Raw genomic sequence first — 72,089 nt, 5'->3', positions numbered from 1 at the left:
TCTATTTTAACACAAAGGGAGGAAGTGGGGGGGGTGGTCCTATAGGTCTGAATTGGGTGCATGAGGACTTTTGTTCTCCTTGTACCTTCTCATCATGGGTGGTTTCTCTGCTGTTTCTTAGCTTGGGGAGTTTCTGCATTCCTGAGTGATGTAGGTTTGACTTATGTCATAGAAACCATAGAAAGTGCTACACATCCATTTTAGTAACATTAACCAAAGCATGCAATTAATTTTCAGTAGTGGAGACCTAAAAGCTAACTTAATCACTCATATTTTACATTTTCTATAATTAATATATGTTTATGATATGTTACTCAAAGTTTAAATTATAAGATAAATTAAATTACAAAACACTTTTTCTTCTACTTCTGAAAACTTGCCACACACCTATTATCATAGGATATAAGCACAAATATGTACAAACAAAGATTACACTTGCGTCTTTAACTGCAAAGAATATCGTGGGAGACCAGTAACTGAATGGACCAAGAAGAAACCTTGACATGAGCATGGCCATGTCAGGGACCTTTGGGCTGAGAAGGCACAGACCCACCTTAAAGGAAATGGACAAGGTTCAGCGTGGCTGCCTTGCATGGGAAACAGGACACACATACAACAAAGGTAAGACAATCTTAGTGGTAAGATAGAGACCATATCCTCTGGTACCCACTAATTTGACAGGTCCTTGGTACCATGACAAAGGCTTACAAGTTATAAAGTAAATAAAAGGCCTGTTGGTAAGAGAAAAGAGGCTTGTAGGCCTTATTATAGCAGGCATAGTGGCCACCATAACTGCTATCTCCACTATGCCCATGGCCTCTGTGGCTTTGTCTCAAAGCATACAAAATGACCACTGTGTTGACACACTCACCCAGAAATGTCATCTGTGCCCTCCAACAAGTGTCTATAGATGGAAAAATTGATGTCTGCTTAAACATCCTGGAGGTGGCTTTCCTTGTGATAGGGGATGAACTCCAAATCATAAGTTGCAGACAAGACCTCCTATGTCATGCAGGCTTCCAGCATATCTGTATCACTACTGCTCCCTACAATGAGTTGGAGTATCCTTGGCAGAGCATTAACACTCATGTGATGTGAGCCCAGGAAAGCAGCAATGATACTTAAATTTACAACACCTCAGATCACAGATATTGGCAATGCAGAGAGCATATGATCGGATCATCTCTCCTGCTGACATGGCAAAAACTATATTGGATAAGCTACAAGGTTTTAATTCATTTAATGTCCTTAAACATTCCTTCTGGTACCTTGCAGCACTCACAATGCAACCTGATATTTCCCCCTTGATGTTGTTAGAAAAATCTTAAGAAAGTTTTATTTTTTTCCCTAAAAGAATGATTTTTTTAAAGGTTTTTAAATTCAAGTCTAAGTGGACTCAAGGAAGAAAATAAAAATCTACAAGCAAAGTCATCACTAACAAGGTCCCTCAGAGTCATTTATTATTGGGGAGCTGGCAAGATGACATAAGTGTTAGTTATTTCAGTAGAAATTCAGAAATCCAATCACCAGAAGAGGGTAATGATATACACACAATATCTCATCTTCTTATCTTAATTCTCCTCCCTCAAAGGATCACATCCTTCTAAGAGTCACATTCAAGAAATGTATGCACCCTTCTGAAATGTTACCATCAACATAATACAAACACTTAAAATTCAGACTTACCTTACAGTATTAAGTGATGGTAACAGAATTAAGTGATCAATGTAATTATTGCTGTAACACTCATACACTGACACTATTTATGACTAGCCACTATAAAAGTATTTTTGATTGAGACTGGGCATGGTGACACACAGCTATAATACCAGCTACTTTAGAGGGAGAGATAGGAGTATGGCTATTTGCAGTCAGCTCAGACAAAAAGTAAGTGAGACCCTATCTCAACAAACAAGCCAGGCATGGAGGTACATGTCTCTGAATTCCAGCTGTGTGGGTACCCAAGGTAGGAGGCTGGTGGTCTGAGGCTAGCCCTGTCAAAAGTATGATATCCTATCTAACAACAAACTTTTCAAAAGGCAGAAAGGGCTGATAGAGTACTTGTCTAACAAGCCCGAGGCCCTGAGTCCAAATTCAATACCACCAAAAATCAAAATTTAGAAACTGAGACATAGGAATTGCACATATTTATGGGTTACCCTGTGATATTTCAATGTACATATACAGTATGCAGCCATCAGATCAGAGAAATTGTCTTATCTATCATTTCAGACACACATCATTTTCTCTGTTTTGGGAGCAGTCAAAATCCTCTCTATTAGCCTTCTTCTTCTTTTTTTTTTAATGCAGAGCTGGGGCTTGAACTCAGGGTCTTGTACTTGCTAGGCAGGCGCTCTACCACTTGAGCCATTCCACCAGTCTTCTACTAGCTATGATTAAATAGTCAATTAATTGTCAACTGTAGTTAACCTCCTATGCTATAGAACATTAGAAGTTATTCCTCTTTTCCAACTGTACTCTGTACCTGTTAACTATCCTCCGTTCATCCATCCCTTCACCATCCTCCCTTCCCAGGCTCTGGGTCTTTGAGATTAACATTTTAGTTCCCACATACAAGTTTGAGCATGTAGCAATTGTCTTTCTGTGACTGATTTATATCACTAAACACAATGTCTTCCAGCTCCATCCATGTTGCTGTAACTTGCAGAACTTCTCATTCTTTTTCATGGTCAAATGATATTCATTGTGTACACATATCACATTGTCTTTATATTCATCTGTGGGATGGGCACCAAGGCTGATTCCAGGTCTTGGCTAGTGTGAGAAGTGCTGCAATGAGTGCAGATGTCTCTTGGAAGACCAATTTCACTTTCTTTGGATACATATCCAGTAATGGGGTTTCTGGGCCATGTGGTAGCTCTATTTCTAACTTTTTTGAGGAGACTTCATAGTGTTTTTCATAAGGATTGCACTAATTTACCTTTCCACCAACAACCATAGGCAAGCTCCCCTTTCATCACATCCTTGTTAGCCTTTCTTATTTTTTGTCCTTTCAATTATAGCTTCTTAAACTAGGTGAGATGATATCCCATCCTGGCTTTAATGTGCATTTACCTAAAGATTAGTGATGGTGAGGATTTTTAAATATACTTGCTAGCCATTTCTATATTCTTTTTAAATGAAATGTCTGTTCAGGCCATTTGCCTGTTTTAAAATCAGATTTTTTGAGGTTGAAAATAATATGTACTCTGAAAATTAATCTTTTATTGGATGACTAATTTGCAAATATTTTCTTCCATTCTGTAGACTGATTGTTTCCTTTGCTATTTATTTTGGCTTTTGTTTCCTGTGCTATCAGGGTCATATCCCAAAAATCTTTGTCCAGCTAATGTTCTGCAGAGTCCCTCTAGTATTTCATTCTAGTAGTTTCATAGTTCTGAGTCTTAAATTTCAGATTTTAATCCATTTTGAGTTGATGTTTATGTATGGTAAGAGAAGGGAGTCTAGTTTCTTTCTTCTGTGTATAATATTCATTTTCCCCAGTACCATTTATTTATTCTACCTTTTTCAAAGTCGGTTGGCTATAAAAACATGGATTTTTACCAGAATTCTCTGTTCTGCTCCATTGGTCTATGTGTCTATTTTTATGCCAGTCTCATTGCTGCATTGGCTACTGCAGCCTTGAAATATTTTTGAAATTAGGTATTGTCTTCAGATTTGTTCTTTTTGTACAAGATTGCTTTGAATATTTGGGGCTTTGGAGGGTTCATACAAATTTTGGGATTGCCTTTTCTGTTTCTGTGAGTAATGTCATTAGTGTTATTTTTTATTAGCATGAATTAAATTGTACAAAGCCAGGGGTTCCATCATGATATTTCCATTCATGCATATGCAGTTTGGTTATATTCTTCCCCTCTATTGCTTTTTCTTATTCCTTCCCCCATCTACCCCTTTTCCCTTTCCCTCTCATTTCCCTAGTAGTGTCCCTTTTACTATCATGACCTTGGTTTTGTTGTTTTGTTTCCTCTAGCCTCCACAAGTGAGAGTAACATGTGATATTTGTCTTTGCAAGATTGGTTCATGTCACTTAAAATGATGATCTCTGGGTCTGTCTATTTTCATACAAAAAAGTAAGAATATTTACATCTATATTCCTTAAAGAGATTGGACTATAATTCTCTTTCTTTTTGTTGTGTCCTGGTCCAGTTTTGGAATGAGTATAATACTGGCTTCATACAATGAGTTTGGTATTTTCCCTTCGTAGTTCATGGAGAAGTTTCAGGAATGTTGCTGGTAGCTCTTCTTTAAGGGTCTGGTAGACTCCAACAGTGAATTCTTTGTTGGGAGACTATTACTGCTTCAATTTAGTTGCTTGATATGGATCTATTTAGGTGATTTATATCTTCTTGGTTATTTTGGTTGCTCAAATGCATGTATAAATTTATCCATTTCTTCTACACTTTCCAGTTAAGTATAGGTTTTTGAAGTAGTCCCTAATGATATTCAGGATTTCATTGGTATTTATTGTGATATCTCCTTTTCATCTGTAATTTTGTTAATTTGGATTTTTTTCCCTTTTCCTTCTAGTGAGATTGGCTAAGGATTTATCAATCTTATGAATTTTTTTAAGGGATCAATTTCTTGTTTCATTGATTCTTTGTATAGTTTTTGGTCTCTATTTCATTGATTTCTTATTTTTATTATTTCTCTTCTGCTAATTTTGGATTAAGTTTGGCTTGTATTTCTAGGATCTTGAGATATGGCATTAGGTCATTTATTTGAGATAATTTTGTGTTTTCAACATAGGCACTCATAGCTTTAAACTTTCCCCCTAGCATTGCTTTTGCTGTAGCCCATGTGTTCTGTAGGTTGTGTTTTCTTTTTGTTAGGAGGAACTTTTTGATTTCCTCTTTTATTTCTTCATTGACCCAATGGTCATTTAACAACATGTTGTTCAATCTCCATGTGTTTGAGTGTTTTCTGAAGCTGCTTTTGTTATTGATTCTAGTTTTTTTTTTTGTGGTTTGACAGTATATGGGGAATTTATTTCCATTTTTTTCTAGTCGTTAAAACTTGCTTTGTGTCCTAAAATATGATCAATTTTGGAGAAAGTTTCATGGGCTGCTAGAAAAAACATTTATTTTGCTGGTGCTGGGTGAAATTCTCTGTAGCTGTCTGTTAAGTACATTTTGGTCTATGATGTTACTTAATTATGAGATTTCTTTTAAAATTTTTTGTCTGGAGACCTATCTAATGGTAACAGTGGGGCAATGAGGAATCCACTATTATTGTGTTAGAATGTATCTAAGATTTCAATCCCAGCAGTGTTTGTTTAATGAAGTTGGGCATATAAAATTTGGCACATATCAGGTAGCAATTGTTATTTTCTCTTGATGCATTGGTTCTTCTGTTAATATGGAGTGACTTTCTTTGTCTCTTTAGACTAATTTAGGTTTGAAGTCTACTTTATCAGATATAAGAGTAGCTATTCCTGTCTGTTTTTGGAAACTCTTGTTCCACCCCTCTCTATGCTAAGCAAATGTTTGTTTTTGTCAGTGAGATGCAATTCTCACAGACCATAAACCTTTGGATCTTGCTTTTTAATCCATTTTGCCAATCTATGTCTTTTGTTGGGGGAGTTGAGATTATTAACATTCAGTGTTAATACGGAAAGATAAGTGGTAATTCCTGCCATTCTATTGCTTTTGTGTGTGTTTTATCTTTTAATTTGCTTACTCCTCACCTTCAAGATTTATTTATTCCCATACGTTCATGGCTATGTTCATCTTCATCTTCTGTGTGTGAGATTACTTTGAGTATTTTCTGGAGTTCTGGTTTAATGGTCATAAATTGCTTTAGTTTCTTTTTATCATGGAAGGTTTTTATTTCTCCTTCAATTATGAGTGATAGCTTTATTGGGTAGAGTAAGTTAGGTTTGAAGTAATTTTCTTGCAATATTTGAAATACTTCATTCCATGTCCTTCCATGTCCTTCTTGCTTTTAAGGTTTCTGTTGAGAAATCTGCTGTTATTCTGATGGATTGCCATTATATGTTGTTTCCTTTTCTCTGTACCCAGTGTATTAACTATTATATGCTATGGAGAGGTTATATTTGGTCATGTTGGTTTGGTACCGTAGAGGTCTCCTGTACCTGGATGGTTTTCTTTTTTCAAGATTTGGGACATTTTCTGCTATTATTTATTTATTTTTTTCTTTTTAAAAAATTTATTCATTTATTCATATGTGCATATATTGTTTGGGCCATTTCTCCCCCCTGACCCCTACTCCTCCCTCTCCCCTCATCCCCCCTTACTTCCAGGCAGAACTTTTTCTGCCCTTTTTTCCAATTTTGTTGAAGACATAAGCAATAATAAGAAAGACAAAGTGTTTTTGCTAGTTGAGTTAAGGATAGCTATACAGAGAGATTCCTAGCATCGCTTCCATGCAATGTGTATTACAACCCAAATTGATTTGTCTCTACCTGACCTTTTCACTAATTCCCCATCACCTTCCCATATTGAGCTCTATCACTTTAAGATTACTGTATTAGCTCCTCTGCACTGGGGACATCAAATACTTTCAAGTTTTGGGTTTCCTACCTATTCACATACCTCCCGTATGTGATGTCCCCTTAGTGTGTGACCCACGTCCAATAACATTGCTGAATTTGCCCTAGATCTAAAGTCCGCATATGAGGGAGAACATATAATTTTTGGTCTTTTGAGCCTGGCTAACCTCGCTCAGAATGGTGTTCTCCAGTTCCATCCATTTACTTGAGAATGATAAGGTTTCATTCTTCTTCATGGCTGAGTCAAACTCCATTGTGTATAAGTAACACATTTTCTTAATCCGTTTGTCTGTAGTGGGGCATCTTGGCTATTTCTGTAACTTGGCTATTGTGAATAGCGCTGCAATAAATATGGTGTGCAGGTGCCTCTGGAGTAACCTGTGTCACATTCCTTTGGATATATCCATAGGAGTGGTATTGCTGGATCATATGGCAGATCTATGTTTAGATTTTTAAGAAGCCTCCACACTGTTTTCCAGAGTGGTTGCACTAGCTTGCATTCTTATCTGCAGTATATGGGGGTTCCTTTTCCCCCACATCCTCACCAACACTTGTTGTCAGTGGTGTTTTTGGTGATGGCTATTCTAACAGGAGTGAGGTGGAATCTTAGTGTGGTTTTGATTTGCATTTCGTTTATGGCTAGAGATGGTGAGCATTTTTTCATGTGATTTTTGGCCATTTGAATTTCTTCTTTTGAGAAAGTTCTGTTTAGTTCAGCTGCCCATTTCTTTATTGGTTCATTGATTTTGGGAGAGTTTAGTTTTTTAAGTTCCCTGTATATTCTGGTTATCAGTCCTTTGAAGAATACCTGGCAAATATTTTCTCCCACTCTGTGGGTGGTTTCCTCTGTTTAGAGACCATTTCTTTTGTTGAGCAGAAGCTTTTTAGTTTTATGAAGTCCCATTTATCTATGCTATCTCTTAGTTGCTGTGCTGCCAGGGTTCCATTGAGAAAGTTCTTGCCTAAACCTATTAATTCCAAGGTATTTCCTACTCTGCCCTGTACCAACTTTAGAGTTTTGGGTCTGATAATAGTTCCTTGATCCATTTTGAGTTAATATTGTTATAGGGTGATATACATGGATATAGTTTCAGTTTTTTGCAAACTGCTAATCAGTTTTCCCAGCAGTTTTTGTTGAAGAGGCTGTCTTTTCTCCATTGTATATTTTTAGCACCTTTATCAAAGACAAGTTGGTTATAGTTCTGTGGCTTATATCTGGGTCCTCTATTCTGTCCACTGGTTTTCATGTCTGTTTTTGTGCAAGTACCATGCTGTTTTCATTGCTATTGCTTTGTAATATAGTTTGAAGCCAGGTATTTCTATACCTCCATTGCTGTTCTTTTTACTGAGCATTGCCGTGGCTATTTGTGGCTTCTTGTGTTTCTATATAAATTTAATGGTAGATTTTTCAATCTCTTTGATGAATGTCATTGGGATTTTGATGGGAATTGCATTAAACATGTAGATTACTTTTGGGAGTATCGACATTTTTACTATGTTGATTCTACCAATCCATGAATACGGGAGATCTCTCCACTTTCTATAGTCTTCCTCAATCTCTTTCTTCAGAAGTGTATAGTTTTCCTTGTAGAGGTCATTCCCATTCTTTAAGTTTACACCTAGGTATTTGATTTTTTTTGAGGCTATTGTAAATGGAATTGTTTTCATATATTCTTTCTCAGTTTGTTCATTATTAGTGTATAGAAATGCTAGTGATTTTTCTATGTTGATTTTATATCCTGCTACCTTGCTATAGCTATTGATGGTGTCTAGGAGCTTTTGAGTGGAGTTTTTTGGGTCTTTAAGGTATAGGATCATGTCATCTGCAAATAGGGATATTTTGACAGTTTATTTACCTATTTATATTCCTTTTATTCCTTGTTCTTTCCTAATTGCTCTGGCTAGGAATTCCAGCACTATGTTGAATAGGAGTGGAGATAGTGGGCATCCTTGTCTGGTTCCTGATTTTAGAGGGAATGGTTTCAGTTTTTCTCCATTAAGTATAATGCTGGCTGTAGGTTTGTCATATATAGCTTTTATAATGTTGAGGTACTTTCCTTCTATTCCTAGTTTTCTTAGAGCTTGTGTCATGAAATGGTGTTGGATCTTATCAAAGGCTTTTTCTGCATCTATTGAGATGATCAAGTGGTTTTTGTCTTTGCTTCTGTTAATGTGGTTTACTATGTTTATTGATTTTTGTATGTTGAACCAACCCTGTATTCCTGGGATGAAGTCTACTTGGTTGTGGTGAATGATCTTTTTGATGTGTTGTTGAATTTGCTTTGCCATTGTTTTATTGAGAAGTTTTGCATCAATGTTCATTAAGGAGATTGGCCTGTAGTTCTCCTTTTTGGAGGTGTCTTTGCCTGGTTTTGGGATAAGTGTAATACTGGCTTCATAAAATGTGTTTGGCAGTTTTCCTTCCCTTTCTATTTCATGGAACAGTTTGAGGAGGGTTGGTGTCAGTTCTTCTTTAAAGGACTGATAGGATTCAGCAGAGAATCCACCAGGTCTTGGACTTTTCTTTTTGGGGAGACTCTTGATTGCTGCTTCAATTTCATTTTGTGTTATAGATCTATTCAGGTGATTAATATCCTCTTGGTTCTGTTTTGGATGATCATATGTGTTAGAAATCTGTCCATTTCTTTAAGATTTTTGAATTTATTTCAAAATAGGTTCTCGAAGTAGTTGCTGATGATTTCCTGGTCTTCCATGGTATTTGTTGTTATCTCCCCTTTTGCATTCCTGATTCTACTTATTTGGGTTTTTTCTCTCCTCATTTTAGTCAGGTTTGCCAGGGCTCTGTCGATTTTGTTTATTTTTTCAAAGAACCAGCTTTTTGTTTCATTAATTCTTTGTATGGGTTTTTTGGTTTCTATTTCATTGATTTCAGCTTTTATTTTTGTTATTTCTCTCCTTCTGTTTATTTTGGAATTTGCTTGTTCTTGTTTTTCTAGGAGTTTGAGATGTAGCATTAGGTCATTGATTTGAGATCTTTCAGTCTTTTTAATATATGCACTCATGGCTATAAACTTTCCTCTCAGGACTGCCTTTGCTGTAGCCCATAGGTTCTGGTAGATGGTGTTTTCATTTTCATTGACTTCCAGGAACTTTTTAATTTTATTTTTTATTTCATCAATGACCCCATTGTTCATTGAGCAATGAGTTATTCAGTTTCCAGCTGTTTGTATGTTTTTGGTCTTTATTTTTGTTGTTGAGTTCTGGATTTATTGCATTGTGGTCAGATAGAATGTATGGTATAATTTTTATTTTTTTATATTTGATGAGGACTCGTTTGTGCCCTAGGATATGATCTATTTTGGAGAAGGTTCTGTGGGCTGCTGAGAAGAACGTATGTTGTGTAGAAGTTCGGTGAAATGTTCTGTAGACATCAACTAGTCCATTTGACCTATGGTATATCTTAGATCTTGGATTCTTTATTGATTTTTTGTTTGGATGACCTATCTATTGATGACAATGGGGTGTTAAAGTCTCCCACGACCACTGTGTTGGAGTTAATTTTTGCTTTTAAGTCTTTCAGGGTATGTTTGATGAAATTGGGTTTGTTGACTTTGGGAGCATATAGGTTGATAATTGTTATTTCCTTTTGGTCTATTTCCCCTTTTATTAGTATGGAATGTCCTTCTTTATCTTGTTTGTTCAATGTAGGTTTGAAGTCTACTTTGTCTGTGAAAAGTATTGCTACTTCTGCCTTTTTTCAGGGGTCATTGGCTTGGTAAATCTTCTTCCAGCCTTTCATCCTAAGCTTATGCTTATTTCTATCAGTGAGATGAGTCTTCTGTAGCAAGAAATTGTCAGATCTTCCTTTTTAATCCAGTACGTCAAATGGTGACTTTTGATGGGGGAATTAAGTCCATTAACATTAAGTGTTAGTACTGATAGGTATGTGGTGATTTTTGTCATTTAGTTGTCTTAGTTGTTTGAAGGTTTGGTTGTGTGTACCTGAATTGATGTTACTCTCTACTTTCTTGATTTTCTTTTCCTGTAGTTTGGTACTGCCTGCCCTTTCATGGTTATGTTGGGTTTCACTTTCTGTGTGCAGAGTCCCTTGAAGAATCTTTTGTAGTGGTGGCTTTGTGGTCACATATTGTTTTAGTTTCTGCTTATCATGGAAGACTTTTATTGCTCCATCTATTTTGAATGATAGTTTTGTTGGGTAGAGTATCCTAGACTTAAAGTTATTTTCATTTAGTGCTCAGAAGACCTCACCCCAAGCTCTTCTTGCTTTTAATGTTTCTGTGGAGAAATCTGCTGTGATTTTGATGGGTTTACCTTTGTATGTTATTTATTTTTTCTCTCTACAGCCTTCAGTATTCTTTCTTGAGCCTCTGTACTTGTTATTTTAATGATAATATGCTGTGGTCTAGTTCTATTTTGGTCAGTTCTGTTTGGTGTTCTGGAGGCCTCGTGCATCTGTATGGGCATAGATTTCTCTTATTTATTGCTGGGGGGGGAACTGGTTTCCCTTTTTTTTCTGTGTTCCCATCATTACCCTTGCTATTGTTACTGTCCCTGTACTGTGTGCAATTAAGTATTTTCTAGCTTGTAATAATAACAATGGTGATATCTATAATGGAAGGGTGAGAGAATAGGGAAAGCAAAGAAGGTAAAGAAAAAGGGAAAACCAAACAAACGAACAAGTAAAACAAAACAAAACAAACAAACAACAAAAAAAACCCCAGTGTCAAAGAAATAAACAGGGAGAGATAGTGTACTAATCAACAGTGAGTGAAACAGGCATTAGAGAGACAGGGAGAGGATTAAAAAAAATCCCCAAGTTCAAATGCAATAAAGTTTTATTCTTAATAATTTTGGTGTTAGTCCTTCTGCCTCCAATTCTGGAGATGGTGTCTCAGAAGTAGTTCTGTTGTTGTCTCATCAAAGGTGATAAAAACCAAAAATACAAAATAAACAAAAAAACCAAAACACAACAAAATATCCCAAGTTCAAATGCAGTACACTTTCAGTAAGTCTTTCAGCATGAGGTTGTAGTTCATTTGTTGTCTGATCAAAGGAAAAGAAAAGGAAAAAAGAAAACAAATGGTCTGGAGACAGTTCTGTGAATGTCTATCTGAGGCTGCAGCTCACCTGCCCGCTACTGTCAGCCAGCTGTTGCTGGAGGCTTTATTGATTGCAGATCTCAGGTGTGAGCTTAACACTCACCTAGCCCCACAGGCTTTGTTTATTTAGAGTTCTCCTGGGCGTGACCGCCACTGTTACAAGTTTTCCCCTTTCCAAGCACACTGGGGGAGGTGGTGCTACACCCACCTTTTCTGGCCAGTGTGTTTATTTACAGTTCACATGGGAAGTGTCCCTTCCCCCCTTTCCAGTTGGGATTTCCTTACACTGCCACTTTTGCAAGTTTTCCCACTCCAAGGTTTCTGGGTGGGTGCCACCACTCCTGCCTTCTCTGGCCAGCTTGTTTATTTACAGTTCTGTGAGGGTTTGCCCCTTCCCCCTCTTTGGCGCTCAGGGTGCCCTGTCCTCTTTGGTACATGTCTTTTTTTGTTGTTGTTCTTTATTATTCAGTTTGTTTTTTCTCTCTTTTTTCCCTGGCTGGGGGCAGTCTGTCCAGGGGGCTATGCTGATCTGGCCCAGGGTTGTTTGTGGGAGTACCGCATGCTGCTTAGCTCATCTGGTGGTCTGCATCTCTCGAGCCAGTAGGAGCTTGTGTCTGGTGGTGCAGGAGCCCTCCTGGTTTCTCCATTTAATGTGGAGTGGGGATGCTATTTGTGGGCTGGGCGTATGGAGGAGTCGGAGGAGTCAGAGTTTTGCCTCTTCTCTGTGGTTTATCCTGTAAGGTGTATCTCCATCGTCTCTCCAAGATTTTACTTTATGAAGCACATTTTCTGCTTCCTCCCTCTAGTCACCATCTTGGAATCTCTTGGATTTACAGATGTTGAACCACCCCTGCATTCCTGGGATAAAGCCAACTTGGTAATGGTGGATGATCTTTCTAATGTGTTGTTGGATTCGGTTTGCCATTATTTTATTGAGGATTTTTGCATCAATGTTCATTAAGGAGATTGGCCTATAGTTCTCCTTTTTGGAGGTGTCTTTGTCTGGTTTGGGATGAGTGTAATACTGGCTTCATAAAATGTTTTAGGTAGTGTTTCTTCCCTTGCTATTTCATGGAAAAGTTTAAGAAGAGTTGGTGTTCTTCTTTAAAGATCTGATAGAATTCAGCAGAGAATCCATCAGGTCCTGGACTTTTCTTTTTTTGGAGACTCTTTATTGCCGCTTTAATTTCATTTCAGCTTCCAATTGTTTGCATGTTTTCTGCTGTTGTTTTTGTTGTTGAGTTCTAGTTTTTAATGCATTGTGATCAGATAGAATGCATAGGATTATTTTCATTTTCTTGTGTTTGCTGAGGCTTGATTTGCGTTTAGTATCCTCTTATTCAATTTTGGATGGTCAGAAGTATCTAGAAATTTGTCCATTTCTTCAAGGTTTTCAAATTTATTAGAATATAGGTTCTCAAAGTAGTCTCTGATGATTTCCTGGATTTCTGTGGTGTTTGTTGTTATCTCCCCTTTTGCATTTCTGATTTTACTAATTTGGGTTTTTTTTCTTTCCTCATTTTAGTCAGGTTTGCCAGGGGTCTGTCAATCTTATTTATTTTTTGCAAGAACCAGCTTTTTGTTTCATTGATTCTTTTTATGGTTTTTTAGTAGTTGTTGTTTCTATTTCATTGATTTCAGCTCTTATTTTTATTATTTCTCTCCTTCTGCTTGTTTTGGGATTTGCTTGCTTTTTTTTTTCTAGGAGTTTGAGATGTAGCATTAAGTCATTGATTTGAGATCTTTCTGACCTTTTAATATATGCACTCATGGCTGTAAACTTTCCTCTTAGAACTGCCTTTGCTGTGTCCCATAGGTTCTGGTAGGTCATGTTTTCATTTTCAGTAACTTCCAGGAAACTTTTAATTTCCTCTTTTATTTCATCAATGACCCGTTGATCATTGAGCAATGTGTTGTTCAGCTTCCAATTGTTTGCATGTTTTCTGCTGTTGTTTTTGTTGTTGAGTTCTAGTTTTAATGCATTGTGATCGGATAGAATGCATAGGATTATTTTCATTTTCTTATATTTGCTGAGGCTTGCTTTGTACACTAAGATGTGATCAATTTTGGAGAAGGTTTCATGGGTTGCTGAGAATGTTTATTGCAGAAGTTAGATGAAATATTCTGTAGACATCAGATATGTCCATTTGATCTATGATGTGATTTTGTTCTAGAATTTCTTTATTGATTTTTTGTTTGGGTGACCTATCAATTGGTGATAGGGGGTATTAAAGTCTCCCACTACCACTGTATTTGAGACTAGATATGCTTTTAGGTTCTTCAGAGTACATTTGATGAAATTGGGTGCACTGACATGGGTGTATGCAGGTTGATAATTGTTATTTTCTTTTGGTGTACTTCTTTTATTAGTATGGAGTGCCTTTCTGTATCTTGTTTGATCAATGTAAGTTTGTAGTCTATTTTGTTTGAGATAAGTATTTCTACTTCTGCCCATTTTTGGGGGCCATTGGCTTGGTAAATATTCTTCCAGCCTTTCACCCTAAGCCAGGGCTTGTTTCTGTCAATGAGATGGGTCTCCTGTAAACAACAGATTGTTGGATCTTCCTTTTTAATCCAGTTTGCCAAATGGTGTCTTTTGATGGAGGAGCTAAGTCTGTTAACATTCAGTGTTAGTATTGATAGGTATGTGATGATTCTTGTCATTTAGTTGTTTTTGTTGTTTAAGGGTTTGATTATGTTCAGCTGAATTAATGTCACTCTCTGATTCCTTGTCTTTCTTCTCCTGTTGCTTGGTGCTGCCTGTCCTCTTGTGGTTTTGTTTACTTTCATTTTCTGTGTACAGAATTCTTTGAAGGATCTTTTGTAGTCATAGCTTGGTGGTCATATATTGTTTCAGTTTCTGCTTATCATGGAAGACTTTTATTGCTCCATCTATTTGAATGATAGTTTTGCTGGGTAGAGTATCCTAGGGTTGAATTTATTTTCATTCATTCAATACCTGGGATATCTCACTCCATGCTCTTCTTGCTTTTAAGGTTTCTGTTGAGAAATCTGCTGTGATTTTGATGGGTTTACCTTTGTATGTTATTTGGTTTTTTTTCTCTTACAGCCTTCAATATTCTTTCTCTATTCTCTGTGCTTGTTGTTTTAATTATAATATTTCATGGGGTAGTTTTATTTTGGTCAAATCTCTTTGGTGTCCTGGAGGCTTCCTGTACCTGAATGGGAATAGTTTTCTCTAGATTTGGAAATTTTCTGTTATTATTTTGTTGACTATATTATAAATTCCTTTTGCTTGAACCTCTTCTCCTTCAATGCCCATGATTCTCAGGTGGTCTTTTGATGGAATTGGTGAGTTCTTGCATATTACTTTCACAGGTCTTGAGTTGTTTGACTAATAGCTCTTCTGTGTTTCCTTTAATTTGCATTTCATCTTCAAGTTCTGAGATTTTTGTCTTCTGCTTGTTCTAGTCTGCTAGAGTATCCTTCCGTTGTGTTTTATATTTATCTTTCATTTTTTCCTGAAGTTTTCCATATCATGGGTCACTTCCTCTTTAATATTGTCAATTTTTGTCTTTAGTTCATTTATCTCTCTATTTATAGTGTTCTCTGTTTCACTTTTGTGTTTATTTAGGGCTCCTATGAGTTCAATTATTTGTTTCTGTGTCTTTTTGTATTCTTTATTTTTGGTGTCTTGGAATTTCTTGAGTGCCTCTTGTATGTTTTGATTGAGCATATCTAGTAACATCTTGATGAAATTCTCAGTGATTACTTGCCAGATTTCTTCTTTTAGGGTGTGCTTTTGGGCTTCCTTGGGTTCCTTGGCAATGTTTATCTTTGTTTTGTTGGAGTCTGGGACTGGATATCCATTTTGTTTATTTCCCTCTGAATCCTGTATTAAGTTATATTTATTTATTATAATTATAATTATATTTATTTATTATTTTTCATCTTCCCATTGCTCCACTTGGTACTGTGTACCTATGTTCTTGATAGGCTATTGGTGGTTTCTTTCTCTTGGTTTAATTTTGGTTTGTGGTTGTGTTGAGTTTTTAGGTTAGTGTATGTATGCTATTTCTGTCCCTGATCTCTGTGTAATTTAGTATTAGGTAACTCACAATAGTAAAACTAACAAAACAAAAACAAAAATCCCAAAAAAACCAAACAAAATAAAACCCAGAGAAATCAACAGGGAGAGTTGGACAAACACACACACACAAACAAACAAGAAACAAAACAAAAAAACACACAAAAAAATTCCAGGTTCAGGAACAATAGAATTGCAGTCTTAGTAGTTCTGAAGTTACTCCTTCAGCATCCAGTCTTGGTGTTGGTATTTAAGGAGAGGTTCTGTCTTTGTCTCACTAGGTGGTTGGGGAGTCTTGCCAGTATTTCTTCTGTCTTTCAGCAGCAGCTGCTTAGTCAGCTCCTCCCTCAGTGAGGTGTGGCTTCACTCAAGTTCCAGAGATCAGCTCTGTAGCCCACCAGCCATCCTGCTTTGGAGTTGGGTTTTCACTGTGTTGGTTTACTGGGGGCTTCCTTGCCTCGCCCACTTTCTCTGGGGCAAGGTCAGTGATTAATCTGCTGACCCCTGTGTCAGTGTGTTGTGATCGTTTGCTGATTGTTTTTCAATTTTGCAGTGCTGTTTGACTTTGGATGTTGCTCACTGGCTCAGGAGATGAGCTTTTTGGACCACTACCTGCACTGTTTCAGGCAGTGGCTTATCACCCACCTGCTGTCGGCACTTCTGTCTTTCCTGCCTTTGTTTACTGAACATTTGTGTGGAGATCAGCTCCTTTCCCCTCCCTCCTTCTCCAGTGCACTTAAAGCTTTCCACTCCCTCTGCTGCATGTTTGTTTTCAGTTCCTTGTTTATTTTCATTTTTTTTGTGGGGTTGGGGGGCAGTCTGTCCAGGGTGCTATGCTGGTTTATTCCAGGGGTAGCTGTGGTAATACCATGTGACATTTGGTGCTCACCTGTTGGTCTGTTGGATGGCTCTCAAGCAGGTTTGGAACCAGTGTCTGGCGGTGCAAGAGCCCTCCTGTTTTCTCAGTGTAACATGGCATGGAAAAGCTTTGTAAGGGCTGGGGGTTCAGGGTGTCAAAGTTTTGATTCTTTTTGGGCTTTATTTCTGCCAAATGTGCCTTCAGCATCTCAGCAAGATTTTTGATTTACGGAGCTCACACTGTCTGCTTCTGCACCCTAGTTGCCATCTTGGATCTTGTCAAATTAGCTTTTTAGCCTGACTGAAATAAAAATGTAGGTAGGGTTGCACCTCATCCCCATTGGGAGGCTCTAGGGGAGGATCCTTCTCATTGTTGTTTCCTTTTCTTGGCAGGTGTGTTGCTTCTTTGCTGTTGTATCCTGTTCCTTTTTCTTCTCTACTTCATCATATTTTTTCTCTTCTCTTGGCTTTCCCTCTGCTCTTCAAGCAGCTGAACATTGTTCACAAAAATTCCAGTTCACCTTCTTTTAGTAAAAAAATCATGGAGTTCACTCCCTATCTCTATGAAATTAGGCAGGTGTGATGCTCTGCCTCTTCCAGTATGCTGATCTAAATCCAGCGTTCATGCATGTCACATGCATTTGAGACACCCCAAGAAGAGTCTCTGCCCTTTTGTCTCAAGTCAAAGCCTTCCTCTGCTATTATTTTTTTGAATAAATTTTCTATGCCTTCAGCTTGCACCTCTTCTTCTTGAATGCCTATGATTCATAGCTTTGATCTTTTTCTCCTGTTTTATCTTCTTTTTAAAAATAATTTTATTAACATATAAAAGGCTGGACACTGGTGGCTTATGCCTGTAATCTTAGCCACTCAGGAGGCAGAGGTCAGGAGGATTGCAGTTTGAAGCCAGCCCTATTTAAAAAAAAATCCTTTACAAAAAAAAAAGTTGTGGGGTGGCTCAAGGTGTAGTCTCTGTGTTCAAGTCTCAGTACTGTAAAAACAAATTTATTAGCATGTAATAGTTGTACAGAAGGAACATTATATTTACATATGTACTTGCAGTATGTCTTAGTTAGATTTACCCTTTCCATCATTCTCCCTCTCCCTTCTACCCATCTTAGAACAATTTCAACAGGTTTCATTCTTCTATTTTCATATAGGGATACAAAATACATCTGTCTTCTACACCCTAATTCCCTTGTTCCTTGTGCTTACCCACCTCCCACTTGCACCCACCTAGACCTATTTTTCCTCCTGCTCCTAACTTTTTAAAAATTAAGTGTATTTTGATAGTCCAGGGGGATTTCACCTTGGTACTTTTGGCCTGTATGTATCATAACTTTATCAAATTAACCACTTCACCATTACTTACTCATTCTCTATCACCATGCTTCCTTAATATTCACAGCTTACCATACAGTGCATTATATTATATTCATATAAAGATGGGTTGTTTCAGCATTTTTCATTCTCTAACATTTCTTTACCATTCCTACCTCCCATAGCCCCCTAAGACAAGCTCAGTAATACAATTTTGTTCTCTCTCTCACCATATATGTATGTATGTCTATGTATATTATCATATTTGCTTCTATATATACATTTCATTTATAGGTCTAGCTTCCACAAATGAGGGAAAGCATGAACTTTGACATTTTGAGCCTGTCTTACTTCACTTAACCTGAAGTTCTCCAATTCCATCCATTATACCCACAAATAACATAATTTCATTCTTTATGGCTGAATAAAATGCCATTTTGTGTGTGTGTGTGTGTGTGTGTGTGTGTATACATAAATAAATAAATAAATAAATAAATAAATAAATATATATATCACAGTTTCTAAATCCATTCATCAGTTGTGGAGCATCTGGGATGCTTCCAAAACTTGTCTATTGTAAATAGTGCTGCTATAAACATGAATATGCAAGTGGCTCTATCATATCCTGGAGCACATTCCTTCAGATATATACTTAGGAGTGGTATTGCTGGATTGTATGGTAGTTCTATTTTTAGTTTTTTGAGGGAACTCCATATTGTTTTCCATAGTAGTTGCACTAATTTACATTCCTACCAACAGTGTAGAAGTGTTCCTTTTCCCCAACATCCTTGCAGCATTTATTCTGGTTTGTGCTATTGATGGTAGCTACTCAGAATGGGGTGTTGTGGAACTTCAATGTTGTTTTGATGTTCCTTTAAGCTCAGAAGTGTTTGTTTTATGAATGTGAGGGCTTTGATGTTTGGTGCATATATATTTAGAATTGTTATATATTCTTGTCTATGGCCATACCACCCTGAACGTGCCTGATCTTGTCTGATCTCAGAAGCTAAGCAGGGTTGGGCCTGGTTAGTACTTGGATGGGAGAATTGTTATATATTCTTTATGGATTGTTCCCTTGATAAGTATGTGGTGAACTTCTTTATCTGTTCTGACTGAATTTTGTGTAAAATCTGCTTTGTCTGATATGAGAATAACTATACTTGCTTACTTTTGTTTTCTGTGTGCCTGGTAAATTTTTTTTCAACCTTTTACTTTTAGTTTGTGTGTCTTGGTTGTGAGATGTGTTTCTTGTAGGTGACAGACTGTTGGATCTTGCTTTTTGCTCAAATCTAAAAATCTGTACCTTTTGATGGGAGAGTTAATTCTATTTACATTTAAGAAAATGATTAAGAAGTGTTTACTGATCCCTGTGCTTCTATGCTTTTTTTCCTCCAGATTGTGTCTCTTGTTGATTATTCTTTACTTTTGGCTTTGTTCACCTTTGAGTGTTGATGGTTTTCTGAGTTGAACAAGCTTTTTGTTTTTCTAGATCTTGTAGGTTCATCAGTTCCCCTTGAATTTTATTTTTTCCTAGGCTCTCATTTTTTTATTTTTTTCATTCTCTTCCATGTGTATTACTTCTTGAATATTCTTTGTAACACAGGCTTGGTGGACATGAACTTCTTTATATTGTCCTTGTCTTGGTATGTCTTTATTTCTTCATTGAGGTTGAAGGACAGCTTGTCTGGATAAAGTATTTTTGGTTGGCAGTTATTCTCTCTCAGAGCTTGAATTATATTGCTTCATGATTTCCTGACTTTTAGGTTTTGTTCTGAGAGGTCTGAGGTGATTCTTATGTGATTATATTTGTATGTGAGCTGGTATTTTTTCTTGAAGTGTTCAATATCCTTCTTTGTTTTCTAGGTTTGGCATTTTAATGATGTGTTGTGGGGTTGTTCTTTTCTTATCATATTTATTTGGGGTTCAAAATGTCTCCTGTACATGGATGTCTACATTGTTACATAGATTTGGGAAATTATCTACTATGATTTCATTGGCTAGATTTCCTATGCCTTTAGTTTGTATTTCAGCTCCTTCTTCTACCCCATGAATTCTTAGGTTTTGTCTTTTGTTCATGTCCCAGAGTTCTTGAATGTAGTATTCATGTTTTTCTTTATGATTGTTTGCATGCACTAGCTCCTCCATCTTGTCCTCTATCTCTGATATTCTTTCTTCTGTTTGATCTTGTCTGCTGACAATCCTATCCATTGTGGCTTATATTTGATTTATTAAGGTTTTCAATTCTTACATTTCAACTTGATTTTTTTCATAATTTTCATTTCCTTGCTGACTTTGCCTTACATAATGTTGACTTTCTTGTCTAGCTCTTGTATAGATTTCCTAACTTCATTTATCTGCTTATTTAAGTTCTCTTTAAGGTTTCTAATTATTTTTAACAGTAGGCTTCTGAATTCTGTCTCTGGCATTTTGATCAATGCATTATCTTTGGATTCAGATGTTGAGTTGTTGTGGTGGGGGTGTGGAGGTGAGACATTGCTTTGGTTTTTCATATTTAAATTTCTACTGTGTTTTTTGCACATCTCTTGGTTGAATATTCCATTTACTTTCTTGGATGGGAGAAGGGAGGTAAACAATTCAGCAATAAATCAAGTATTTGAATGCATAAGGAATAATTGCAGCTCTAATCTATCTCTCCAGTAAGGTTTTATAGGAGCAAAATTCTGTTTTCTAGGGGGATGATCTGAGAGCTTAACAGTGGTTGAAGGGTAAAAATCTTGGAAATTGAGTATTGTGGGGTTTGAGTGTGGAAAGGGAAGTAGGATGTTGAGAAGAATGGGAGGGAGCTGTAGGAGATGGTAGTATGAGAGGACTCTAGATGTTAGTAACTGAGAGATAGAGAATGAAAGAAAAAGAAAAGAAAGAATTCAACAAGAAAGAATTGGCTAAGAGGAAATAAACAAAGAACCAGGACAGAAATAAGACCAATAACAACAAATAAAACAAATAAATAGATAACAAACTCCAAACCACACACACACACACACACACACACACATACACACACAGAGAGAGAGAGAGAGAGAGAGAGAGAGAGAGAGAGAGAGAGAGAGAAAGAGAAATGCTTATATTTCTCCCTTTTTCCTACTTGCCCTGGTTGCTATGGAAACAGCTTCAGAAAGGTGGAATTGGACTTCTAGGTAGAGTCTAGGGGGTGGGCAGCTGAGTCAGTCAATTCTTTTTAAGAGTTTTGCCATCTGAGTTGTTTGGGTTTGGGCAGCCTCTGTATATAGGGGGTTGAGACTTCTTATTGAAATGTGGAGAGCTTGGAGGTGGCAGGGCCACTCCTGTGAGGTGGAGGTAGGTGACTTGAGAGGGCAAGTCCACTGGATGCTTTTGCCACTTTGACTCTTTATATCTCCATCTAGTTGTGGACTTCCAAGTAGACACTGTGGTTAGACCTGAAGCACCCCAGGGTGTGATCTTTTAAATTCCAGCTTTGCTCAGTTAGATAGTTGATGCTTGTTTGCTATTAAGCAGCTGAACTAACTTAGGTTCTCAGTCAGTGAGGGCTGGGTGTTTTGTTTTTTAAATTGACCTTATTCAGTGAGGCTTTTGTGACAAGTTTGGGCGGAGTTGCAGCCCTCTGGGTGTTTCCTGCCAGGGATGCTCTGATGGCAGTTTTTTACATGGACAGTGTGGCTGAGGGACCTAGAAATCTATGGTCTGCAATTTTCCATATCTCCCCAATTCTCAGTCTGCAAACTGGCCTGCCTGCAAGGAGCTTCAGATATTTGAGCTCTATGCCAGGGAATACTAGCTATTTTGCTTTCCTCCAGCAGTTAGACAGAGTCACCAGTTTCTTACCCCAGAAACTTTTAATTTTTCAACTCACTGCAAGTCAGGTGTCTTGAGAAGCCAGACTCAGTCCACTGGCTCTCTCAAGATGGTGTCTTGCTTCAGCTCTCTGAGGTATGTGAAATGCATGATTGTCCTGTTTTGCTGTTGGCCTGCAGTTGGGTGGCAGAATTACTGTCTTGTGATATCACTATACTGAGGTTAGGATTTGTGGTTCCAGATCTAGTTTTTCAAGTCTGTCATGGCTGTTGCTTTGCTTACCTTCAGGTGATCTTCCCCTTCCTGAAGTGGAAGCAGCAATGGGTGGGCACTGCAAAGTGCTTGTGCTATCTTTTTGATTCAGTATATTTTTCATATATCCATTTACTCTTTTGTTTCTCCTATGTTTTCCTTTGGCTCTTCTGTATGTAGTCTCTTCTTTGTTATCCAGACTCTTAGTCACATGGCCTGATGCAGAAAGCCTCTATTCCTCCACCATCTTGCTTCAGGTTTGATCTTTTAATGAAATTGCAGAGTTCTTGCATACTCCATTCACATTTTTCTTTATTTTTCTATGTATTCCTATGTTTTTTTCTGTTATATCTACTTCTTCAAGTCCTGAAATTCTGTCTTTTACTTGTTCTAGTCTGATGGAGTGGTGTTCAACTGTAGTTTTTGATTTAAGCAGCTTTTTATTCCCAGAGTTTCCATTTTTTTAAGATTTTCTAATTAAACTCTTCTTTCTCATCCTGTGTTGTGTTCCTTATTTCATTAATCATTTTTTTGTGTGTTTTTGTATCTTCCTTGAATTCATTCAGATGTTTGTTTGAATCCTCTTTGAGTTCATTCAGTTGTTTCTTTGTCATTTCATTTAATTCATTTAGCTGTTTATTCACATTGTCTTTGGTTTCTTTGACATGCTTTTGCATGTCTTCTTTCATCTCTTTAATTATTTTAATCATCATTTTTTTAGTTAGGAAATAGAGATTTCATTCCCTTCACCATCCTTCAGATTATTTGTTGTGTGATTGTTGAAGTTTTGAGGAGTCATTTTCTCCTGCCTTTTCATACTCACTATATTTTTACTTTTAAATTTCTCAATTGTAATCAATTAGTTGGGGGTTTTTGTCACCTGAAGTCTTTTCCTTGAATTAATATCTATGTTCTGGCTGGACTGGTTATTGGCTCAGCTGTTGTGTCATTTATGACTACTGGCTTGGGGGGTAAAACTTAGCAACAACAAATTTACTAATTCAATAACAAACCAGATATTTACATGAAATACAATACCTTTGGTGGTATTATCTATAAACAGAAAGGGGTTAGAAAAATGAAACTTGTTTGCATAGAAATTGAAACTCAGATAGTAAAAATAATGGTGGTGGGAGATGAGATAAGCAGGAAGGTAGATATGGAGAGGGTAAGAAGAGGTGTGCAGGGTGAGTGCTGCAAGTAAAGAAGACCCTAGTGTGTAAAGACATAGTTTAGTTATGGGGGAGAAGGGTGCTATTTTCAGTGATTGCAAAAGGATAGAAAGATTGAGAGTAATACAACAAGGAGGTATAATGAACTGCTAGTTGGGTGGTTAGTAAAAAGAGATGGGAAAGTGAGAAAAAAGAGAAGAAAGAAAGAGGAAAGAAAAGGGGACAAGAGAGAATAGAAAATCTAAGGAAAAAAATTTTCATAGAAGAGGGATAGACAAATTAAAACATTAACAAAAATTTTTTGAATTTCTTCCTTGCTGAAAAGAAGAATGGATGTCTTCTATCCGTGCTATATCACTACATGGGATGCTCCCCTTCAATCTCTGGTCTTCAGACTTTTGTCTGCAGTTTTCCTGTTTTATTTATTCATGTGTCTCCTCAGGGACATGGATCGCCCAGGTGTAACCTGGTGTGTGTGTGTGTGTGTGTGTGTGTGTGTGTGTGTGTGTGTGGTTCTGGGTTAGGGCAGCTGCCAAAATGAGATGGGACAATTCCAGTTGAGTGAGGTAGCTTTTGTGGGTTGGTTGTGTGTTCTCCAAGCATAGCTAGTGGGTTAGAAAACACTGTGCTGTGTTTAGTAGCCTGCATTTTTCCTAGTTCTGAGAAGTCAATGGCTACTCTGATTTTTCCAAAATGAGCTTTATTTTTTTTCTTTTCCCCCTCTTTTTCCAGGTTAACATTTTGTTTGGGAAGTGAGTGGTGAAAAGCTCCTGTTGCTTGTGTGTATGTGTACACTGCTGGGTTGGACTGTAGGTTAAGGACTGTACACAGCTGGCCAGCTCACCCTGTGCACCTTCTTTATTTTGGGATAGAGACCCAGAATTGGAGCTCTAGACAACTATTTTGTTTTCTTCGCTCCCCTGTTTTGGATAGATTTGCTGATTTGGGAGCCTACATCAGTCTGCTTAATTGAAGGGTAGATTTTTCAATCTCTTTAATGAATGTCATTAGAATTTTGATGGGAATTGCATGAATATGTAGATTGCTTTTGGGAGTATAGACATTTTTACTATGTTGATTCTACCAATCCATGAGCATGGGAGATCTCTCTACTTTCTATAGTCTTCCTCAATCTCTTTCTTCAGAAGTTTATAGTGTTTCTTGTAGAGGTTATTCACATCTTTTGTTAGGTTTACACCTAGGTATTTGATTTTTTTTGAGGCTATTGTAAATGGAATTATTTTCATACATTCTTTTTCAGTTTGTACATTGTTAGTGTATAGAAATGCAAAAATGATAAATTTTCTCTGTTCAATACTGATGAAAATCCTTTTATACCACTTCTTAGCAAGTTAGTAAAGGCATGGTGCTCCATTCGAAGAGTACCACATAGCTGATGGTTTCCATAGAGTTCTCGATGTACAATTCTCTTTAGGTCCACCCTGCTAATCAACACTGGACAAGTTTCAAAAAAATTTTTTTGGATACATTCAATTTTGTCGCTCATCTTCCAACACAAGCCATGGCCAGTGAAAAGGAGGTAATGTTCTTATGCTGTTGAAAGAAAACTAAGCCCAGGAACCATCCCCCCCCCTACTCCTATCTGGGCTCTAAGATGAGTATATAAACCCACAGTGTTATAGTGTATTGCTTTATTTGGGGGGCTGGGAGAAGACACCATGGTGAGGGAAGAAACCAATTTAAAGACTACAAATGCAAGAACAATTATTAAAATAGTAATACACAAATGACTAACTGGAATAATCTTAAAGAGGATCCAACTTGTGGAAGAAAAACTTTAATTGCTGTTGCAAAAAACATCTATATGAAGTAGAAATTGGTTTCAATAACATTAGTAGAGAACATGTTGTAAAAAGTGGAGGTAACTGGATGCAAAATTCTGGCAGCAATTTAACAGAACAGTCCCAGATGGTTAGGCTGAGGCCAACACCTAATGAGGACGAAAGCCTTGTCTGTGGGGAATTTTGGCTGATACCTGGAGAAATATTATACTGTGCATAAACCAAATTGAATTATTTTCACAAGTGTTGTAAAGTTTCATATAGTAAAAGGCTTTTTCTACATGCACTTCAAGTTCACAGCAAGAGTGGCATAGAATATCTAAAGACAGAAGAGAGCATTCATGCAAGATATCTAACTCCTTGATATAATAATGCATACACTTCAAAATGATTACACTATCATTACATCTAGGGCTTTCTGCAACTATAAGGTGGTGATAATGTAAAGCATGACCCCCAGTATGAACATCTAGAAAGCAGCCACCACCTCCTATGCATCTTCTCTTTTTGCGTTTTTTCTTCATTTTTCTTAATCAACTCTGCTGTTGTTGCTGCTTCTTAGCAAAACTGGTAAAAACAAAATTGTAATAATTGAACATAGCACTCTGGCAATCAAGACGTTTAAAGCCTTCAATCTTCTGGGGTGAAGAAAGCACTGTGCAACATTTAGAACTCTGATTAACAAACAAGGTGGTCACAAATTTTCCTGGCTTGAAAACTTCCACAACTTTCCTGATCAGGTCATCATAGGAGGTCTGACTTAAATTTGTTTCAAAGCTAACATAAGAAAATTCTGGTTCTGGAGTGATGTGAATAGTCCAATAAGTTCCATCTGATTTCATCCCATGCATCGAATACCCACAAGGATTGAACAGTGTGGCATCAATGACAGAACCTGGTATCAGGTCACGAATTCCACTCTCACAAGTGACATCCTTTGCAGTAACACCATCTTTCATGTAGAACTGGTCCATAACTGCTGGGACAAGCTCACTCATCAGAATTTCCAGGGTTTGATCTGGCTGACTGATTACCCGACTCTCTGGGAAATCCAAAGTATACAAGTACCAACAGTCAGAATTCATACATCCCATACAATATGCTGCTCCATTTGGGAAAATTGCATTAAGAAACTCTATTTCTTCCTGGAAATTCCGGTGTGGGTATCCTTGATGAGAAGGCTTCATAAAATTCTTACGAGAATAAAAGAAGCTTTGAATAGAGTTGAACCCACTGTAATCCCTAGCAAGCTTCAACAGGGGAACCAGTGCTTTCAGTAAGAGGGTGGTACCACATGTCTTCAAAATGAAACGTCTCTTGGAGACAAGCATGCTACTCTCACTGAGTACATAAGCTTCCTGCTTGTCAGTTTTTGTCACACTTATGATTGAACATTGCACATCCTTCAAAAGTACATCCCACTCAGATCTTGGGATAGTGCGGAGATCCCCAGATCCTTGGTTTGCGTCGGGTTGCTGCCGAGAGAACCAAACCTCCAGCAGCTTCTTGGTCCCTTCGAAAAAATGTGCAGCTTCCATCACCGTGAGACTAGCGAACAACCAACAACCACAGAAAATCAACTAAATTAAATCTCTTCTCCCGCCACTGCCGCCGCCGCTGCGGATTGTTCCAGCTGTGTTACTAAAGTTCAGGTTCCTTTTTTTTTTGCTATAATTTTATATTATCTTTTTTTAAAAAAAAGGATTAATAAAATTTTCCCGGCTTTTTTTTGTGAGCGAAAGTTGAACGTGAGTCTGTTGGAAATAGAGGCAGATACAGTTCAGTCTCTTGTACTCCGCTGCTTTCCTGTTAGAGAGAGTAGAGAGAGCGCTAGCTAATGTCGCCCGGCCATACTGTGTAAGCCTACCCCATTTTTCAACAGCTTTCAATATACATCCTTCTGTCGTCTACCTTCACAGATCTTATGTTTTATGATATTACTGATAATCTGTCATTCTCTTTTTCTTTCCCTCTTTCCTTAAGTTCCATAGAGTAGTTCTACTATTACTAACCTGTTCTACATATGAGTTTGTATATGCTCATGCTTATTTATGTGCATATGTTTATCTTTTGTATCTATCTTCCATATGTGAGAGAAAACATGTGGCCTTTGCCTTTCTAAGTCTGGCTTACTTCACTTAACATGATGCCCTCCACTTGCATCCATGTACTTTAAAACCACATATCATTATTCCTTCTGGCTGAGTAAAACTCCATTGTGTATATATACCAAAATTTCTTGATCCATTCATCAGTTGTAGGGTTGTTTCCATAGCTTAGCTATTGTGAATGGTGCTGTGATGAACATTGGTGTACAGGTGTGTATTGTATCCTGACTTACATTCCTTTGAGTAGATGCCCAGGAGTGGTATCACTGGATCACATGAAATTGTGTCTTTAGCTTTTTGAGGAATCTGCATACTGCTTTCCAAAGTAGTTGTACTAATTATCATTGAAGGACTTATTTTTCATCACAAAAAGATGTTGCATTTTGTCAAGTACTTTTTCTGCATTTATTCAGATGATCACATGGATTTTTATTCTTCATTTTGTTGTATTATTGATGTGTGTGTGTGTGTGTGTGTGCTGAAACTTCCTTACATTCTTGGAATAAAGCCCATTTGAGACTGGGTGCAGTGACTCAAGGCTGTAATACTAGCTACTTGAGACTGGGAGATCAGGAGGATCATTGTTCTAGGCCAGCCAAGGCAATATATTCATTAGGCTCCATCTCAACCAGTGACTGTGTGTGTGGTGGTACATGCCTGTCTTCACAGCTATGAAGGGGAGAACAAATAAGAAGATCATGGTTCAGGCTAGCCCAAGCATAAAGTGAAACCCTAGATCAAAAATAACCAATGCAAAATGGGTTGGCAGCGTGGCTCAAGTGATAGAGTGCGTACCTCGCAAGCATGAGGCCCTAATTTTAACTCCCAGTACCATTAAAAGAAAAAGGAAGCCCATTTGATAATGGTATAAATCTTGGTGTATATTCTTTTTTTAAAAAAAATTCATATGTGCATATAATGCTTGGGTCATTTCTCCCCCCTGCCCCAACACCTCCCTTACCACCCACCCTGCCCCCTCCCTCTCCCCCCCAACCCCTCATTACCTGGCATAAACTATTTTGCCCTTATCTCTAATTTTGTTGAAGAGAGAGTATAAGCAATAATAGGAAGGAACAAGGGTTTTTGCTAGTTGAGATAAGGATAGCTATACAGGGAGTTGACTCACATTGATTTCCTGTGCATGTGTGTTACCTTCTAGGTTAATTCTTCTTGATGTAACCTTTTCTCTAATTCCTGGTCTGCTTCTCCTATTGGCCTCAGTTGCTTTAAAGTATCTGTTTAGTTTCTCTGCATTGAGGGCAACAAATGCTATCTAGTTTTTTAAGTATCTTAGCTATCCTAATACCTCCCTTGTGTGCTCTCGCTTTATCATGTAATCAAAGCCCAATCCCCTTATTGTGTTTGCTCTTGATCTAATGTCCACATATGAGGGAGAACATATGATTTTTGGTCTTTTGGGCCAACCTAACCTCACTCAGAATGATGTTCTCCAATTCCATCCAATTACCAGCAAATGAAAACGTTTCATTCTTCTTCATGGCTGCATAAAATTCCATTGTATATAAATACCACATTTTCTTAATCCATTTGACAGTAGTGGGGCATCTTGGTTCTTTCCATAACTTGGCTATTGTGAATACTGCTGCAATAAACATGAGTGTGAAGGTGCCTCTGGAGTAACCTGTGTCACAGTCTTTTGGGTATATCCCCAAGAGTGGTATTGCTGGATCAAATGGTAGATCAATGTTTAGCTTTTTAGTAGCCTCCACATTTTTTTCCAGACTGGTTGTACTAGTTTACATTCCCACCAACAGTGTAAGAGGGTTCCTTTTTCCCCCGCATCCTCCCAACACCTGTTGTTAGTGGTGTTGCTAATGATGGCTATTCTAACAGGGCTGAGGTGGAATCTTAGTGTGGTTTTAATTTGCATTTCCTTTATTGCTAGAGATGGTGAGCATTTTTTCATGTGTTTTTTGGCCATTTGAATTTCTTCTTTTGAAAAGTTCTGTTTAGTTCACTTGCCCATTTCTTTATTGGTTCATTAATTTTGGGAGAATTTAGTTTTTTAAGTTCCCTATATATTCTTCTTATCAGTCCTTTGTCTGATGTATAGCTGGCAAATATTTTCTCCCACTCTGTGGGTGGTCTCTTCAGTTTAGAGACCATTTCTTTTGTTGAGCAGAAGCTTTTAAGTTTTATGAAGTCCCATTTATCTATGCTATCTCTTAGCTGCTGTGCTGTTGGGGTTCCATTGAGAAAGTTCTTACCTATACCTATTAATTCCAGAGTATTTCCTGCTCTTTCCTGTATCAACTTTAGAGTTTGTGGTCTGATATTAAGATCCTTGATCCATTTTGAGTTAATCTTGGTATAGGGTGATATACATGGATCTAGTTTCAGTTTTTTGCAGACTGCTAACCAGTTTTCCCAGCAGTTTTTGTTGAAGAGGCTGTCTTTTCTCCATCGTATATTTTTAGCTCCTTTGTCAAAGACAAGTTGGTTATAGTTGTATGGCTTCATATCTGTGTCCTCTATTCTGTTCCACTGGTCTTCAGTCTGTTTTTGTGCCAGTACCATGCTGTTTTTATTGTTATTGCTTTGTAATATAGTTTGAAGTCAGGTATCGTGATACATCCAGCATTGTTCTTTTGACTGAGTGTTGCCTTGGCTTTTTGTGGCCTCTTGTGTTTCCACATAAATTTCATGGTAGATTTTTCAATCTCTTTAATGAATGTCATTAGAATTTTGATGGGAATTGCATTAATATGTAGATTGCTTTTGGGAGTATAGACATTTTTACTATGTTGATTCTACCAATCCATGAGCATGGGAGATCTCTCTACTTTCTATAGTCTTCCTCAATCTCTTTCTTCAGAAGTTTATAGTGTTTCTTGTAGAGGTTATTCACATCTTTTGTTAGGTTTACACCTAGGTATTTGATTTTTTTTGAGGCTATTGTAAATGGAATTGTTTTCATATATTCTTTTTCAGTTTGTACATTGTTAGTGTATAGAAATGCTAATGATTTTTCTATGTTGATTTTATATCCTGCTACCTTGCTGTAGCTATTGATGATGTCTAGAAGCTTCTGAGTAGAGTTTTATGGGTCTTTAAGGTATAGGATCATGTTGTCTGCAAAAAGGGATATTTTGACAGTTTCTTTACCCATTTGTATTCCTTTTATTCCTTTTTCTTGCCTAATTGCTCTGGCTAGGAATTCCAGTACTATGTTGAATAGGAGTGGAGATAGTGGACATCCTTGTCTGGTTCCTGATTTTAGAGGGAATGGTTTCAGTTTTTCTCCATTAAGTATAATAATGCTGGCTGTAGGTTTGTTGTGTATAGCTTTTATAATGTTGAGGTACTTTCCTTCTATTCCTAGTTTTCAGTTTTGGATGATCATATGTATCTAGAAATCTGTCCATTTCTTTAAGATTTTCAAATTTATTTGAATATAGGTTTTTGAAGTAGTCTCTGTTGATTTCCTGGATTTCCATGGTGTTTGTTGTTATCCCCCCTTTTGCATTCCTGATTCTACTAATTTGGGTTTTTTCTTTCCTCATTTTAGTCAGGTTTGCCAGGGGTCTGTCGATCTTGTTTATTTTTTCAAAGAACCAACTTTTTGTTTCATTAATTCTTTGTATGGTTTTTTGGTTTCTATTTTGTTGATTTCAGCTCTTATTTTTATTATTTCTCTCCTTCTATTTGTTTTGGGATTTGCTTGTTCTTGTTTTTCTAGGAGTTTGAGATGTATTGTTAGGTCATTGATTTGGGATCTTTCAGTCTCTTTGATATATGCACTCATGACTCTAAACTTTCCTCTCAGTACTGCCTTTGCTCTGTCCATATGTTCCAGTAGGTTGTGTTTTCATTTTCATTGACTTCCAGGAACTTTTGATTTTCCTCTTTTATTTCATCAATGACCTATTGTTCATTAAGCAATGAGTTATTCAGTTTCCAGCTGTTTGCATGTTTTTTGTCTTTACTTTTCTTGTTGAGCTCTAGTTTTATTGCATTGTGATCAGATAGAATGCATGGTATAATTTCTATTTTCTTATATTTGCTGAGGCTTGCTTTGTACCCTAGGATATTATCTATTTTGGAGAAGGTTCCATGGGCTGCTGAGAAGAATGTATGTTGTGTAGAAGTTGGATGAAATGTTCTGTAGACATCAAGTATGTCCATTTGATCTATGGTATATTTTAGATCTAGGATTTCTTTATTGATTTTTTTGTTTGGATGACCTATCTATTGATGATAATGGGGTGTTAAAGTCTCCCATGACCACTGTGTTGGAGTTAATATATGCTTTTAGGTCTTTCAGGGTATATTTGATGAAATTGGGTGCATTGACATTGGGTGCATACAGATTGATGATTATTATTTCCTTTGGTCTATTTCCCCTTTTATTAGTATGGAATGTCCTTCTTTATCTCGTTTGATCAATGTAGTTTTCACGTCTACTTTGTCAGAGATAAATATTGCTATTCCTGCCTGTTTTCTGGTGCCATTTGCTTGATAAATCTTCTTCCAGCCTTTCATCCTAAGCCTATGCTTATTTCTATCAGTGAGATGGGTCTCTTGTAAGCAACAAATTCTTGGATCTTCCTTATTAATCCATTTCATCCAGTGGTGCCTTTTGATGGGTGAATTAAGTCCATTAACATTAAGTGTTAGTACTGATAGGTATGTGGTGATTCCTGTCATTTAGTTGTCTTAGTTGTTGAAGGTTTGATTGTGTGTACCTAAGTTGAGGTTACTCTCTACTGTCTTGGTTTTTCTTTTTCTGTAGTTTGGTACTGCCTATCCTGTCATGGTTATGTTGGGTTTCACTCTCTGTGTGCAGAAATCCCTTGAAGAATCTTTTGTAGTGATGGCTTTGTGGTCACATATTGTTTTAGTTTCTGCTTATCATGGAAGACTTTTATTGCTCCATCTATTTTGAATGACAGTTTTGCTGGGTAGAGTATCCTGGGGTTGAAGTTATTTTCATTCAATGCCTGGAAGATCTCTCCCTAAGCTCTTCTTGCTTTCAATGTTTCTGTTGAGAAGTCTGCTGTGATTTTGATGGGTTTACCTTTGTATGTTATTTGTTTTTTGTCTCTTACACCTTTAATATTCTTTCCCTAGTTTCTGAACTTGTTGTTTTAATGATGATATGTTGTGGGGTAGTTCTATTTTGATGTGGTCTGTTTGGTGTTCTGGAGGCTCCTTGCATCTGTATGGGAATAGCTTTCTCTAGATTTGGTAAATTTTCCGTTATTATTTTGTTAAATATATTATGCATTCCCTTCGCTTGCACCTCTTCTCCTTCTTCAATGCCCATGATTCTCAAGTTTGGTCTTTTGATGGAGTCAGTGAGTTCTTGCATTTTCTTTTCACAGGTCTTGAGTTGTTTAATTAATAGTTCTTTGGTTTTTCCCTTAATTACCATTTCATCTTTGAGGTCTGAGATTCTGTCTTCTGTTTGTTCTATTCTCCTGGATTGGCCTTTTGTTTTGTTTTGCAATTCTGTTTCATTCTTTTTTCTGAGGTTTTGCATACCCTGGGTTGTTTCCTCTTTAATGTTATCTATTTTTGTCCTGAGTTCATTTATGTCTTTATTAATCCTGTTCTTTGTTTCACTTTTGTGTTTATACATTTCTTCTATGGTTTCTTTTATTTCTTCTTGTGCTTTTTCAATTTCTCTATTTTTGTTGTCTTGTACATTTTGGTTGACCATATCCAGTATCATCTCTATAAAATTCTCATTGATTACCTGTAGTATTTCTTCTTTTAGATTATTCTTGTGGGCTTCATTGGGTTCTTTGGCATAGTTTATCTTCATTTTGTTGGAGTCTGGGTCTTATCTGTTTTCTTCATTTTCCTCTGGTTCCTGTACTAATTTTTTGCTGTGGGGAAACTGGTTTCCCTGTTTTTTCTGTCTTCCTGTCATTGCCGTTGGTGTTGTTATTGTCCCTGTACTGTGTGCAATTAAGTATTTTCTAGCTTGTAATAATAACAATGGTGATATTTAGACTCGAAGGGTGAGAAGAGATGGAAAGCAAAGAAGTAAAGAAAAAGGGAAAAACAAATAAATGAACAAGTAGAAAAAAACCAAACAAAGAAACAAACAAAAAAGTTTCAAATATATAAACAGGGAGAGATAGTGTACTAATCAACAGTAAGGTGAACAGACGTTAGAGAGACAGAGAGAGGATGAAAAACATCTAAAAAAATAAATGAAAAAAAATTAAAACATATTTCCATGTTCAGATGCAATAAAGTTTCAGTCTTAGTAATTTTGATGTTTGTCCCTCAGCCCCCAATCCTGGAGATGTTGTCTCAGAAGTAGTTCTGTCGTTGTCTCATCAAAAGGGAAAAAACCAAAACGAAACCGAACCAAACAAAACACAAAACAACAACAACAACAAAACACCACAAAGTGTCCCAAGTTCAAATGCAATACAGTTTCAGTAAGTTTTTCAGCATGCAGGTGTAGTTTGGTTGTTGTCTCAACAAAGGTTGTTGTCTCATAAAAAAGAGTCTGAAGACAGTTCTGTGAATGGCTGTCTGAGGCTGTGGCTCAACTGCCCGTTGCTGTCAGCCTGCTTTTCCTGGAGGCTTTATTTATTCAGATCTCAGGAGTGAGATTAACACTCACCTAGCCCCACAGGCTTTGTTTACTTAGAGTTCTCCTGGGCACAACTGCCACTGCTATAAGCTTTCCCTTTTCCAAGCACACTGAGGGAGGTGACACTGCACCAGTTTTCTCAGGCCTGTGTGTTTATTTACAGTTCACATGGGAAGTGGGTCTTCCTCGTCTCCTGTGGAGTTTTCCTCCCACTGCCACTTGTACAAGCTTTCCCGCTCCTGGTTGCTGGGCATGTGCCGCTGCTCCTGCCTTCTCCAGCCAGCTTTTTTTTTTTTATTCATATGTGCATACAATGCTTGGGTCATTTCTCCCCCCTCCCTCCACTCCCTCCCTTACCATCCACCCTGTCCCCTCCCTCTCCCCCCCACCCCCTTCATACCCGGCAGAAACTATTTTGCCCTTATCTCTAATTTTGTTGAAGAGAGAGTGTAAGCAATAGTAGGAAGGTCAAGGGTTTTTGATAGTTGAGATAAGGATAGCTATACAGGTAGTTTACTCACACTGATTTCCTGTGCATGTGTGTTACCTTCTAGGTTAATTCTTCTTGATCTAACCTTTTCTCTAGTTCCTGGTCCCCTTCTCCTATTGGCTTCAGTTGCTTTAAAGTATCTTCTTTAGTTTCTCTGTGTTGAGGGCAACAAATGCTATCTAGTTTTTTAGGTGTCTTACATATCCTCATACCTCCCTTGTGTGCTCTCGTTTTTATCTTGTGATCAAAGTCCAATTCCCTTGTTGTGTTTGCCCTTGACCTAATGTCCACATAGGAGGGAGAACATACAATTTTTGGTCTTTTGGGTCAGGCTAACCTCACTCAGAATGATGTTCTCCAATTCCATCCATTTACCAGTGAATGATAACATTTCGTTCTTCTTCATGGCTGTATAAAATTCCATTGTGTATAGATACCACATTTTCTTGATCTATTCATCAGTAGTGGGGCATCTTGGCTGTTTCCATAACTTGTACAGCAGGCTTGTGGTGAGGGATTTCTCCTTCCCCCTCTTCGGCACTCAGGGCACCCCGCCCTCTTTGCTTCGTGTCTTTTTTGTTGTTATTGCTTATTATTCAGTTTTTTTTCTGTATTTTCCCTGGGTGGGGGGTCGGTCTGTCCAGGAGGTTATGCTGATCTGGCCCAGGGTTGTCTGTGGGAGTACCACGTGCCACTTAGCTTACCTTGTGGTCTGCGTCTTCCCAAGCCATCTGGGTGCTGCTGTCTCCCTTTTGTATCTTAAGATGATGTTACCAAGACAGTTTATGTTTTTCTTGGTGCTTCTGAGCATAGGGATCCCATGTATCAGACTTTATTCCCATTTTATGACTGAATAATATTAGAATATATAGAATATGAATAACATACATATTTCCAAGAAATGATCAGCTTTTATTCCAAAGTGGCTATACCCATTTACTTTAACTTGTAGTGCATAAGACTTCCAATTTTGACACATTCTGTCCAACATTTCTTATTTTCCTTAAGTAAATAAATATAGCCACCCTAAGGAGTATCTAATTGTAGTTTTGCTTCATATTTTCTAATAATCAATAAGATTTCATGTGCTTCTATTGAATATAGCCATCTTCATTGGGGAAGTGTCTGTTCCTGTTCTGTGACCATTTTTGCAGGGTGTTGTGTTTTTATTGTTGAGTATAAGCAGTTATTTATATATTCACATTTTATTTGACAATATTCCATGCCTTCTGTGAGTTCTTTTAACTTTATAAACCATTTTTGGTTATTTTGTTTACATAGTGTAGGTAAGAATTTCTCCCTCTTGACCATCTTCCATATCTTGTGGGTCTTTGCTGTGTATCCATTTTTGTCATCCCTCTGCAATTCTGACATTGACACTTATCCTTATGTGGTTGGGTTCCCATTTTTTACTCACATGACTGGGTTCATAGTGAAAGTGAGATCTCCTTGTCCTGTCCTCTCTGAGCATGGTAACCATGAGCTTTTCTGTACCACATGATGGCATGAGAGCTGCCAAACATCTTGACCTGGACATTCCCACTGTTAGAAAATAAGAAGCATGGAAGAGGCAGAGAGACAGCTCAAACACCAGCACAGGGTTTATTGTTCAGGCAGAAGCCCTGTAGAGGGGGACCCCAGCAAGAGAGCTGGAGCCCATTGCCACACACAGGCTTGGACTAGATATAGGGGGCTAGTGGAAAAGTACCAGGAAGGTCGCTAAGGGATACATTACTGGGCAACCAAGAAAGATAAGTTATAGTTTAGGTTACTGACTGCTCAACTGTCCTTGGCACCCATCCAGTAAGACAAAGGTTAACAAGTTGTTAACCCTTTGTTAGTCTTTGGGGTCAGGTGGGAATTTCTAGTAAGCCATCTGCAAGGGGGTAGGGGGCTAGTCCTAACATGGCTGTCCTCACTGTTAACCCCAACATTCCTGCCTTTTGGTAGATAGATAGACAGATATATAGGAAAAAGGACAATGAAATTTCATTTAGCTACTTTTTGATGAGGTGAAGTTAAGGAGAGGGGTTATCAACAGGGTCTTCTTGTTATAGCAGGTCTGTTCAAGGAACAGGATTAAGTTGATCTGGGTAGTGTCCTGGATGAAAGTCTGGAGCCTTTAGCCCAGGAAGATCACTGTCCCCAGCAGTCCATTATTTGTTGTCGGAGGTTGAGGCATTGGCTTCTGGTGCCAAGCACCCGGCCTTGTCCACCCCCTGCAGCAGCATGCATCCTGTTGCGATTGGCTCTGTGGACAGGGTCGAGTGGGAGTTTCTAGTAAGCCACCTGCAATAGGGAAGGGACTCTGGTCCTAACACGGTTGTCCTCACTGTTAACCCTAACACCCAGCGCATTAGCTTGATCCAAATCTTTTGCCCAGCACTAAGTGTCCAGTCTGCTTTTGAATGTTCCTTCTAGTCCATTGTCCTGGGAAGACAAAGGACTGGAAGGAAGACCTTGAGTGCAAGCCTGTTGGGGAATAAGGGTGATGATTGAAGGAAGCCCTTTAAGCAGAGAGCTCCAGGAAGCTCTGTTTATGGCATCTAGGTCCCTGGGTTATGAATGGTTGGCTAAATAGAGGAACCTCTCAGTCCCTGTTCCCAGAAGTAGCAAGAGAAGCAAGATCTGATAAAAATAAGGAAGCCTGGTAGAAGTTCACAGGAGGCTGGGTGAGGCAGCTTGGCACATGGTCATGAGCACCAACAATCAGGTAGTAATCAGGTATAGGTAGGACTGTTGAGTTTTTGTCTCCTTCAGGATGATCAGTGAGGGGAGCAGGAAATCACCAAGGGGCTATCTAGTTTGGAAGGACCTGTTTTAGAGCTGACATCTTCTCCCACCAGTCAGATCTCTGCCTCTCCTGGCTCTCTGGCTCTTCCCAGTCCTTTCTGGACAGATGTCCACTTCTTGAGCCTTCTGAGGGACTTTCAGTTTCTTTATGTGAGGAAAGCTGTCAAGTGACTGATGATATGATCAGGCTGGGCTCTCTTCACATGCCTCATTGGGATTGTGAAGTGGAGGGTCCCTGAGTTTATCATGAATGACTCTGTCTGAAGACTTCCCCAATTAGCTTTAAGCAGGCTCTACCTTGTTACTGTTTTTAAAAATGTAATGAGGGGAACATTAGTCCTTGACTAGACTAAAGGCCTAGTGTTTTTCCCCATCTGGTGTGAGCTCCTGACTTCCCAGAACAGAACCTTTGTCTAAATTCAGCTATACCAGAGCCTCAGCAGATAGGCAGGTGTGGGACATCATGGGTCACCTGGGTGAGACTTCCTGGAATATGTGGGTCACTTCACGTTGATTTGGACTTCTGGCACCTCAGGGCAGATGCCATATACTTCTCCTTCCCCAGAGAGGACTTGTCTCCTTTGGATCTCTGATCATCCAGCTCTCTCTTTTCCTTCCATCTCCTACCAAGGAAAGATAGGCATGACACTCCACCTTATGTGCTTTATTGAGGGGAGAAGGGAAGATGGGAAGACACATGTGAGAGACAATCAGTTGGACAGGTCAGGTGAAAGTCAGGGAAGGACTGAGCAAAGCTGATTAATAGTTTCCCAATGTATACATGTCTTGATCCTGGGAGGAAAATTCTTATGTCCCATATTATCACTGTGGGTACAATGTAGTCACAAAGATCATTAAAATAGAGAGATAAAGTAAAGACAAGCAGGGAGATTTTTTTTCATTCATATATGCATACAATGTTTGGGTTATTTCTCCTCCTTTCCCCCCCTCTTACCCCCCCGCCCCTTCCCTCTCCCCCCATCCCCTCACTACCTGGCAGAAACTATTTTGCCCTTATCTCTAATTTTGTTGAAGAGAGAGTATAAGCAATAATAGTAAGGACCAAAGGTTTTTGCTAGTTGAGATAAGGATAGCTATACAGGGAGTTGACTTGCATTGATTTCCTGTGCATGTGTGTTACCTTCTAGGTTAATTCTTTTTGATCTAACCTTTTCTCTAGTTCCTGGTCCCCTTCTCCTATTGGCCTCAGTAAGCAGGAAGATTTAAAGATGCTGCTGGATTTGAATATTGAAGAAAGATCCTGAAACCTAGCATGCAGCTCTAGATAATGGAAATGGGAAATCGGAGGCACACCAGCAGCACTAGAGGTTCAGAACCTTTCAATTACCATGGTTTGTCCCTATGAAATATAGTTAAAATTCTGATTTCATAAAGGATTAGATTTCTGTCATTTAAAGACACTAACATTGCCATAATTATTTATAATCCAGTACCAACCTCAAGTAGCAGAAAGAGAAAAAACATGTTGAGGGTCAGGCAGGCTAGAGGGCAGACAGGTGACCAGGTGGGAGACAGGTACACAGAAGCAAGCAGGGCTCCAGGAAGAATGTGGGAGAGAAAAGGGCAGATAAGCAGGAGGACTGGAACCATGACAGCAAGCAGTTGGAAGAAGGGAAAGTGGGTAGAGAGAAAGCATGATGTGTACACATGGGTAAGAGGTACGAGTTGGTGACAGAAAGACAAGATAATACTCATGAGACTGACAGAGATTCTCGTTGTCCCCAGCAAGATTATTAGAGCTTCCTAAGGTACAGGTGGATCCCATTCTTGGACTTCAAGACAATTCGTGCCATAGGTTCAGGGATCCTTGTGGAATCTGGCAGCAGCTCAAAGCGGAGCAGGGTCAGGGCCACGGCCACTTTCAGCTCATTCATAGCAAATCGTTTCCCAATGCAATTCCTGGACCAGATAGGGAAAGTGAAATGAGACGTGGCTTTAGGCCCTGTTCTGACCTGGGCAGGCATTGGCCCCTGAGTTTCAGCCTATAGCTGGGCATTCAGGGTTCTCCTCCTTTGGCCCATCCTGACTTCTTTTCTTACAGGTCACATATACACCTCTACACCAGGCCTTTGTTCATACCCTCCTGCCCTTTGGCAAGGTTTCTACTTCTTCAAGGGATTGCCCTGAATTCTTCTCTGAGAGGCATGAAATCTCTTTTAGGATTTGCCAATATTCCAATTGACAGACTCTGTCAATATTTTTATTTATTTATTTACAACCTTGGGGCTTGAACTCAGGGCCTTCACCTTGAGCCCTCTCCACCAGTCCAATTTTTTGTGATAGAATTTTTTGAAATAGGGTCTCATGAACTATTTTCTCAAGCTGGCTTTGAACTGAGACCCTACTGATCTGTTTCCTGAGTAGCTAGGATTACAAGTGTGAGCCACCGTCACCCAGCAATATTATTCATTTTACAGTAAATCATTTTTTGATTCCTAGATTTTCTGCACTATGATTTCTGGCTCCCCAGTATGGCAGTTATTGGTCAAAGCAACATGGGGATGTGCGGTCATATTCCCAGGGATCACCATCTATGGGGACAAAGGATTCTGACCCTGAGAGAGGAGTCAGATAGTAGTCGAGAAGTTCTGAGAAGTGGCTGTACATTGGGAAATCTCAAGATGCAGCCCCACCTGCCTGCCCCTCACCCTCAGTCCACCAACACCTGAAGCTACATAATTCTACTCCAGAAATGTCCCCACTTGCCAACCTTTAGTGTCCTCTCCTGGACTTCTCTGTTCTCTGTAACCCTTTCCCTCCACACTGATACTCTCATGTCCTCCATCAGGTAGGACAGTGTCCAAATGCCCCAGCTACAGCCACACTCACTCTGGGCTGCTGCTTCCCCACCTCCTACCTGTCCCGTCCCACTTCCTACCTCAGTTCATGTTGTTGAAGTCACTGAGAATATCCTCCATCCACTTCTGCCAGGCTCAGGCCAATGACCAGCTGGCCCTCACACCTTGCTGGCTGACCCCTTCCCTCCCATATTTCCAAGACAGCATCAGTGCTTTATTCAAGGACCTTTCACTGTCAAGGCCCTCAACATTGCCAGGAATGTGGAACATTGCATGAACTATTCATTGAGTGAATGAACATGAAAGAATGAAGGAACGAATGATATGTGTCTCCTGTATTGGTGTCTGATTCTGTACACCTTTCTGTTCTTGTCACTGAACCAGTTGCAGTAATCTGCATCTCTATGTTCCCTTCTCCCAGCTGAGGTCTTAGCACAGAGAGACATACTTTGCAATACTTTTGTGTATGAATTAATTTAGTTGAAATTTTAATAGAGTAACATGGAATCGAATACATGGATGGCAAATAATTCTAGCTAGTATTTGAGCTACTTAATAACTTCCCTGTCCTCTAATGGCCATCATGATTTGCAAATAGTTTCCTTGAAGAAGTGTTCCTCTCTGGGTAAACTTTATCCTAGAAATCTGCCTCTTTTAATCATGCTTAAAGCCTGTTCTGTGAAAGTTGATTCGTCATTGTAGAATTCATAAAATTATTAACTCAGAAAAATCTTTCTTTTAATTACTTACAAGATTCATAGCAATTCACATTCCACAGCACAGCTTGGGCTTTAGGATTTTCACAGCAGCCCTTTTGGAACTTGATGGTCCCACTCAATAGCTATGTCAAGCTGGTTTGCCTTTGCATACACCAGAATGCTCTTTTGTGTCATAACTGAATAGTGGGGTTTTCTCTCAGAGGTTGTTTAGTGTCCTCATGCTTGTATTATTCTACCCTTGGTGTAGATGATTCTTGGTGTAGATGCTGTTTTAGAGGTCCCTCTCTATGTGTAGAATTTTGCTGATGCCCAAAATGAGTGAGATGACATTTGTCAGTGTCTGTCTTTCTACAATGTGCTATGAACTTTCACAAACATGGTTTCTACAGCAGATTTGTTGATTCTAGATATATGAAAAAATTTCAATGACTCGTTGCAGTGGCCAACTGGCAAATTAGGAAAGTGAGAAAAGACAGAAATATTTAAAATTTCTGACAACTGAAGAAAACAAACACCTGAGGGTTAATTTACAAGAGAAAATCCAATTCTAAAAAATAACAGAAATGAAGAAAATTAAATACAATAAAAAATTTGGAGCACACACTGACACCAACTCTTGCCTAGGCATTGGGTCAAAACCTCTATGATATGTCCTAAAATGCTGCCTTTCTTTTGGGCAAAGATATACCCAAAAGATGCTTCATGCCCACAAACATCAACAGTCAAAGGCATGCTTACATAGGCCACATAGGAACCTAGAGGATCACAAATATCACGTATGTGCCCAGAGACTCCCCTTTTTTCTCACCCATTACTACACAAAGGACACCTCACCTTGATCCTCCTGAGAAGGGCAGGAATGAGTGACTGTGTTGGGCAGAATCTGGTGCAAACCGGGAAGGATCAAACACCTGGTGTGAGAGCAGCAGGGTCAGGACAGGTAGGGCTCAAGCCTACTTTTCTAACCCATGAGGTGACAGAATGCATGGAGTTAGGAGTGGGAGGAGACATTTGTTCTCAGAGATCTTAGCCTCCCCTCTTCACTTTCCAGGGCCCTCATACCTCAGGATTTGGCCACACCTTTGGATTGTGGTGAAGGGCATAAAAGGAGAGCACAAGTATTACACCTGTGGGATAAGTAGGAGACAAAAGAATGGTTATGCCAATGGGGTAAGGCTCTGGTCTTACCACATCAACATGGAAATGGCCTGGGTGCAAGGTATCAACACTTTCAGCATAATGATCCTATTATAGAGAGCAAGATACAGCACCTAGAGCGGTTAGGGGCAGAAAAACCATGACCTAGAAATTAGAGCAAGAAAACACTGTAGTAAGTGAAGCGATAACTCACACTCATCAAATGTCTTCCATGAGCATTTACAGAATGCACATTAACTCACTCAGCATTCAAAAGCAACCCTCTCAGAGCAAACTTTTATTATTTTCTTCTTTTTGTTTTAGTTTTTATTAGCATATATTAATTACAGAAAATGATGAGTTTCATTATGACATTTTATTAGCATGCATTAACTGTACAAAATCAGTTTTGATATGTTATTTTCATATATGTACTAATCTACTTTGATCATAATCACCTATTACCCTCTCATGTCCCCTCACCCTTCCACCTGATCCTGTTCCTCTTCTCAAATAGTTCTGCTTCCACTTTCATGTCTTTTTCTTTTAAAATCTAAACTCTGCATATGTCATTAACTGCCTGTGTTGTCTTCTAAAGGTTCTGTTAAGTTGTGATTTCATTTTCATTTGATTCTGGGAATTTTTAAATTTATTCTCTGATTTCTTCAAAGACTCACTACAAGTCATTCAAAAGGGTACTGTTCAGTCCCCAGGTGTTTGCATAGTTTCTGTAGTCTCTATTGCTATTGATTTCTAATTTTATTCCATTATGACCTGATAAGATACAAGAAATGATTTCACTTTTTTATTTGTTAAGACTTCATTTATGACCTAAAATATGATCTGTTTTGGAGAATGTTTCATGGGTTGTTGAGAAAAATGTGCTTTTACGTAGCTGTGGGATGGACTATTCTGTAAAGGTCTTTTAATTCCAATAGACCTAATACAACTGCAGCAATATTATGAAACCCTGATTACACTAACGGGAGGTCACACAAAGGAGGGGTAGAGTAAAAAGAAGGAAACTAAGAACTTAAATATGGTTCATATACTCTCTATACAAGAATGAATATAGAAATGTTAAACCGACAGAAACCATCAGTAAGGTACTAAGGTAGAATGAAGAAAATTAGAGGAGACAAACCAATTGGGATTATAGTAGATATATACATGGAAATATCACAAGGAAATTCCCTTTGTAAATACCTTTATCTCAAGCAATCAAAACCGTGTTGTTTTTTCTTTTTGTCTTTTACCTTTTTTCTTCTACAAAATTTGAGAACAGGAGGATGGACCAGGTCCTTCATAGGGGTAGAGGTGACCTGGCACCAGTGGGAGGGGATGGTGGTAGAGAAAGTAGGTAGGAGGGTCAATATGGTGCAAAATATGTGTACACATGTCCATAAATGCAAAATTGATACCTGTTGAAACTATTCCAGGAATGGGGGGAGATAAAGGAGAGCTGTAGAAGGGGTGAATTCAAGTATGATATATTTGATACATTGTAAGAACCTTTGTAAATGCCACAATATACCCCCATCCATCACAGCAGTGAAGAAAAAATAAAAGAAAAAGAAAAAATTGTCTGTTAATTCCAATTGATCTAACTCAGAAGTTTCTTTGTTGATTTTTTTTGTTGTTGTTGGATATCTATTAGAGTGAATGGGCTATTGAAGTCACCCACTATTATTGTATCAGGACCTATATGACCCTATATGTCAATTAGTGTTTGTTTTATGAAATTGGGTGCACAAAGTTGGGTCCACATTTAAAATTGTTTTATTTTCTTGATGGGTTGTTCCCTTTTTTAATATGTAGTAACCATTTTTATCCCTTCTGACTAATTTTGGCCTTAATTCTACTTTGTTAGATATGAGTATGCCTGCTCCTGCCTTCTTTCAGGTTCCTTTTTCTTGGAATATCATTTTCCATCCTTTCACTTCTAGTCTGTGCATGCCTTTGCCAGCAAGTTGAGTTTCTTACGGACAACAAATATATGTTCTTCCCTCTTCTTGATGGAGGTTTTCTGGTTTAGTGGGTAATAGTGTTTGATTCTTTCCTACTTCACTTTTCTTTACATATTCTCCTAGTGAGATTTATTATTTCTTAAGCTCCTGTGCTTGCATAATCTTTCTTCTTCTTCTTTGTGTGGTGTTACATTAAGTATCTTTTGCAATACTGGCTTAATGATCATGATTCGTTTTAGTTTATACTTTCATGGAATATTTTATTTCTCCTTCATTTTTAAAGGATAGCTTTCCTGGATATAGTAGTCTTGGTTGGCAGTTATTTTGTTTCAGGGCTTGAAATAGATATATGCACATTATACTGGCCTTTAAGATTTCCATTGAGAAGCCTGCTGTTGTTCTGATAGGCTTGCCCTTGTAAGTAACTTAGCATTTCTCTCTTGCAGCTTTTGGTTTTCTTGCTTTGTTCTGTACTCTTGGCATTTTAACTGTATTATGATGTGGATAGGTTCTTTTCTACTGGGACTTCAAAATATCTAATGTACTTTTTATGTCCATTATTCCTCTAGATTTAGGGAATTTCCTGCTAAAATTTCATTGAGTAGCTTTTCTATGTTGGAGAAACTCAGTGATGCACCAGACCTGAGCTCTCAGTCCCCCTGAGATCAAAGCTCTCAGGCAGCAAAATACATGGGGCAGGGAGGCAGTTCTAGAGGCTAAGAAAACTCAGGCAATGGGGTTTACTTCTTGACACAGAGGTCATGGCCACCAACCACTGTGCTCTAAGCATAATCCAAGATGCCTCCTTCTTAAACTTCTCAGAGGTCTATGTATGGCCCTTGCCCTCTACATGGGTCCCTCCAAGTCTTCCTCACACCCAGACACTGTGGCCCTTTGCATGGTGCCCTCATGCTCCCTGAGTTGATACCATCCCTTGTTTTCAGGTTTCCAGTGCAGCTCAGTCTCAAACAATAGGCCTCCTCTCAAGATGGCATCCAGCTGTAACCTCTGAGACATGAGGAGTTATGAAATGGATTTATTTTCCAATGGTGGCCTGCAATGCAGGAGGAATTACTGTCACACCAAACCTCTGCACTGGATTTATGGCTTGTAAGAAGTGTCAGCTTATCCTGAGGCTAGGACTGCCAATCTGTTTTTGGGTTGACTGGTTCATATTGTGGTTGTAACTTTGGGCCCCCTTTCCTCTTGGGAGCCAAGGTTGGAGCTCCAAGCTGCTTGTGACTTTTTCTGTGCAGTCTTTTTGATTCCCTGTTCTGTTTACCTGTGCTGCTACCTCGTTCAAGATTTATTGATGTCATTCCGCTCTTTCTCTCTTTAGACTACCACCTGTTCTTTGTTACCTTGACTCTTCTTATTCATGGAGTCATACAGAGGAAAATTCTAAACTGCCAATTTACCACAGAAGATACATCGTTTTATATCTATTTTTCACGTGAGATTCCAAAGTCTCAGAAGGTTGATTGTCTTTCCTATGTTCATACAGCTTTGATGCAGCATAGGGAAAATCATACTGGATGGGGAGTGAGCTAATGGGTGTTTTCCTACCATGGTATGGGTCTCAGATCTAGTCATCAGCTGCTCTTTTCAACCAAGCTGAGGATTCCTCAGACAGGACCACATTTCTTCCATGACATGGGATTTCCTGACTTGCCTTCAATCATGGAAAGAACCATAGCATTTTAGACCTTCTCTGATTCTCTCTCCATGAAAATGTGAAGCAATGAAAATTTTAGGGCTAATGTCTGGCAGTTGACATAGAGGCTGATATTTTTTATTGATTTTTTTTGCTGAACCCAAGCTCTGTGTTAAGCATTTCTATGTAAAGGCCCAAATTACTAATGAAGAAAGGGAGAGTCAGTGAGGTACACAACTGCAAAGCCCATGTAGATTCCTGTCCCTCCCTTTTCCTTAGTGAATAGGTCTGGGAATCTCATACCTTTGGGTAAGGAGCGTCCATCAGGGAAGGTGACAGGCTTGCTCAGTTCCCTGCTTACACCTGGTACTGGTGGATAGAGCCTCATTGCCTCCTTGATGCACATGGTGGTATAGGGCATCTGGTCCAGGTGGTCCCTGAAATGAAACACATTTGAATGGCAGACAGGACCCAGGTAGACCAGGTTTTGCCCCACCTCACAAACAGGCCTTTCCCTACCCTTGAGCTCTCACTCACCAGGTAATGGAGGCTCCATCCCCCAGGAGACTTTGGACCTCCTCCCTGCACATCTGCTGATGTTTGGGATGCATGGCTAGAGCATAGAAGATCCAGGAGAGGCCACTGGCAGTGGTGTCATGACCCTCAAACATGAATGTGTCCACCTCAGCACGTAGGTCTTTGTCAGACAAACCTTTCCCATTCTCCATCTGGGGGAGGTCATAGTGAGAGATTAGGGTTTGTCCCTCACTCTTTGGTTCTGAGTAAAGCCTCAGGCCTCTTCCTCTACACACTCACTCTGGCAAACAGGAGGATGTCCAGGAAATCCAAATGTCTCTTCCTTTTGACTTTTTCCAGCTCTCCCTCATCCTGCAGCTGAGCCTTCCTCAGCTTGATCACTCGGTCTGTCCCAGAGAACAGTTACCAGGTGAACTAAATGCCCCAGAAACTCCCAGTTTCCCTATTCTGGGTGCCCAGCAAAGCCCAGGAGCATGCAGGTTAGAGGTGGAGACTAGCACATTTGCTGCAGATCGGGCCTCCCTTCAGGAACACAGCCATGGAGCCTCTGTTGCATGCCATTGGAATAGGTCTCATTTCATGTCACCAATGTGATGTCCCAGATAACCCTTGCATAGCATGTGGCACTCTAATATCTTAATTCTCTTTCATTTGTGTAGTGTCCCAGGTCCTTCAAGGGCACTGGAGGACCTGGCTTTCACTGAGAGGTCATGGCTCGCTTCTTTGGGCTGATCTGCTCAAGGACAAGATAAAGGAGAATGACCTGTGTGTTCATGGGCAATTTGGCAGGACCGGTGGGACAAGCGTCCATCAGAGGTCAGCTTGTAGATCGTATCATTCTGGTAAAAGGCATTTCTCACTCGGAAGAAAAAGAGGTTGTTCAGGTCCCCGATAGCTTGGAGATAGGTCTGGGAATTCCTGGGGAGAATATACAGAATATAATGGAGATGAGGAGGTCTGCCTCAGAGGCAGATTGGTGATTCCCTCAATTGTGTTCACAGGGAACACTGGGACACTCGTTACTCTGTTTTACAGCCTTTGTGATCCTTATAGCCTTAAAAGATGGTATGACCAGCCATGCTTCCACCTTTTCTGGGGATCAGCACTGTGTGTAGGATTTGGTCTGCTGTGGAATTAGAACTTGGCCTGGAATTGGCAACAGAATCTTGGTTCACATGAAGGTGAGCATAAAAGCTGCCCCACCTGCTTGTCAGGTAAGTCCACATCACTTGGTTAAGACAAAGACACAGCAACTGAAGGGTTGTCACTGACCTGTCCAATTGGACACTACCCTGGTGACTGAAGGCACACTTCATGATAGTGTCCAGTGTCATTAAGGAGACATGTTGGAAGATCTCCAGAGAGGAGTCCTGGCTGATGAGCTGCTCCCATTTGTCCTGTGATGGGAAGGGATATTGAAAGTTTCATTATCCCCAAGAGATCTGTACCAAAGAGACTAGGATCCTTCCATATCTCCAGATATTCTGCTCTAAATTCCTGAGACAGATGCTTTTTAGGAAATTGTGAAATCTGATGTGTATTTTTTCACAAATTTTATTACAATTTTATTTATTTTATTATAAATTTTATTACAAATATGTTCAGTTGAACATATTTTCATATAACAGCTAGTGACATTTTGAATTTTGGGAATCATTTATGACCTTTCAGTTGATAATAAAGTCCCCAGAGTACTCTCCAGTTTTCTGAAAGATTTGAAAAATGGGTGAAATTCAAAATATGAAAACAAAGTGTGTCAAGGAAAGGCTTCCTTGGGTTTGCTTGCACACTCCTATTAGGGGCCATTCTGGACTTCAGTTCCTTTCATTCATCAAAAGTTTCCTGAGCACTGTCAGGTCAGAAATCAGATTTCTGATTGGAGGTGATTGTATGGAATGTTTAGCTATGAGAATGTGCACTTGGTGTCCATTTCACTACATGAGACACTAGTATCCATTCAGATGTCCTGGGCCCCAGGCCAGAGCCTGATTGAATGACATCCTGGGAAGTCCCCTTGTCACCAAAGCATTGCCAGACTAGTCAGAAACAGGTAGTCTGACTGCCTGGTTGAGATGACTACTTCCTGGTTCACTGAGTGGAGGACCTGGAGGTAGGATGGTAAGAGCCTGTGTGCACCATGACACTCTTTGTCTCAGAAATAGCACAGTGTGGCTCAATCTTGGTGGCAGGGTCCTTTCTGTCCATTTACTTTGAAAAAGCTGCTTTCACAGCAATGACTTTATAGCATTGTTCCATGTGACTATGTCTGACGGCTTATGCGGTGGACAGTGGGATCTGAGTGTGTGCTGTGAGTGGGTGTTTGGACATGAGAGGGAGAGACAGACTCACCAGCATAACTCGGACAGAGTCTGCCATGATTCCCACGTAGGGCATCAGGACGTCATAGTGGAAGGCTGGAGTCAACATGCGTCGGTGCTGGAACCATGTCTGCCCATTCAAGAGGAGCAAGCCTTCCCCTGGACCAGAGATAGTTGTGCTCATAGATGTTTGTGATGGGAACAGAGGAACAATGGGACAATTTGGGAAAGAAAGATGATCATACTCCTGAGGGCAGTATTTCTTGGACAAAAATAGAAAATTTGGTACTTTTCAGGAATGTGAACTTCTGAATTCGGGTGGTTCATGATATCATGACAGATGTCAATAAGGATTTAAGAGACCTCACTGCAGGGCATGGAGGGACTTACACAAATGTAAGGCTGAAAATGTTTGGAGACAACATGGAGCTGCTGAGCCTCCGGAGGCCTCATACCAGCATAAGGAAGAGGTGAGGGTCTGGATAGAAGATCAGAAATGAGGCTTCGATTTTGTAATGGATCATAGTAATGGCCTGTCACCTGTTGTTCTCAGTGGTCTAAGGAACAGTGAACCTATGTGAAGAGTGGCTGCAGTCCTAATCAGAGGTACATACCAATCCAAGGAGCCAAGAATCGATAGGAGCTACGAGCTTTAGGGTCTGAAAAGAAATCGAGAATATTTATTGGAAACAATGGAAAATGATGCAGACCTGAGGCAGCTGTTGTTCAGACCAGTGGCAGCCGTGAAATCTTGATAATTGTCACTTAGCAGTTTGTCCCATGTCATCTCTTGCTACCTTCCAACCTCTTCTATTTCTGTCATGACGTCAACTGTGCTTAAGAAAGCAGACTCCATGTTCCAGAGTTCAACATCCCCAGGAATTGGACAGAAAGTTGATGAGGAACATAGGCCTCGTCCTCAATGCCAAAGAATAGGAAAGGTCCTTGTAGTTTTTCTACAATGGGTGGTAGATTAGTCATTCCAGAACAAATGACAATTAGAGGTTTCAAACCCAAATCAGAGTGGATATGAAGGGTTTTTTTTCATATACAAGGTATAACTTGTTAACCTAATTTAGTTTATAAAAAGATGGGGGGGGGGGGGAGACAAAATTGAGCCCTGCACAGCTGCTTTAATGTCTAAGGACCATGTATTATGTAAGTAGTATTGGCTCTATGCTGGGTTTTGGCAGGGAGAATGGTAGGTAGTACTCAGACCCTGATGGGTGAACTGCCACTTCTTTCTGGAATTTCACAGACCCAGGGCTTAAATCCAGCAGGAAATATCTACTTTTGGTAGGATGGCATTTCACTCTCACCTGTTCTCCCCAGAATGATCTTCATGTAGTCAGGGTCATAGACGATGAAACGCACTTTGCTCCCCCAAAGCCACTGTGGGCATCCACTTGGGAATTTCTCTACCCATGTCAGAATCTCTTGTAGCTCCTGGTCACTTTGGATCTGACATCATTGAAAGGTAAATCATTAAATATCATCTTTTGTTTTAGTTCTTGAACTACAGTGAAGGTCAGGATGACCACAGCAATATAGTTCTGGATGTTTCAGTGGAAGTCAGGAATTGGAGTCATTTGATGATCTATGTATGCCATTACCTAACCTTTGCTGTCCCCTACAACTATCCCTGAGCCAGATTGTGGCCTTGTGGGAGGAAGTTATGCACCTAGAGGACCTATGGGTGTTAGAGCATAACTCTGCACAAACTCTACATCCTCCATATCAAGTGTGGTCAGTGCACAATCCCTGCTGAGTGACTTTCCATGCAGCATCTCACCTAACACTGTACCCCTTACCCACAGGATTGGAGTGCAAGGGGTCAGCATTGATCTTCCCCTGTTTCAGGCTGCTCTTTTCCCTTCTTCTGGGGTGATTTCATAGACCTGTGCCAGGCCCTGTGTTGGACACTGGAGTACATGTTGTAGTCAGCTCCAGTTATAGTGCGGGGTATGTTGAAAGACATCCCAGAGATAAACAGACCCTGATTAATGGGTAACTCTAGAATCAGTCCTTCTCTATCACCAGCAGGACATCATGCATTTGTCCCCTTCACAGATGCCATGATCTTACATATACCAGCCTGTAAATCTCCCATTTTGGAATTTCCCTCAATCTTGCGCAAACCTAGTCATTGATTCTTCAACTTGACATCATCCACTCAGCCCAGCAGGATGAATTCTTTTCCTGTGTCCTGACACCCATAGGTTCAAGTCTGTCATCACCATAAACTGAGAACCCTGAAGGATAGGGATTCCCTAGGGCTGATGTCTCTGTTCTCAGGCAATCTGTGCCAGGAACAGACAATCACACTGAGTGACTGGGTCAGGGAACCATCTAGAAGGCTGATTCTTACAGAACAGCTTAGGCTGCTGGAAATGCTCATCCTGGAGAGGAAATCCGGGAAGGACCACAGCCCTGCAAGTGCACAGCTGCCAGGGAAGATGATAGACCTGCATAAGGAAGGAGTGTGGCTAGATCTGATTAACAGCAGGATGGACTTCTTGTGAGGTAGTGAGCTCTCTGTCACTGAGATGAGCTCAGTCTGAGAGATGTGTGGGTGTTCCATGGAGGCCTGTCCAATTTATACAGCAGACTTTTTGCTGATTTGCTGCCCAATCTCTGAGAGCCCAACCTCCTTGCCTTCCCACTTCCCTTCCCTTGTCCCATCTTACCTTGTGCCCAAAGACCCAGTGGGAGGGTGGAGATGGGAACTCCTGGAAGGCTTTGAGTAGCCGCTGTCTTTGCAGGTGGTGCTGGGCTACCTTGAACAACAGCAGAAGTAGGCTGAGCAGGGAGGCCACTTGGAAGAACCCAGAGATGCTGCCTGAGAAGATGGTGGGGCTAGGTGCAGAGACACTCATGGTGCAACAGCTTCTGAATCACTGTCAGTGAACATCCAATACTTCTCTAGTCCTAAAAGGATTGCCCTGCCTACCTGTGGGAGGGAGAAAGATGATCTCAAAGTCCAGAGTTGATTAACCAGATAATACAGCTCGGGACCAAAGCTTTATCAAATAACTATGTCAATAGCTACTTTCCCCTCTCCATATTGCTTATAAGTATTTACTGAGCACCTACTATGTACTAGTTAGTATCCTGGTTGACAAGAGGGACAAAATGAACAAACGAACCCAGACTTCAAGGAATTCATTGTCTAATTTACCTGTCAACAGGTGAGGCTGTTTGTGCTAGCATTATTATTCTAGGCATGAGAAAATTATTACAAAGAGGATAATTGAGGTGTTAAGAGGAAACAGTCATTGGCAGTGCAGAAAGGGAATAAAATCTTTTCCTATTGCACTCCAAAGCTGCCTTCCTCAGCTTCCTCTGGAATGTTCCTTGGGACTTGTCATGTCCACGTTACAACTCTGCATTGGACTTGGATTCAGGAGGCTCAAGACTCAGGTCAGCTTCTCTACATATATAGTCAGTAACTTATCCTCTCTGAATCTAGTGGTTTATTTTTAAGGTGGGATAATGATTCCTTTCTGAAATGTCCCATAAGACAGTTCATACTTTCAGTCACTCAACAAACTCAATGGAAATTTCTTAACCTCACAGAAGGAAGAAAAATAAATCAGTACATTGAATATAATAAGGCTGTATTGCAAGAATGAAATGTCCACCAGGGAAAGAGAAATCTGAAACAGAAGAATAGGGTCTTAAGCGATGAGTAGGAGTTCACACAGGTAGAGGGTTCTAGGTGCTGGTGATCGTTACCAACAGAGTTAAGCAGAGCAAGGAATACATCTTGTTCACCTTCAAGTTCCTTACCCTCACTTTTTCATGACCCCTTAAGGCCAAATTCAATCTACAGAATTCAGAGAGTAAAACACAAAACATATTTTGGGAGGAAATCCTTGGACATCAGTTTTCCAAGGGGCTAGGCATTTACACAGGGCCCGAGTGCTTCACCCATCCAAGTGCTCTTTCTGAATACCTTCCTGTGCTATAAACACTTACATTTTGACAGGTAATTCATTAATCGACTTGTGGATTCTTTTGTTTCTTTCCTGAATCCTGAGTCCTGCCAGATCTCAAGGACAGAGGGTCATGCCACTATTTATACCTTATTTCACTCAACTTTGCCCCCATCTTGAGATTATTTTCTACTAGAGTTTTTTAAACCTATAATCATTAACATCTGGTGAGGACTCTATGTTCAGGAAAATGATCAAATCTTCATCTATTTCATCTCACAAACATCCTACAAAATGGTAAAAAGAAAAAACCCTCATAATAGAGACAGAAAATCCAAGGTAGAAAGGCTGCTTGCTTGCCCAGGATCATCCAGCAGGTAAGAGGTACAGTCAGATTCTAACCCAGACGATTTGGTTCCAGATAGTTTATTGTTAACCTTTAATGAGGAGATGGTGAGGATTAGGCTGAGTGTCTGATTCATATGGTAGCCAACTTTACAGGAAGAATTTCACCCTTACTGTGTTTCATCTACTGTTTGCAAGTAGCAGGAAGATGTGACAGAATATATATTCCAGATTTTGACACAAATGCAGGCCTCACTGTCCAGGGAAGCTCCTGTGAGAGGGTGTATAGGAAACCAATTATGACTGTGCTGGTTGTGTGCAGCCATTGAAAATGATACTCATGGGGAATTTTGAAAAATCTGAGCAAAGCTTGCAACAAAGTAATGAAAGTGTAATATAGAGTAGAATGCAGAGTACAGACTTAAGTCTCAGAAAAATTGTCTTTGGTAGGTGAAGATTTACTTACAAGTAAACATCTTTCCCATCTTTTTGGTGTCCAGACACCCCAACCTAAGACTCCCGGGAGGCTGTAAATATGCAGTGTACGTGCTTGTGCTTCCTGTAACGTGGAGCGGAGGCCTGGGACAATCAATGGTGCCCAATAAATACTGAGTGATTTGGTGAATGGGGGAGAGAGGGAATGAATGAAACTTAGGACTGGTGAGATCACCATTGTCAATAAACAAAGTTTACTTTGGGGTGCCGTACATTAAAAAGGAAATTAATGGTTTTTTATTCCTACCTGCTTCCAGGTTCATTTTATTTGCAAAACAAGGCGGAGGTGGAGTCAGTTTATTCCCATGGTGGCAACTTGTGGAAGGTTACCCCAGGCCCTTCTTGCCTTCTGGGTTTTGATAATGCTGAGTTGAAGCTGAGGCAATTTTACGTTTCTTATTTACACTTATTCCTCTGTAAAGGCTGAATATCACAGAAAAAGATTTTTAAACCTATTTGCTGCTTTTTCTGACTGAAGGAGGACACTGGACTGTTGTGTTTACTTTAGACTGGGGACATTCTGTGCCTCCACTTCTCCCTGCATGGCAGGCAGAGGTGAATCTGAGAAAGGGAGGTTCTCTTGCCTCAGCATCCTGCATGGGGCTGGCATGAAAGAAAGGTTCGAAAATCCTCTCCTCTGTTTTTGTACAGTATTCTCCTTTGAAAAGCACATCTAATCCTCAGTTTGCCTGGTGTTACTAACCCAGTTTTATAGACAAGAGGATGAACTCCCACAGGTATTCACTGATTTTCTTAAAGTCACAAAGCAGGGCCATCATTATAAAATCTAACTGCTGCTCGATTTATTTAGTATTACACTAGCAGTGTGCTGGGCATGGAGACAGTGCTTTTATGCATTCTCTTCCTTCATCCTGTCAGGAGCACACACTACCCTCCCATGATCTCTCCAACCTCATCTCAGGTGACTCCCACCGCTCTCCTGACTGACATCATGATTTTTCCCACTTCAGAGTCTTTGTGCTTGCTGTTCCCTCCATTAGAATGCCTTTCTCTTGCTCTTCCACACAACCAGATCTTTATCATTCTCTGATTTCATTTTAATTGTACTCTCCATAAGAAGCTCTCCAGGATCCAATCAGGTCCTATCTGTTAGTCACTCTCATAGCAGTCTTTCTTCTTTCCTTTCAGCACCTACTTCTGTTTGTGATTATTGCATTTACTTTTCTACTTGTCTGTTTCCCTCTTCTCCATAAAACCAAAAGGCAGGGACATGTCTTTCTAATTGCCCTGAAACATCAAGGACAGAACCTTGAACAAGTAGGTCCTCAATCAAAACCTGTTGAACAACACAGTAGGAAGAATCTAGATGGCTTCTCTAGTATATAACAGATGTCACCTTTGTTATGAAAAAGTCTCAGATTGAGAAGGAAGCTCTCCCTGGCTGCAGTGCTGAGAGAGTTGGTGGTAGGTGCCAGGTGGAAGCAGGGTGGCCAATTGGGGTTGTTGAGTTAACTAAGTGTGAGAAGAATGTGTCTTGGACTTAGAGCTATGGTGTGGGGTTGCAGTGGGCACCATGCCAGACAGTTCAGAAAGGCAGCAGTACAGGAGGAGTTAGAGAGGCCCCACAGCTGTCCGGCAGCACCCTCTCTTTCTTACACAGAGACCTGGGGTCTGAATGAATTCACTGAGACCCTGAGTGGTTCTTTTTTTCTGTCACCATTTCAGATCCAGGAGCCAGATAACCTGGATCAGGTGATGTCCTGGTTCAGACAATTCACTGGCCTCCTGAACACCTATCTATGAACCTGACTCTGCCAAAGCTGTACATAGCCCTGGGGGTGAGGTGCCCCTAGGAGAAGGTGGGGCTTCCTGAGTGCAAAGGGTTTAGGGCACAATGAGGTGAGGAAGCCAGGGCCTGTGTTCAAAGTCTGTGAAGAGGTTGCCTAAGTCCCCAACCCACTCATAAACAAGCCTCCTCTGGGAAAAACCTGTTCAGCTTGACCCATTTCTTCTGCAGGCCTCAAGCCTCTGGATCTGTATGAGTTGTTCCTCCAGTGGATTGAAAGTGAACGCCTCCTTTTCTCCAGGCTCTTCCCTTCCCACCTTTGTTGCTGGAAGGTTATCCATTATTCAAATGTCTTACAAAACAGACCATATAAAAGGCAAGTGTTTGGATGGCCTTGTATTTGATACCTTACAATATTTCATCAAAATAAGGACTATATTCAGGTAATCTGGTTGATCCTAACTATAACAGTCAGGAAGAAAAAGGTTGGGTCAGGGATTCAAATCAAAAATATCCATATCTAACCTGGAAGCTTCCAACTATCTGCAGAGAAACCTTATGTCATATCAGACTGTAAGGCTGAGATTTTTGAATACTAAACTCAGAGACTTATCTTGCCAGGGTCTTCATTATAGCACAAATTGAATTCTCAACCTTGGAAAGTGTCTTCTATTAGCACTGATTAGGAACTAATGGGAATGTGAAATTTGGAATGGGGACACAGGGAAAGATCCAATGAAGCTGGAAACATCAGATTTCTAAATACTGCTGAATCTCTTTTGCTAATTGCTGAGTATATATATATTGCAGTTATGCATTCTAAAACCAGAGAAATAACCTTAGAATGCTTTTGGTATACTGTACCAGGTTGGTGGCAATACTTTGCAGATGAGGTACAGTTCTTTGGAGCCTGTGCATGCTATTAAATTAATGTATGGTATATGGCACTGTTTCTACCATAGCGAGGACTCCTGGGTCCAGGAATCAAGGCATGGAAAGGGGAATGACACCATTGCCTATTACCTGATTGATCCAACAACAAAAATTTAACTTTGTCCTTCAACCTTGCTGTCTGGTTGGCTTAGAAGTCTTAGTCCTAAATGAAGAAAGGCTTCTACCTAGAAGCCTAAAGTCTTAGGTATATAGCTAATCTTCATTTGCTGATTAAGTATGTTTAAGGGGATATGTATGCAGCCCAAGTGGACAAATGTTCAATGTCATGTTTAGTTTTAAAGTTCAGTATGCCTGGGATGAATTATCCAGTTATTCATTTAAATACTAGTGACAAGATACTGTAGTTGTGGATAATCTATAGTTAGTTGATTTAAGTGCAAGAGATGATCCTTGATAATCTAAGATCCTTAATGCAGTCACTGGGAGGCCCTGAGAGTAAAGCTTTAAAAGTGGGGAGAAGGAGATACGGAATCTCTCTGATACCTTCTGCAAATCTTGGATATCGAGTAGGAAAGTTACTGTAGACATCTGACTTCCAGAATGTGAGAAGTCAGATGAGTGAGAAAGGAATAGGCTGATTCAAGGACAGGAGGCAGCACAGTGGAAAGGTGGGAAGAAGGGCAGAAGGCAGCTAGAAGGCAGGTTGAAAGCATAACGACATGGGGGAGTGGCAAGTGACAGAAAGACAGAATGTTAGGCAGAAGTTCTCGATCTGCCCTGTTTCTACAAGGTTGATTATTGATGCTTCCTGACAGGATCTCATTTTCAGACTTCATATAACTAATCTGATAGGGACAAGGATCCTGGTGGGAGCTGGCAGCAGCTTAAAGTGGAACAGTGTCAGGGCAATGGCTACCTTCATCTCATTCATGCCAAAGAATTTCCTGAAGCAATTCCTAGGCAAGGTAGGGGCAGTGAAATTAGAAATGGCCTCAGACCTTGATCTGTGCTAAGCAGATATTGACCCCTGATCCCTATCCCATAGCTGGACATTCAGGGCCCTTCGTCATGGGCTCAGTCCCATTCCTTTTCTTACAAGACATACATATGTCTATGCCAGGCCTTGGTTCACAACTGACTTTTGGCAAGACCTCTGTTATCAGGGCTATCATGGCCTTACTCCTGATCTCTGAGGCATGAAATCTTTGTTAGGACAAGGCCAGTATTCTAAGGGACATTACTGTTTTAAGAGTTATTAACTGGTTAGAGTTTCTGTTCTCCAGTGTGGATACCACTGCTTAGAGCCACATGAGCAAGGAGTAGGCCACTTCCAGAGATCACCATTGCCATCACCATCACCAAAAAGGACCTTTGATTCTGAGAGAAGAGTTATTTATCAATGAGGTAGCTTCTGGCGAATCAGTTGGGATCGTCAAGCTGTAACCCACCTGCCTACTACTCAGTTGTTGGCTCCAGTCCTCCAACCCCTGACCCCACAAGTCTCTAGTGTCTATAGCTTTCTAATTCTACTCCAGGAATGCCCTTGGTTGTCATCTTCAGTTTCTTTAATTGTACTTCACTGAGCTCCCTGAACTCCACCTTGCACACTGAGCCTCTCACTCTGAATTAGGTTGGACAGTATTCAGAGGTCTCCACTGGATCCACACCCTCTGTAGGTTGTTTCCATTCCAGATTTTACTTGCCCAGTCCCACTTCCTACCTCAGCTCATGTTGTGTGATCACTGAGACTGTCCACCCCCTACCTTCACCTGTATATCCTAAAGGCTTAGGTCAATGACCAGCTTGCCTTCACTTCACCCCTCTGCCTCCCACACCCCAGAGGCACCATAAGTACTTTACGCAAGGACCCTCCACATCCAGGGCCAAGGAGAGTAACAGGGATGTGGAACATTCTACACATTACTCAATGAGTGATAAGTGAGTGAAAGTATGAAGGATGATGTATGTCATAAGTGATGATATCTGACTTTGTACAATACCTTTCTGTTCTTGTTGTTGAAATAAGAGCAATAGTCTTCATCTCTGTTAGCACCTGACTTGTGTCAGGGAAACATACCTTTTCAATCTTTGCATTTTAGTTAAATTAATTAAGCTGAAAAATGCCTTGGAATACACCAAAGGTAAAATTAAATCTCCCTGAGAATTGATCTTCCTGTACTTTTTTGTTCCCTGGTGTCAGCAACATTCTTTACAGTTAATGATTAGGAGGAAGTACTCATCTCTGTGATAATTCAAATACTGAATAACGAGTTTATGGATGAACAATTTGCTTAAAACCTGTAATGTGAAAGTTGATTCAGCACTTCAGAAATTCACATAATCATGATTCTGAGAATCCTTGTTTGTATTAATACTTACAAGATTTGTGGAAATTTGTATTCCACAGGGGAATTCTTGAGCAATGTGGATTATCAGAAGCTCTTTTGGAATTGCTTGTGTACAGTTGCTTTGTTGAGTTTAAACTGAACACCCCAGGAAGTTTTCAAATACTGCTTCAAATCAAAACAGTGGTTTATTCCTTAGAGGAAGTTTACTGTCCTCATTTTTGTGGCTTTTTTGGTCAGAAGTTGAACTATATGGTCTCTCAGTGCAACTTACAGAAATATAGATATTACTTCATATGTCAAGTTTTGATAAAAGGAAAGTTGTAAAGGGAACATGAATATTAACACAAAGGTAAAAACTGTGTTAGGGGAGACTGCAGATGTGGAGGTGACACACATTGGTGTAAACCTTTCTTTAAAGGGCTATAATAACCTCTCAGGTATCTGATGAAACAGTTGCACATAGGCATCCAGAACAAACCTAGGCAAACTAATTACTTTCTTCAGTGATTTTGGAATTAGAGAATTAACCAGAAAAGTCAGTGGGCAGGGTCTAGAATGTGTGGAAACAGGAATGCACTTGTAAGAAACCTGGCAGCTGAAAAGCACAACACCTAAAATCAAGTTTACATGAGAAAATATAATTTCTAAAGTCCTACCCCCAAAGTGAGGGAAATACTAGAGCACACTGAAGTGTGGGACATCTACCAATACTAGAATTTGGGTGACCATTGGGAAAGACTGGGGGTCAACTTTTCCATGGTGTGTCCTGAAATACCACCTTCCCTTCAGGTACAAAGCACTCCCACAAGAGGCTTCTTTCCCACAAACACCAACAAACCGGGTCATACCTGAATATGCCACATAGTAACATAGGAAAAAACAAAAATTTGTTTGTACCCCTTACCTCTACCCTATTAACAGAACAACATACTTGGTCCTTCTGAGAAAGACAGGAATGAGTATCTGTGTCTGGAAGAACCAGGTTTAAACTGAGAAGAATCAAACACCTGCAGTCAAACAACAGTGTCAAGACAGAAGTGGGTCAAGTCCCCGTTCCATGGAGGAGCAGGACACCTCTAGATGGGTGAGGGAAGAGGTATTGGTCCTGAGAGATCTTCCTTTACCTTCATCCAGGGCCCTTATACTCCTGGGTTTGGGCAAACCTTTGGGTTATAGTGAAGGACATAAATAGAGAATATTACTATGATAACTGTGAGGCATCTGGGAGATAGAAAAGATGGGTCTGCCCATGGGGTTGGTTCCTGGACCCTCAGTTAAAAGGCACATGCATTCAGAAAAGGCATCCTGCCATAAATAATCAGTAAGAGCACCATTATCTTGTTGCAGGTAGTTGGAGTGGGCTTGGCAAAGCACCTGAGCAAAGCTGAGTTGTGGAAAATGATGCAGGAATGACAACCAAGACTATATTGGAGGCTTATTGTAGTCACCCAAGTGACCACTCACATGCATCAAACACTTTTTATGAGTCTGTGAGAACGTAAATTAATTCTCCCAATACACACAATAACCCTCAAAAAAGGAAATCCTACATCTTTATTTGTCATATGAGATACCAGAGGTTTAGAGATGCTTAGTGACATTTCTATGATCACACAGCTACGACCACACTCAATGGCAGGTGGGGCAATGGTGTCCTACCATGACAGGGGACTCACATCTGGCCATCAGATAGTCTCTGCCATCATTTCCACACACCCCCTCACAGAATAAAATGTCGAACTGGTGCTGACACCATCCCATTCAACAACATTCTCAGGACATTAACGCGAGAATAGGATTCCATAATGTGAACGAGACAGAGCGGCCCAGGCACCAGGATCAAGTCACATTTTGCTAATTGTCCCAGGCAGAGAGGACATGGAGAATTCAGACCTCTCCCCATTTATAAGTCTTTAGCACAGTAGACTGTGGGTGGGGAATAGTCAGTCATGCTGACAGCAGGACTAGCTGTCAATGGCTGCCTGGGCAATGGCAGTATCAATGTCAGGGTGGAATTCCCAGGATGTCACTCAATTAGGTCTGATTTGGACCCCAGTTCTCAAGCATGGACTTGGTTGACTCAGAGTTGAGATGGACACCTGTTCCACTGTTTTAGTGAATCTTCACCCAAAGCCCACTCTTCCATGGATTCAGACTTCACCATCTCCAATATGTTCTGCATTCTGTCCCACAGGAATTCCCAGTCTTATATCCAGGCTATTTAGAATCTTGAGCTATTTGGTTCTCTCCATATGAGAAATGCCTTTCCCCATAATGAGCACACCTACAGGCTGATCACTGAAGGCCTCTGGCCCAATCATGCCTGCTAGATCTCCTGTGAGCACACAAGTTTTGTCCCCCTGTTTCCCCTGTGTGACTAAGCTCAGTCAAAAAGAGCTGATCATGGCCAACTTCACTCAGGCAAAGTAAGGCCCTGAGGGCCCAGCAGAATCTGGGAACCCTCATGCTCAGGACTCCAGTGTGAAGAGGAGCTATGATGTTAAGTTGGCTCTTGGAAGGCAAATGATGAATGAGAGTTGTCACTACAACTAGTACAAACAGCGAGCCTCTGATTCTTTCTTGCTCTGTATTCCCAACTTGATGGTTTTCCGTTCTTTCTCTGAGTACAGGTGTTTTGCCACAGCCATCTCATCTCTCTGTAAGAGCACCACCCTGCCCAAAGTGATGACTTTTATCACCAAGTCTTCTTTATAATAGTGGTACTAGAGCTTGAACTCAGGACTTTGTGCTTATTAGGTAAGTACACTACCACTTGAGCACACCCCAGCCCTGTCACTAGGACTTTCCTGTGTGCATGTACCCTGTTGGCTCTGGGAATAGAGCCCTACCCTTTGGTATAATCAGTCTTCCAATGTGTTCTATCTGCCCCAAAGATATCAAGGTCAGAATCTCCTTTTATGCCCTTTACAACCTGAAGATATTGCCAAACACAAAGGTGTGAGGGTTCTTGAGGAAAGGTGTGAAATACCTGTTGGGTCCAACATCTCTTCCTGCTTCTAATTCTAGGCATCCTGTGCTTTCATGGTTTGGAAGCAGGGAGTTGACCCTTACCTGTCCTGGCCCTGGTGTCTTTTCATCAGGTATTTAACCATTTTTGCTTTGCACCACATTTTGCCATCCATAGTCACTTAATCCTGCCCTTCTTAAGAGGATTATGTCAGTTGGTCATTGCCTAAGCCATTAGGATATGTCAGCAGAGGTGGAGTAAGGACATCTTCAGTTACCTCAACAACATAAACAGAGGTAGAAATTGGGACTGGGCAGGTAAGAGGTGGCTGATTCAGAAGCCCATTGAGGTTGTGGAAGCAGTGGAGGCATCTGGACTTAATGGAGGGCATGGGAGGATCCCTGGGGAAGAACGGGAGGCAGGGAGACCAGAGAAGTCCAGAAAGGAAAGGAGAGATGGGAAGCAGGGACATTTTCAAGTTGAATTAGAAGGCTATACACATTGGTGAACTGAGGATGTGAAGGGTGGCAGGAGGCTGACCATTAAGTGGGAGGCATTTTGGGGCAACAAAGAGAAGAGAGAAGATGGCTTTGAAGGTCCCTTAGGCTCTTTCAGTGCAAAAAGCTTTCCTGGTGTCCTAACACCTCTTTCCCACTTATCTTGTCCTGTGTCTGAGAATCTGGGTCCTTGTTTTTCCCCTTAGTGATCACTGGGAGTGTGGTCCCACAACTCAACATGTGACACTGAAAAATGATATCCACACTGGGACACTAAAATTTCTTATTTGAACAATGAACAATCCAATGACCAACTCTGAACAGTTCATGTGGTTGGACTCTGTCCCTCAGAGCATTAGCCTGAACTAAAGGGATTTCATATTTCTGAGAACAGAAGTAGGGAAAGGGTTATCACTGGGAGGGAGGGAGGCTTTGTTAAGGGTAAGGAAATTACCACCCTGGGTAGAGGTGGTAACACTGGATCCATGAAAGAAGGCCTGAATGTCCAGCTCTGGGTTGGGGATCAGGAGCTCAGAGGTCTATCTCTGCTCATTTTAGGCATTGGGCTTGATGCCATTTCTTATGTCTATGCCCATGCCTTCCCAGAAACTGCATTGGGAAACAATTTGCTATGAAATAAGCCAAAGGTGACTGGCCCTGGCTCTGCTCCAGTTTAAACTGTTTCCAGATCCCTCCAGAGTCCCTATAGCTATGACATTATTTTGCAGTTGAAGAATGGGATCTACTTACATCTCAGGAGACTACACTAGTACTGATGGAGAGGACTGCTCTCCTAGCTTTCTTCCTGCCATCCTGTCCTCCTGTTCCCTTAATGTTTTCCCACATCTGCATTTTATCTGCGCATCTTCCCTTTTCCCTTTTATCTGCTATGCTATCTCCTGTACTCCTATGTCTGCCCTTCTTTCTCTCATCTTCCTCCAGTATCTTCCTACCTGCTTATCTGTTTCCCTTCTGCTTGAAACACTGTCTACCTAACCTGTGATCACCTGCCTATCTTCCAGCCTACTTGGTCCCTCTACAGGTCTTTTTCCCTTCCAGTTGTTTGTCAGTACCAGTATAAGCTTCATTTCTAGTATGAGAAATTGCCAGAAATACAATATATTTAAGTGCAGATGTGTTTTCTCTTTGGTTCTGGGTATCAGAAGTCTGAAAAGGGTCTCAGACACACAAGGAAGGTACAGGAGGTCCTAACTTACAGTAGATGAACTTACAATTTTTGACCTTACAATGGTGTGAAAGTGATACGATTTTAGTAGAAACTATACTTCAACTTTTGAGTTTTAATTTCTTTCTATGGTAACTATATGCAGACAAAGTTCTCTATTGATCCTGTAAGGATTAGTGGACTTTAGTTGTCATTCACCCACATTATCAGGAGGGTCAACAACTGATACTCTATGCTCTGTTGCTAAACAAGTGTGTTTGGTGTATATTATTGAGTTTCATCATCACTATGACCAGCTACCTGACAGGATAATTTATAGGAAGATATTTATTTTGGCTCCTGATTCTGTGGTGGTAGGTGCTAAGAGGAAGCTGAAACAAGTAAAGTGTATTAGTCTGTTTAGGCTGCTATAAAACAGTACCATTATCTGGGCAGCTTACAAATAAGAAAAATTAATTTCTCATGTTAAGGAGACTGAAAAGTCCAAGATCAAATCTCTGGTGTCTGTGAGGGACATCTTCTTCATTTATAGGAAGTGCCTTCACAAGACACAGGGACAGCAGCTCTCTGGTGCCTCCCTCATAAGGGCATGAATCTCTTTCATTGGGAGGATTCATGGGGACACTGCCCTCACTATTTGCCTCCCATAGGACCCCCCCCCAACGTCACTACCATCAGTCTCACCACACTGAATTTTGGAGGGACATACATTTTCAGATTGTCAACTTAAATGACAAAGAGATTCACCAAATAATATTTATTTGCATGCAGTACACCACTGTGATTAGCATTTGTATGTTGTAGTAAACAATGTGCACATTCCCTTTGCAATGTTTGCTGTTCCCACATTATTCCTTGGACAATCTCTCTGTGTATGTATTTTGAGTTGACACTTATGATATCCAAATATGTGACCTGAAGCAAGACCACCTGCAGAGGGAACTATCAACTTTTAAGACCTAGTGGGGCACCCACTTTGTACTTACCTTTTCTTTCCTATCAGACAAAGCCCCTATTGTTAGAGGTGCTCTACTAACTTTACTTGGTATCTATAAGGACTTTACATTCTTTGTGCAACAATAAATGAATTTGTCATTTTGGCGAGTCTTTTGTGGTATAAAGACACTATCCCTGGTTGAGTACTTGGATTTCCACAAAATGGACTGTCTTTGAGATTCTCATACAGTTCTGGCCACCTAGTTTCATATTTGGCTTGATCTGTATGCTAACTTAAAATTTCTGTGAGTACTTTATTTTGATTTTTATTTCATATATCAGTAAATGCCTTAATTAAGGCATGTCAGGACAACTTTCTTTTTGGAACTCCAGCCAACTATATTATGGTCCATTTTCATGGATGTTTTAGTGGACAAATTACACTCAGGATAATTTATGGCTACATTAGGGTTTAGTCCAATCCTCCTAGATTTTTCTTAAAACTCAAAACTTGCCTCTTTGCAAAGTCTTCCTCAAGGTTTAGCAGAAATGTTTCCACCACAGGCTTCCCCTCTTTTTATAATTATCCCATATGCCCCAAACCTCCTCAATGCTGTCCTAATTTTTACCTCCACAGTTTTGATGTTAGTTCTGAAGTCTGTGTCTTTAAATATTCACTCATCTCTGAATTATAGCTTTTTCCTATTTTTGGTTCCATTTAATTGGTGACTCTCTCCCTCAACTCTTTAGTCAGCTCTTTTAATTTTTTTCTAACTGTTGCTACTATGGACTGACACTAAAGGCCTAAGAGGATAATCTCTTCTGAAAGGTAAATTCATTCTATATTCTTGGAGTTTCCCAATATATAAAAATTGCTTTATTTACCTAAAAAACATCACATGCTTTTATTTATTTTCATGGTACTGCTCTTCTTCACATTCATCTATAGTATAGGTTATACTTATAACCTTGGACATGTACTCGTCTAGTATCTGATTAAGTTTAAGCCCCTTTTCAGTTTCCAACTTCAGGTTCTCTTCAAAGGGACAAGCAATCACACTGCCAGAGGATTTATCTTGAGTTTTTTGGTAATTGACATAGGACACAAAAGTTTTGTGGTTTTTCAAGATAATTTCTTATGTTTGATATTTTTTATTTATTTATTCATATTTGCATACATTCTTTGAGTGATTTCTCCCCACTGACCCTCGCCCCCTCCCCTCTCCCCCCCACCCCCGACTTGCTTCCAGGTAGAACCTGTTCTGCCCTTTTCTCCAATTTTGTTGAAGAGAAGACATAAGCAATAATAAAATGACATAGCATTTTTGCTAGTTGAGATAAGGATAGCGATAGAGAGAGATTCCTAGCATTGCTTCCACGTACAAGGGTATTACAGTCCGACTTGATTTATCTCTACCTGACCTCTTCACTACTTCCCGGTCACCTTCCCATATTGACTTCTGTCATTTTAAGGTTATTGTATTAGCTCCTTTAGAATGGGGATATCAAACACTTTCAAGTTTTGGGTTTCCTACCTATCCCCATTCTTCCTGTATGTGATCTCCTCTCCTCTTATTGTGTGATCCAAGTCCAACAACATTGCTGCATTTGTCCTAGATCTAAAATCTGCATATGAGGGAGAACATACGATTTTTGGAGTTCTGATCCTGGCTAACCTCACTCAGGATGATGTTCTCTAGTACTTACTTGCAAATGATAAGATTTCATTCTTCTTCATGGCTAAGTAAAACTCCATTGCGTATAAGTACATTTTCTTAATCCATTCGTCAATAGTGGAGCATCTTGGCTGTTTCCATAACTTGGCTATTGTGAATAGCACTGCAATAAACATGGGTGTGCAGGTGCCTTTGGAGTAATAGGAGTTGCATTCCTTTGGGTAGATCCCTAGGAGTGGGATTGCTGGATCATATGGCAAATCTATGTTTAGTTTTTTAAGAAGCCTCCAAATTGTTTTCCAGAGTGGTTGTACTAGTTTATATTCCCACCAGCAGTGTATGAGGGTTCCTCTTTCCCCACATCCTCGCCAACACCTGTTGTTGGTGGTGTTTTGGATGATAGCTATTCTAACAGGGGTGAAGTGGATTCTTAGTGTTGTTTTGATTTACATTTCCTTTATGGCCAGAGATGGTGAGCATTTTTTCTTGTGTTTTTTGCCCATTTGAATTTCTTCTTTTGAGAGAGTTCTGTTTAGTTCAGTTTCCCATTTCTTTATTGGTTCATTGATTTTGGGAGATTTTAGCTTTTTGAGTTCCCTGTATATTCTGGTTATCAGTCCTTTGTCTGAGGTGCAGCTAGCAAATATTTTCTCCCACTCTGTGGGTGGTCTCTTCAGTTTAGAGACCATTTCATTTGTTGTGCAGAAGCTTTTTAATTTCATGTAGTCCCATTTGTCCTTCCTTTCTCTTAGTTGCTGAGCTGCTGGGGTTCTATTGAGGAAGTCCTTGTCTATACCTATTATTTCCAGAGTATTTCCTGCTCTTTCCTGTACTAACTTCAGAGTTTTTGGTTTGATACTAAGGTCCTTGATCCATTTTGAGTTGAAACTAGTACAGGGTGATAAACATGGATCTAGTTTCAGTTTTTTGCAAGCAGAGAACCACTTTTCCCAGCAACATTTGTTGAAGAGACAGTTTTTTTCTCCATCGTATGTTTTTGGCACCTTTGTCAAAAATAAGGTGGGCATAGCTATGTGTATTCATATCTGGGTCTTCTATTCTGTTCCCACTTGTCCTCATGTTTGTTTTTGTGCCTGTACCATGCTGTTTTTATTACTATTGTTCTGTGATATAGTTTGAAGATGGGTATTGTGATACCTCCAGCATTTTTTTTTTGCCGAGTATTGCCTTGGATATTCGCAGTCTCTTGTGTTTCCAAATGCACTTTAGGGTAGATTTTTCAATCTCTGTGATGAATGTCATTGGGATTTTGATGGGAATTGCATTACATATGTAGATTGCTTTTGGTAGTACAGCCATTTGTACTATGTTGATTCTACCAATCTTTGAGCACGGAAGATCTTTCCACTTTCTGTAGTCTTCTTTGACCTCTTTTTTCAGAGATTTGTAGTTCTCGTTGTAGAAGTCATTCACATTCTTTGTTAAATTTACTCCTAGGTATTTGACTTTTTTGAGGCTATTATAAATGGAATTGTTTCCATATATTCTTTCTCAATTTTTTCTTAGTTGGTGTATAGAAGAGCTAATGATTTTTGTAAGTTGATTTTGTATCCTGCCACCTGCTATAGCTGTTTGTGGTATCTTGGTGTTTGGGTAGAATTTTCTGGTTCTTTAAGATATAGGATCATGTCATCTGCAAACAGGGATATTTTGACAGTTTCTTTACCTATTTGTATTCCTTTTATTTCTTCTTCTTGCATAATTGCTCTGGCTAGGAATTCCAGGACTATGTTGAGTAGGAGTGGAGAGAGTGGGCACCCTTGTCACGTTCCTGATTTTAGGGGAAATGACTTCAGTTTTTCTCCATTAAGTATGATATTAGAATTAGGTTTGTAATATATAGCTTTTACAGTGTTGAGGTACATTCCTTTTATTCCTAGTCTTCTCAGAGCTTTTATCATGAAGTGGTGTTCAATCTTATCAAAGGCTTTTACAGCATCTATTGAGATGATTAAGTAGTTTTTATCTTTGCTTCTATTAATGTGCTGTATTACATTTACAGATTTGCATATGTCGAATCACCCCTGTATCCCTGGAATGAAGCCAACTTGGTCATGGTGAATGATCTTTCTGATATTTTGTTGGATTTAGTTTGTCATTATTTTATTGAAGATTTTTGCATCAATGTTCAATAAAGAGATGGGCCTATAGTTCTCCTTTTTGGAGGTGTCTTTGGTTTTGGGATGAGTGTAATACTGGCTTCATAAAATGAGTTAGGCAGTGTTCCTTCCCTTTCTATTCTGTTGGAAAGTTTAAGGAGAGTTGGCATTAGTTCTTTAAAAGTCTGAAAGAATTCAGCAGAGAATCCATCAGGTCCTGGACTTTTCTTTTGTGGGAGACTATTACTGCTTCAATTTCATTTTGTGTTATAGATCTATTCAGGTGATTAATATCCTCTTGGTTTTTTTTTGGATGGCCATAAGTATCTAGAAACTTGTCCATTTCTTCAAGATTTTCAAATTTATTTGAATATAAGTTCTCAAAGTAGTCTTTGATGGTTTCCTGGATTTCTGTGATGTTTGTTGTAATCTCCCATTTTGCATTTCTGATTTTAATGCTTTGGGTTTTTTCTCTCCTCATTCTAGTCAGGTTTGCCAGATGTCTCTCAATCTTGTTTATTTTTTCAAAGAATCAGCTTTTTGTTTCATTGATTCTTTGTATTTTAAAAATTTTATTACTTTTGGCCCTTTTTTATTGTTTTATTATTCATATGTGCATACAAGGCTTGAGTCATTTCTCCCCCCGCCCCCACCACCTCCCTTACCACCCACTCTGCCCACACCCTCTCCCAACTACCCCCTCAATACCCAGCAGAAACTATTTTGCCCTTATTTCTAATTTTGTTGAAGAAAGAGTATAAGCCATAATAGGAAGGAACAAGGGTTTTTGCAGGCTGAGATAAGGATAGCTATACAGGGTATTGACTCACATTAATTTCCTGTGCATGTGTGTTACCTTCTAGGTTAATTCTTTTTGATCTCACCTTTTCTCTAGTTCCTGGTCTCCTTTTCCTATTGGCCTCAGTTGCTTTTAAGATATCTGCTTTAGTTTCTCTGTGTTAAGGGCAACAAATGCTAGCTAATTTTTTAGGTGTCTTACCTATCCTCACCCCTCCCTTGTGTGCTCTCGCTTTTATCATGTGCTCATAGTCCAATCCCCTTGTTGTGTTTGCCCTTGATCTAATGTCCACATATGAGGGAGAACATACGATTTTTGGTCTTTTGGGCCAGGCTAACCTCACTCAGAATGATGTTCTCCAATTCCATCCATTTACCAGCGAATGATAACATTTCGTTCTTCTTCATGGCTGCATAAAATTCCATTGTGTATAGATACCACATTTTCTTAATCCATTCATCAGTCTGGGGCATCTTGGCTGTTTCCATAACTTGGCTATTGTGAATAGTGCCGCAATAAACATGGATGTGCAGGTGCCTCTGGAGTAACAGTCTTTTGGGTATATCCCCAAGAGTGGTATTGCTGGATCAAATGGTAGATCGATGTCCAGCTTTTTAAGTAGCCTCCAAATTTTTTTCCAGAGTGGTTGTACCAGTCTACATTCCCACCAACAGTGTAAGAGGGTTCCTTTTTCCCCGCATCCTCGCCAACACCTGTTGTTGGTGGTGTTGCTGATGATGGCTATTCTAACAGGGGTGAGGTGGAATCTTAGTGTGGTTTTAATTTGCATTTCCTTTATTGCTAGAGATGGTGAGCATTTTTTCATGTGTTTTCTGGCCGTTTGAATTTCTTCTTTTGAGAAAGTTCTGTTTAGTTCACATGCCCATTTCTTTATTGGTTCATTAGTTTTGGGAGAATTTAGTTTTTTAAGTTCCCTGTATATTCTGGTTATCAGTCCTTTGTCTGATGTATAATTGGCAAATATTTTCTCCCACTCTGTGGGTGTTCCCTTCAGTTTAGAGACCATTTCTTTTGATGAACAGAAGCTTTTTAGTTTTATGAGGTCCCATTTATCTATGCTATCTCTTAGTTGCTGTGCTGCTGGGGTTTCATTGAGAAAGTTCTTACCTATACCTACTAACTCCAGAGTATTTCCTACTCTTTCTTGTATCAACTTAAGAGTTTGGGGTCTGATATTAAGATCCTTGATCCATTTTGAGTTAATCTTGGTATAGGGTGATATACATGGATCTAGTTTCAGTTTTTTGCAGACTGCTAAACCAGTTTTCCCAGCAGTTTTTGTTGAAGAGGCTGCTATTTCTCCATCGTATATTTTTAGCTCCTTTGTCAAAGATAAGTTGCTCATAGTTGTGTGGCTTCATATCTGGATCCTCTATTCTGTTCCACTGGTCTTCATGTCTGTTTTTGTGCCAGTACCATGCTGTTTTTATTGTTATTGCTTTGTAATATAGTTTGAAGTCAGGTATTGTGATACCTCCTGCATTGTTCTTTTGACTGAGTATTGCCTTGGCTATTCGTGGCCTCTTGTGTTTCCATATAAATTTCACAGTAGATTTTTCAATCTCTTTAATGAATGTCATTGGAATTTTGATGGGAATTGCATTAAACATGTAGATTACTTTGGGGAGTATCGACATTTTTACTATGTTGATTCTACCAATCCATGAGCATGGGAGATCTCTCCACTTTCTATAGTCTTCCTCAATCTCTTTCTTCACAAGTTTATAGTGTTTCTTGTAGAGGTTATTCACATCTGTTGTTAGGTTTACACCTAGGTATTTGATTTTGTTTGAGGCTATTGTCAATGGAATTGTTTTCATACATTCTTTTTCCGTTTGCTCATTGTTAGTGTATAGAAATGCTAATGATTTTTCTATGTTGATTTTATATCCTGCTACCTTGCTATAGCTATTGATGATGTCTAGAAGCTTCTGAGTAGAGTTGTTTGGGTCTTAAGGTATAGGATCATGTCGTCTGCAAATAGGGATATTTTGACAGTTTCTTTACCTATTTGTATTCCTTTTATTCCTTCTTCTTGCCTAATTGCTCTGGCTAGAAATTCCAGTACTATGTTGAATAGGAGTGGAGATAGTGGGCATCCTTGTCTGGTTCCTGATTTTAGAGGGAATGGTTTTAATTTTTCTCCGTTAAGTATAATGCTGGCTGTAGGTTTGTCATATATAGCTTTTATAATGTTGAGGAACTTTCCTTCTATTCCTAGTTTTCTTAGAGCTTTTATCATGAAATGATGTTGGATCTTATCAAAGGCTTTTTCTGCATCTATTGAGATGATCAAGTGGTTTTTGTCTTTGCTTCTGTTAATGTGGTTTATTACGTTTATTGATTTTCGTATGTTGAACCACCCCTGCATCCCTAGGATGAAGCCTACCTGGTCGTGGTGAATAATCTTTTTGATGTGTTGCTGAATTCGATTTGTCATTATTTTGTTGAGGATTTTTGCGTCAATGTTCATTAAGGAGATTGGCCTATAGTTCTCCTTTTTGGAGGTGTCTTTGCCTGGTTTTGGGATAAGTGTAATACTGGCTTCATAAAATGTGTTTGGCAGTTTTCCTTCCCTTTCTATTTCATGGAACAGTTTAAGGAGGGTTGGTATCAGTTCTTCTTTAAAGGTCTGATAGAATTCAGCAGAGAATCCATCAGGTCCTGGACTTTTCTTTTTGGGGAGACTCTTGATTGCTGCTTCAATTTCATTTTGTGTTATAGGTCTATTCAGGTGATTAATGTCCTCTTGGTTCAGTTTTGGATGATCATATGTATCTAGAAATCTGTCCATTTCTTTTAGATTTTCAAATTTATTTGAATATAGGTTCTCAAAGTAGTCTCTGATGATTTCCTGGACTTCCATGGTGTTTGTTGTTATCTCCCCTTTTGCATTCTTAATTCTACTAATTTGGGTTTTTTCTCTCCTCATTTTAGTCAGGTTTGCCAGGGGTCTATCGATCTTGTTTATTTTTTCAAAGAACCAACTTTTTGTTTCATTAATTCTTTGTATGGTTTTTTTGGTTTCTATTTTGTTGATTTCAGCTCTTATTTTTATTATTTCTCTCCTTCTATTTGTTTTGGGATTTGCTTGTTCTTGTTTTTCTAGGAGTTTGAGATGTATCATTAGGTCATTGATTTGGGATCTTTCAATCTTTTTAATATATGCACTCATGGCTATAAACTTTCCTCTCAAGACTGCCTTAGCTGTGTCCCATAGGTTCCGGTAGGTTGTGTTTTCATTTTCATTGACTTCCAGGAACTTTTTAATTTCCTCTTTTATTGCATCGATGATCCATTCTTCATTAAGTAATGAGTTATTTAGTTTCCAGCTGTTTGCATGTTTTTTGTCTTTACTTTTGTTGTTGAGTTCTACTTTTACTGCCTTGTGGTCAGATAGTATGCATGGTATTATTTCTGTTTTCTTATATTTGCTGAGGCTTGCTTTGTGCCCTAGGATATGATCTATTTTGGAGAAGGTTCCATGGGCTGCTGAGAAGAATGTATATTGTGTAGAGGTTGGATGAAATGTTCTGTAGACATCTACTAGGTCCACTTGATCTATTGCATATTTTAGATCTTGGATTTCTTTATTGATTTTTTGTTTGGATGACCTATCTATTGATGATAATGGAGTGTTAAAGTCTCCCACAACCACTGTGTTGGCGTTTATATATGCTTTTAGGTCTTTCAGGGTATGTTTGATGAAATTGGGTGCGTGGACATTGGGTGCGTGCAGATTGATGATTATTATTTCCTTTTGGTCTATTTCCCCTTTTATTAGTATGGAATGTCCTTCTTTATCTCGTTTGATCAATGTAGGTTTGAAGCCTACTTTGTCTGAGATAAGTATTGCTACTCCTGCTTGTTTTCGGAGGCCATTGGCTTGGTAAATCTTCTTCCAGCCTTTCATCCTAAGCATATGCTTATTTCTGTCGGTGAGATGAGTATCCTGTAAGCAACAAATTGTTGGATCTTCTTTTTTAATCCATTTTGTCAAACGGTGTCTTTTGATGGGTGAATTAAGTCCATTAACATTAAGTGTTAGTACTGATAGGTATGTGGTGATTCCTCCCATTTAGTTATCTTAGTTGTTTGAAGGTTTGATTGTGTGTACCTAACTTGATGTTACTCTCTACTGTCTTGCTT

General features: G+C 39.5%; 1 protein-coding gene and 1 pseudogene across 1 annotated transcript; both read right to left on the bottom strand.

Moving 5' to 3' along the window:
* Positions 1–24,816: 24,816 nt before the first annotated feature.
* On the bottom strand, positions 24,817–26,518 carry LOC141424951 (S-adenosylmethionine decarboxylase proenzyme pseudogene; annotated as a pseudogene).
* A 10,953-nt stretch (positions 26,519–37,471) lies between these two features.
* LOC109680520 (cytochrome P450 4A11-like) lies at positions 37,472–52,082 on the bottom strand. Its single transcript, XM_020155334.2, has 13 exons — positions 51,952–52,082; positions 50,661–50,923; positions 49,293–49,434; positions 48,588–48,632; positions 48,005–48,132; positions 46,928–47,052; positions 46,419–46,573; positions 45,935–46,041; positions 45,656–45,846; positions 45,422–45,555; positions 41,423–41,487; positions 41,195–41,271; positions 37,472–38,742 (listed from the first exon to the last, which is right to left on the bottom strand). The coding sequence occupies exons 2-13, from the start codon at positions 50,847–50,849 to the stop codon at positions 38,577–38,579; spliced, it is 1,524 nt and encodes a 507-aa protein (XP_020010923.2). The 5' UTR covers positions 50,850–50,923; positions 51,952–52,082; the 3' UTR covers positions 37,472–38,576.
* Between the last annotated feature and the right edge of the window lie 20,007 nt (positions 52,083–72,089).

Source organism: Castor canadensis, chromosome 7 (assembly GCF_047511655.1).
Source record: "Castor canadensis chromosome 7, mCasCan1.hap1v2, whole genome shotgun sequence".
Classification (NCBI taxonomy): Eukaryota; Metazoa; Chordata; class Mammalia; order Rodentia; family Castoridae; genus Castor; species Castor canadensis.
This window is presented reverse-complemented; position numbering and strand designations above follow the sequence as displayed.

Coding starts and splice junctions, on each gene's coding strand:
- LOC109680520 (XM_020155334.2), bottom strand. CDS start 50,849: ATGAGTGTCTCTGCACCTAGCCCCACCATCTTCTCAGGCAGCATCTCT. Junction 48,133..48,587: donor ATTCTTGGCTCCTTGGATTG/GTATGTACCTCT, acceptor TCTCTGGTCCAG/GGGAAGGCTTGCTCCTCTTG. Junction 45,556..45,655: donor GATGGAGCCTCCATTACCTG/GTGAGTGAGAGC, acceptor GTTTCATTTCAG/GGACCACCTGGACCAGATGC.